This window comes from Embiotoca jacksoni, unplaced genomic scaffold (genome assembly GCF_022577435.1).
Source record: "Embiotoca jacksoni isolate LCO1_2020_lvr unplaced genomic scaffold, fEmbJac1.0.p SCAF_10, whole genome shotgun sequence".
In the NCBI taxonomy this organism is placed as follows: Eukaryota; Metazoa; Chordata; class Actinopteri; family Embiotocidae; genus Embiotoca; species Embiotoca jacksoni.
Window position 1 is genome coordinate 17,523,521 of NW_027185230.1, and position 72,089 is coordinate 17,595,609.

Sequence of the window (72,089 nt, forward strand, 5' to 3'; positions counted from 1 at the left end):
AGAGGTCAGATGGCGCTAACAGGTAGACCTGCCAGGAGGGAGTTACAGTAGTCCAGATGTGAGATGACCAGAGCCTGGACCAGAGCCTGGACCAGAACCTGGACCAGAACCTGCGCCACCTTCTGAGTGAGAAGAGGACGTATTCTCCTGATGTTGTGCAGCATGTATCTACAGGAACGTGTTGTTGCAGTGATGTTGGCAGAAAGAGAGAGTTGACTGTCGAGTGTCTCTGAGGTTCCTAGCAGTCAGGATCGGGGATAACACAAAGTTGTTGAAGGTAGTAGTCAGGTCGAGGGTGGGAGAGTCTTTCCCTGGAAGGAAGAGCAGTTCGGTCTTGTCGAGGTTGATTTTCAGGTGGGGTGAAGACATCCACTGAGAGATGTCAGTCAGACAGGTGTTTCAGATCGGGGAAAAGAGAGGATTAGTTGGGTGTCATCAGCACAGCTGTGGTAGGAAAAGCCATGGAAGTGAATGACAGAGCCGAGAGAGTTGGTGTACATAGAGAAGAGGAGGGGACCCAGGACGGAGCCTTGAGGGACACCAGTAGTGAGAAGACAAGGTTCAGACACAGATCCTCTCCAAGTTACCCGGTAGGCGAGGTCGTTGAGGTAGGATGAGAACAGGGAGAGAGTAGAGCCTGAGACACCGAGGTCCTGAAGGAGGAAAGAAGGATCTGGTGGTTCACTGTGTCAAATGCAGCAGAAGGTCTAGAAGGATCAGGACAGAGGACAGAGAGGCTGCTCTAGCAGTGTGAAGCTGCTCAGAGACAGAAGGAGGACTGTCTCTGTTGAGTGGTCTGTTGAAACCAGACTGGTGGTCAAGAAGGTTATTATGGTGGAGAAAGGAGGAGAGTTGATTGAAGATAGCTCGTTCGAGAGTTTTGGAAAGAAAGGGAAGAAGAGAGACGGGTCTGTAGTTGTTTACTTCAGCCGGGTTGAGGGGGGGTTTCTTCAGGAGAGGGTTCACTCTCTCCTCCTTCAGCGAGTTCGGGAAGCAGCCAGTTGACAGAGAAGTGTTGATGAGATGGGTGAGAAAAGGAAGAAGGTCAGGAGCAATAGACTGGAGAACGTGAGATGGGATGGGGTCAAGAGGGCAGGTGGTTGAGGGGGGGGTGGAGGTTACCAAGGTGAGAACTTGATTGGGAGACGGGGGGGTGAAAGAGGAAAGCGAAGGGGATGAAGATGAAGATGATGAACATGTAGTTATAGAAGCTGGGTTTGAAAATGAGGAGCGTATGTCATCAATCTTTTTAGTAAAGTAGTTGACAAAACAACACTGACACATTTGAACGGAGGCCACTGCAAATTTAAATTAGGATTTATTCATTTATTGTATAATGATGCAGTTGCATCTCGCCTGCATCTGCCATGCAAGGACTTGAGTGGAAATAGAAACTAAACCAGGGCGCTGGGAGCACTTGTGCATTAAAGATGATTTAGCGATGATGTAGCTTGCCAGCTCGGACCACTGATTCTCCAGACCTGCTCGCTGGCATTCTGTATCATCAGATTTCCTCTGCTTTTATTTTGTAGTGGTAAAGTAACTAAGATGCTTTGGGGGAAATGCATTGGAATAAAAGTATATACGTTATTTAGGAAATGTAGTGAAGTAAATTTGAAAGTCGACAGAAATATGTAAACTACAGATACTCCCAAAAATACTTAAGAAACATTCATGAAACAGAAAAATTCCCTTTCGAGTGTAGCAGAGGCCGGCAGCAGCTTTAGAGGACAGACAAATCCAGAGTGTTGCAAGAAAGTCAAACTGAACAGGATAAAACGCGTGAAACAAGTTGTGAGCATCGCAGATGACGAACACACTGCAGAGGCTTTTCACAGTCTCTGTGACATTGTGCAAACAAGCTTTGGTTTACAGTAAGTAGCATGTTAACAGTAACCCTGGTAGGTTTACAGACAGTTCCATCGGGGGGCTGTGAAGAGGAGGCACCGTCTCTCACAGGAAACCTTTCAGAGCAGATGGTTGCCTGGGTGTGCAGCCTCAGTGGCGATGCCTCCTGCCCCTCTCTTCTTTTTTTTTCCGTCACCCTGGCATCATGCAGCTCCTTCGTGGAGGGCAGCTGACAGCCATTCACCCACTCATCAGTGCACACATCATGTTGGAGCTTGTCCTTGGTGTGGGAGGAGGCAGATTAGAACCAGATTGCGGTGGAGGATTTGTGGATGTTTTCAATCACTGATCTACAAAAATGGAGCAGGATTGGTGCGGGATAATGCCGGGCTTCCCTTGCGTGCTGTATGGAGAGTTTTATTGGAGATTTTGGTTATGGTGTAGCATTTTGCAATGTCCTTGATCTTTCTTTTTGCAATATCTATAAGTTTGGGGAAGATCGTTGGCGAATACATAATAGGTTCAGGTATGGTTATGATTTCACAGCTTTCTAAAACCACCTCATGAATGCACAAACACTGAGAGATCTAGAATGCCAAAAACAGCAATAAAAAAAAACATCTGCATAATCACCTGCTTTGCACCAGTTTTATCATTTAAGCTGTTTGTCAAATGCCAGATGCCATTGTCGGTCTCTCCCGAGGGGTACGCATTGAAAACACTCGATTGAGGTGAGAGAAAAATCTGGGTTAAATGAAACAAGCATTAATTACAAGTGTGTTAGAAGAAACTCTGGTGTCTTGCCTAAGACCTGAATGTGTTACACATCCGTCAACCACCCTGACCTTCACATCATTACTTTCTGCCTCTATATGGAGGGTGCATTATTTCCTGCCAAGGTATTACATTTATAATACAGGGTTCAAAGATTACTGTATTGCGTAATTAGATAGAAGAGGGGGAAAAGAAGCCAAAGTGTCTTGTCAAGGACTCAATATTTAGGGCAAAATGTATAATATTTAAATTATTTAGGGTTAAGAGGTAATGACTAGTTGATAAAGAGGATAATAACATAATACTCTAAGCTCTGTTGATTCTAGAAGCATCCTTCCTCGTCGTCTGATCTCCACATGTTGATGCATCTCGATCACATGATGCCGCCACCTGTTTCCCCGTCCTCGCCAGACATTTCCTTCGTTGTCACGAGCTACTTCCTCTTCCCGTTCGCATAATTCGTCCGAATCGAACCCTCGCTCTTCATCACTGACCATTTCCTTCCCCCTGGCAAACTCTTCGCCTTTGAAGAAACCACACAGACACCACAGACACACAGTCTTGCCTGAGTTTACAATCAGCTTGACCCGTGTGCTACAACGAAATCAGCTCGGCCACTATTGACATTTGCTGTTGCGACATGAAAAGCGCAAGCTCTACCTCTGTCTCTCTCTTTTCTTCTTTCTCTCTGTGGTTTGTTTCTAATGCATTCTACCCCTTCAGTGGCCTCCAGCCAGCCTCGTTCTTATGTTCTTTAACAATGGAGAGGGAGGAGGTCACTTGATGCCTCTCCTCAGCTCGGCTCTGCTCTCTTTGGCTCTCCTCATATTCCCTAATATGCTGTGTCCCAGTGTCTCTTTTCTTCTGCTCTCCTCTCCATCTGCTCCCCTCCCCTCTGCTCCCGTCGTCTTCTCCCCAGCCCTCTGGGTGAGCTTGTCCTACCAGGATGTAACTAAGCTCGCTCTCTCGCCGTCTCCCTCGCTCTCTCAGGAGAAAAAGAAAGAGCTGATTCGTCTTCAGAGGACGGCGTGGTTCTCGAAAGACTTCAGTAACGTGTTGTACATTATTGACAGATGTTGCAAATATGTAGTGCAACACAATGAATAGGCAACAAGAATACCCAGAACTTCATTATATGGGCAAAAGTATGTGGACACACAGATGTGTGTGATTCCTGGTCTCTTGTAGAAAAAAACCCCAACATAAAATGCTGCTGAAATAGCTCCTTTTTCGTAGAAGTCTTTTGTAAAGAATTTCCTCAGAATCTGGGAACTTCAGCTTCAGGAATTCGCTCCCATTCAGCCACAATTTTATTTGGGAGGTCGGACATTAATGTTCAGCGGTACATTCTGGATTGCAGTTATTGTTCCCATTCATCCTGAAGGCGCTGACGGAGCTGGAGGTGCTTTCTCCGTGATCTTCCCCTTTAAAGGTTGAAATAAAAAATGTTTTCTGATTTAAAAAAAAATATATACATATTTTTTTTTTTTTGTTGAGTTCAAGGATATGTTGTCAGTGAATACAGCATTCAGACCGTTCATTTTCTCCTTTTAAAAGGCCCTCTAGTGTGCGCAACAGGGAGTGAGTGCGTCATGTGCCCTAAGATTCAGCACTGACTGTCTTCAGTTCAGAAGTCATCCACGCTAATGATCTATAGATGCTTTATCCTGAACGTTCAGGGGCTCGAGGCTATCCCAGCTGACTTAGGTCGGAGGCAGCCCACGGCCAAAGCACAGACGCATCCAAAAGATATCAGTTTAATATCTTTGCCAATGTTCAGATTTTGTCGACTGCAGAGCCAGAATGATACTGAACCCATCACAGACGTCAAACAGACGTGATCTGAACGTCTCTCTGACGTTGCGTGTTTGCTGGGAGGGTGCACCTTGGACCGGTCGCCAGTTCATCACGGGACAGAAAGACAGACAGCTATGTTCACATTCACACCGTGACCAATTTAATTTGTTGTCACATTTAGTTCAATGTAAAACTAGCTTAGCACTGCACAAAAGGTTAATCTAGCTAAAGGGCTGTAACGATGAATTTGATTGAGTCAGCTCGGTTTATAGTGTTGTTATTGTCTCAATTAATCACACAGCTGACATGTTCAAATATTGTAGTTTAATGCTACAAAATGTCATTGGAAATAAATCAATATTTCCTTTTTTTTTAGTCTGGTGACAGCAGAAGTCTGTCAATGCCAGAGTGGAAATACTCTGTTGTATAAAATATCCTCGTATCCTCCATCAATAAGATTCAGAGTAAAAGGACCCAGTCAAAACCACGAAAAAAAAGCTCCTAGCAAATATACGACTTTTAAATTAGTCCGAGAGGTAGAAAATCTTCGCTCTTTCATTCGACCTGTAAGTGAAGCTGTCCGTTATGAGATATTAAAATGAGTTTTTCTTAGTTTCCTTCCCTCTGTGTCTCTTTACTCTTTACGCCATCCAGAGCTGCTGCATCAGGAGCCAGCAGCTACTGCAGCCTCATGAGCTCCATGTGGAGTCAGCAGAGGAACTTGCCATCAGGTCCTTGATCGACCTCCCCTTAACCCCCCCCCCCCCCCCCCCCCTACTCCCCTCCATCCCTCCATCCCGGTCCTGGACCATGCTGGCGGCCATGATGAATGATTCATTCCCCAAGCAAAAAAAGAGCTGACTCATCGTTCCGTTTCAGCTCCATATTTCCGAAGTGGGCAGAAGCTAAATGGCTTTACCAATAGCCTTGCCTTCACACCAGCTAGCTACCTTCTTGTTCTGCTGCTGAATGTGCAAAAGAAGGAGCATCAAAATGTATTGCTGCACTTTGAGTATATGCCAATGGCGTATTTATCTCAGTCGGCTGCAGTTAATTATTACAGTGGGGCGTGTCTGCATCATTTTTTGAAACGCATGTGTTTTATCTAATTGGCTGCCACATGAGGTCATTTCTCAATTCAAAACTACCTCACCTGATCGTTTATTGAAATGTCACGTTAAAAGCTGAGGTCACTAAACAGTCTGAAGAATCTGACGGGAGCGAATGTCTGTGTCTTTGAAGATATTGGCTTTGAGGACATAGAAAATATTCACACACTCCCAGTGTGGCACACTGAGATGAAGGACATTTTAGTTCTGCACTGCTGCAGTGGGCTAATGGTCAATAACACATTTATTTTCATCACAGTACGTGTGTGTATGGGGGAGGGGGAGGAGAGGATGGGGGGGGGGGGGTGTACGTGCATGCTTGTGTGTCCCTCACTTTCTTCTCCGGCAGTTATTATGGACATTTGAAATTCTGTGCCAGCTTCTAGATTGAGCGGGGGGGGATTACTCATCTGCCTCAGATATTGTGCTCCTTGGTGGTGCTTGGCTTTGCGGCTGACTTAATGAGAGTGGAAGGCTTTGTTGTTGTGAATTTCTCTATTCATCCAAAAGAGGAGGAAAAGGTGCTCCACTGAGGGGAAAGCGGAAAAAATAAGAAAAAAAAAATAAGGTAGCTACTCTCAGCTGCTTTTCCTGGTGAAAAGGAATGACAACTAATACCTGAGGGCACTTCCTTATCTCCTGCCTGTCAACACAGACAGGCCATATCATTCAGCGGGAGCTTTACTCAGTGGGAAAAAGCCATCCACCAATGGGAATAAGCCCTTTCTTGGAAACAGCGATGCTCTATCTCTCGCTGTGACTCTGTAACCTTTATCATACAGTGTTTATGGAAGAATGGTTCCTCACTCTGCCAAATACTGAGACTTTCTTTCATTTCCTGATTTCAAAGCAGGGCTGAGATGTTCTCGGCTTAGAGGAAACAGGATGAGGTGAAGAGGCAGGAAGTGCATTGTGGGACAAAGATGTGATTATGGGGGTGAGAAGAGAAGATCAGGTTGAGATTCAAAAGATGTGCTGACCGCAGGTGGTGTTATTAATGCGTGTGTGTGTGTGTGTGTGTGTGTGTGTGTGTGTGTGTGTGTGTGCGTGTGCGTGTGCGTGTGTGTGTGTGTTTGAGGATCACACTTGAAATGATGATGCAGTTTTAAAAGTCGGCTCTCTTTAGTTGCACACAACAACCATGACTGAGACTGAGACAGAAAAAAGTTGGGATTTTATTTTAGAAAAGAAAATGAACGGGACAGAAACTCTGACCCATAGGTGTCAACATTTTGGAGATTCAGCCCCCACCTTTCCGCCACCTGTACTCGACATCAGCTTTGAAAATGTGAGAAGCACGATTTCTATTAAGAATTTAGTGGTAAACGAAGTGTTAAAATAAATCAAAATACGATTCATATTTTAGATTCTTCAACGTCGACACGACTTTCTTCACTCATTATTCTCTTCAGCCGCCATGAGGTCATGACCTGAAGGACTTCCGTATATTCTCAGCTCCCGTGAGCTGTTATTCCTTTACTGTTCATCCCGAGTCATTCCAGTGTAAATCAGGTGATTTGTGGAGGTCAGGTCACTTCTCGGTCAAACGGCCCCCACAGAGCCTGGAGGTGATGTTTGGGTCATCGATGCTTCAATTAAGGTTAACCAGACGGGCTGGTGTGTCTGAGCAGGATGTCGTGGTAGCCGTGCTGGTTAAGTGATCATTGACTTTCCACTGCTCTCTAATGTCTACTCTTTGTGTTTGGTTCAAACAGTTGATGTTGAGATCCTGCCGACAGCATAACAAACAAACAATGACAACTTTGAGGAATCTAAAATCTCCAAAGTGAGCTCATTTTCAAGTTGACTGCGATTTATTATTGGAAACTTACACGCAATTTAATAAAGGTAATTACTTTTTTAGTGGACACGTTTGTTTTTTTTACCACCAATCACCTTTTGTTATGATTTCTAAAAACGTTTTTTATAAATGAGGACTCAAAATACGTAATAATGTTATGTAGAGACCCACCGTTAAAAAACGAAACAGCGCTGCTGAGGTCTGATGGCAATTTCCTGATGAAATTGTGTGCTTCCTCTCACCTGTATACACACACACACACACACACACACACACACACACACACACACACACACACACACACGCGCGCGCGCACACACACACACACACAAATGTCTTCCAAGAAGAAATCAATGACCTTCTGTGGGAAGTCGAGATATGCCACAATCCACTACACAGTCAAATAAACAGCCCACTGGCAGACGATGTTAAATGAGGTTGGGAGGCGATAAAACATTTGGTTGCAGGAAAGTGTTCAAAGACAAAGTGTTCTTTCTCTAATGGTCAGGATTTTTCCTTTAAAAAAAACAATGGTGGGTTGGTAAATTTATTCTGTGCCATGACAATGTCCAAAATCCTAATTTATAATGTCAGAATGCTGAAAATTTCTACAGTCGTAGGAAACAAAATAAAAATAATTGGACAAGCAAACATTTGATCCTCTCTGATACAATAAAGGTGGTATACTTTAACAACACCGCAACAATAGATCTAATATTCTTTCATGTAAAAAGTAAGTATACCTTTGGCTGCATAAGCTCGTATTGCCCCCTTTTAGCAGCAGTAACTTCTCATTTGCATTTTGCGTAACTATCCAACAGTCTCTCACATCAGCCTGCTGAAATTTTTACGAGTTTTCCATGCAAAATTCCTTCAGTTGCAAGATGTTTGGGGGGTTTTCATTGCATGTCTTTTCAAATCATCCCACAACGTTCCAGTGGGACTCAAATCCTGGCTTTGACGAGGCCGTTGCACAACCCTCCATTTCGTCTTTTGGAGCCATTTCTTGATGGATTTTCTAGTGTGCTTGGAGTCATTATCCTGTTGAAAGGTCCACTTGCGGTTTAATTTCTTGTCTGATGGCCTCACATTATCTTCAAGACCTCCACTCTTCAAGGCTTTTCCTGGTGCGCTTCCCATGCAGGTCAAAGTTGAAGAATCGTTATCTCATTGCATATGCATGCACTTTGACATCAGCAGTTGAAAGAGTTACCTGCAGATCCTGTGATTAAATTTTATGAAAACTTTTTTTTGTATCAGACCGTCTGCTGTTGGGCTGAATTTTCTAGGGTTGCTAGTTCTGGACAAAATTGTAGGTGTCTTAAAATCTATACGTTTCAGAATCCAATATTTATTTATAGACACTGTTTCAAAGAGAATCAAGTTTTTGCCTGCTCAAACTATGTTGAACAATTCAACAATTTCCATAACATTGTTCACATCACATCACATCACATCACATCACATCACATCACATCACATGTGGCTCATTTTTTGCTTTTGGCAACAATAGCAAGACTAAACGTCTATAGTCGTGCTAACAGCCTGCTGCTTTGGGCTTTTTACTAATATCGGAATCAATCAAAATCAAAAATGAGGCTTGATAATGGCAGTAGATAAAAAGTTAGGGAATCACCAAAGGAATTGCAACTCAAATTAAACGGCAATCCATCTGAGAGTTCGATGAAACCACAAATCCACACCTTGTGGTGGCCCGATAGAAGTAAAGGGATCAGAAAAGTCAGTAGGATCCACTGTCTGAGACCTAAAATGTGGGTACAGACTTTAGTGCCGAACCGTACAATGTCAATATCAAGATCAAAGAATTCATTATTATTCACCCTCTGGGCACGATAAATGTCTCGAGCAAATTTCATGACAATCCATGTAATATTTCACAAAAAAAAACCAAAGATATCTGTGTCACGAAGAGACCTGGAAAAAAAGTCAAGGAATCATCAGCATGATTTATTCCCTGAAGATCAGGAATGTCTGCACAAAAAATGACCAAAATGCTGCACAGAACATTTAGGTTTGAGGTTTTATACCGAATACGTTATATAATAAACAATATTCCTACGCAGGTTGAACATTATTATTGATAACAGGAGCGACTGAGTTATTGAAAAAAAAATCAAATTCTACATGAATACCAAAAATTGGGATTTTACAGCACATACAGGCATTTTTTAATAACCTGTTTTTCCCTCTGATACTTTCACTGTCAGCTCTACCCAGTAACTGCAGAAGTCTTGTAGTCTATGTCTGATAATGACAGTGATGATGAAGTATTGAGGACCCTCAGTCTCCAGAGCTCTGAGTGGCTCACATCCACTTCTATCTCTCTGTAATGTGATTGGTCGCTGAGTTAATTGCAGAGGTCACAGATGGATGGGGAATTGAACTTCTTCCTTGGAGACTACGAAAACTAGATCACAGAGAAGGAGACAGCATCATTAAAAGTAAACTGTCGCTATGATAATAAAGACTGATTGTGTGACCATTTCTTTGTCCTTTGTAAAAGATCACAGTGATTCAACGTTTAAAATTAAATTAAAGAATTCCTTTAGTGTAAATAAGTCAAGAGCAAGTAAATAATAGGACTGAGTCAATATTCCTGCTAGTTTAATTAAACCAAACAAAAAGTATTTGAATTAAGATAATTTGGCATTTGAAGTAAGTTGTTTGTTTTTTCAAAAGTGTTCTTATTTGACACACTCTTAGCCGTTATTTTAAATGTAGTCATTTAATATTGATACTTGTGTGTTGTTATTATTTAATGGTGTTAGAATCAGCTGTCGGGATTAGTTGGACATTTTGGATGTGTGGATCCAGGAAGTACTCAGTGCTTCAAACAATATGGCAAAAATAATATTTTAGATACAAACATATACAGTGAAGGAAATAATTATTTGATCCCTTGCCGATTTTGTAAGTTTGCCCACTGACAAAGAAATGAATGGTGTATAATTGTAATTGTAGGTTTATTTTAAGTGAGAGACAGAATATTAAAAAGAAATTTCAGAAAATGACATCATATAAAAGTTATAAATTGATTTTCATTTGATTGTGTGAAATAAGTATTTGATCCCATACCAAAACATGACTCAGTACTTGGTGGAGAAACTGTCGTTGGCGAGCTCGGAGGTCAAATGTTTGTTGTAGTTGGTCTCCAGGTTTGAACGTCTCAGGAGGGATTTTGGTCGTCTTCTCTTTGCAGATCCTTTCCAAATTAATCTCCAGATTTTTTATTTTTTTATACTCTGTCTCACTGTTAAAACAAACCTACCATTACAATTAAAGACCATTCATTTCTTTGTCAGTGGGCAAACTTACAAAATTGGCAAAGGATCAAATAATAACTATTTCCTTCACTGTAAGACAGGACAGTATTACAAAACCATGTAAGATCAGATAAAAACATATAACTTATAAATGTAAGATAAGAAGGTATTCTCGTTATTTTTAAAAAAGGGGAATAATATCCAATATAATAGAATTTTAAAAAGTTTTACTCAACAGCAACACAATTTGAACTCAATTAAAAGCCTGCAAAAAAGATAACTGTTATGTTAAATAACTAAGTAACCGCTATGGTGGAAGAATATTAATATAAAGTAAAATAAATACATACAAATGCACTTGTGTTGAGTCTGCAAAGGGTCACAAAACAGCATATTACTGCCGGATTTAATAAAGAAAAGTCACAACAACAATCCGTAAAAACAATTCTGATGGAAATGTTGCAGGTCAACACTAACATAATGTGGCATTTGAAATATATACATAATTCAGTCTTCACATGCATTTCTGCCTCCATATTGATACCCACGGAGACCAACAAGATGAAGAGACATGTGAATCTGTTCCTGGGAAAGTCAGGATTAATGATTGAAAACAAGTGGGCAAAACTGAGAAACATACCAGTGAAGAATATACAACTATATATACAGATGCTTTTGGAGAGCCGGGATCAGACCCGAGCAACGCACATCAATAGGAGCTTCTTCGCACTGCCATTACCACTCATTGTCTTTGAATAGAAAACATTTCTGTGCTGCTAAAAGCTTGTCAATGGAAGTCATTCTGAAGGTGAAACTTGAGGGTTACAGCTCCTGACATTTGTTCAAGTGGTAATTCTTAATTCGAAGCACATCAGATATTCATTGAGGGCTGCACGACTTAATAAGAAGTGCTGACCTCTGTTCTTTAATGGACATGCAAAGGAGTAGCTGAGGATCCATTTAGAATGACAGTGTTGGTCTGAACCACCAGTTCCTCTCCTTCACTATGACAAGAAAAGACACACTTTTTGTTTAAGGAACGTTTAACAAGAGCTTTTCTTGTTTAGACCTGTTTGTTTTCTGTTCCTCTGTGAGGTTTAGTTTGACCTGAAGATCTCGTGTAACTACTGTGTTCCTCAAGGCAGTGACTGGTAGATGTGGGAGGGGTTAAATCATTGTGAGTTTACCTCTTAGTGTCTATTCTATTATCAGGTCGAAGGAAGTGGATGAACTCGGTCTACCATTTCTTTTTCTCTAGATGTGAAAATAAGAAGTGGCCACTTGCTTTCGGAGGAACTTGTAAAACCTACGTCAGCCTAGACTCATGACAGGATGTCAGATACTTTTGGGTTCAGGAAAAGACCACAGATTAGATTAAACATGACAAAGATTGCAATCTAGTTCGGGTTTGGTGAACGAAAAGATCGTGATTTGTGTTGAAATACAGGCATGAGTAAACTTACATTAAGTTTGGGTTACTTGAAAGAAATCCACGTAAACTTTGATCCTCTTACTGACTTGAACGACATTGTCTTTGTCACTCTTTCTATTCCATTTACACCGGCACCAACTGGTACCGTTGTGTTTCTCTCTGACGCCAACACCTGACCTCGTACAGTCTTAATCAGTCTAGGAAGAAAGAAAGCATACGGCCTATGAACATTTCTTTGGGTAATACTCTAAACCAGGAGAAAACAGAAACCGAGCCAAGCCCCTCCATTGGTATCCAGATGTCATCGCCCTTTTTCTAGCAGAGGAGTTTGACGACATATGTCTTCGGTAAATGTGTCTTTCTGAGAAGAAGAAACCTTCATGTTAGCTTCACTCTCAACAATCTGTACCAGTAAACACAAGAAGCCCGAGAGGACCAATTACAGCTCTCACGGCCTCGTGGATAGTAACTCCTCGCTTTGAAGCTTGAGCACGCAGCCGCTGCAGGTCGTAACCCTTCGTGCAGAAGCATGAATGAAATTACCAACTTAACACGTGTTCGGTAGCTTATTAGCACCTTGTTTTGCAGTTTGTGATAGGTGTGACATTTCATGTGGTTTAGAAGCTAAAAGATACCATTTTATTTGGTCATTGCATTTCCTCCAGAAAATACTAGGAATGGTAGTTTCGTGCCTCTCGTCTACAAGTCCACCGGGCTTCATGCAGAGCATAAAATCCATCTCTCATGGTAGAAATGTTTCTTTCATCTGTAGCTATTCAGCTCTGTAGAAGCAAAATAAGAGTAGATGTTTGAAAAAAAGCTTCCTAAAACCCATTTAACCAGTAAATATTTACTTAATTGGCTGTTCACGCATCTTCTATGGTGTATATATATATATATATATATATATATATATATCATCCTCTTCTGTCCCTCTTTTTTTCATTCTTCATATAAAGTACTTCTTTTTTTTGTGCTATAAAATTAAAAGTTTGCTTTCTGTTGCTCGAAGAACAGAAAAGCCAGAAAGATCGATGAGTTGTTGTTTCTTGGTTACAGGAGTGTTGAGTGTTGGGCCTGTTTTGCTGCAGCCTTCCTCGTGGTTGGACCTCTGCATTCCTTTCCAGAGGCAGGGTTGGTCTCTGCGCCAGGGTAAGCTGGAGTAACAGATGGTTGCTGGAGCAAGTCTGGCCTTTCCCCTTCTCTCTCTCGCTCTCTTTCACTTCCTCACTCTCTCTCCTCACAATAACCCCACTGCTGTTCTCATGGTAACACTATCTGCCAAGTCTGAAGGATTGGATTTTTGCAGGACACATGAGCTCAGCACTGTAGCAGCAGTGGACACCCTGCTCTCACTATCTTTCCTCCTTCCCTCCTGCACCTTCATCTTTCTTTCTGTGTCTACTGAATGTTTCATTGCTTCCTCCTCGCTGGCCCAGGATCCCTTTGTCTCCTTTATCTGGCTCCTCCTCTCCTCGGCTCATCTGTCACCACTGCTTGTTGAGTCAACAGTCCCTTTTCTTCTTCCGCCTCCTGGTTTTGTTTCATCATCTGGAAATCCCAACCATGACTGGACTTTATCAGTTAGCGTGTATAAATCGAACTCCAATCTAATCTCCTGCATCTGCCGTGCTGTTGTTCCTCTCCTCTTTGTTTCACAGTATCGCTCTCGGCTTGACTTTATTGTATCATGTTCTCCAGGCTGTGCTGATATTCTTATCACATGACTGATGGTTTCAACTGTAGGTCTGAACTCTAACCTCAGAAAAAAAAGGTGGTAGACATTTTGGTGTGAGGTTCTTCCAGTGGGGTTTAGTTGGTGATTTTTTTTTAGGGGAGGAAAGTGGGGTGGGGGGTGGGGGGGTTAATCAGGCACACACATGCATGGACCCATACAAACACACTTATTAAGGATATTAGATTTAAACAGGCGCAGCATGGCGCAGGATAGACAGCCAGCTGTTCTTTGGACCAACTTTGATTTCTGAAACAGTGGCCATCTGTGGCACACCGACTGAGGGGGGTGACCCATTCTGAATTCAAAACATCTCCACATCAAATGCGCGACCACACACATAACGCTGGCACGTGTGCCCAACCCCTGCTCCATCAAAGAGGGAATTCAAATCACGAGAGTAAAAGATGGGAAGCTGGCTTTCTGTGCGTTTTGCCATCTTTCCATCCACAAGGTGAGCTCGCCCCAACCTCCCTCTCCACCTCCTCTTTCGCTCTTTCTTCCTGTGACGGCATTGTAAATGGAATGAGTCTGGTTGCATTGCTGTATTACGGTGGGATAAAGTATCAGTCCTGGTAATCTTCCGTGGATTAATGGCTTCTTCTTTATCTGCTGCGGCTGCTCCGCTCAGATGTCTGGCCGGGCCAGGAGCCTCCTGCTGGAATACTAATGACAGACAGACAGACAGCTCCAGCTCTCCCTGTCCCCAGCCCCAACCCAGCCCAGCCCACAGGAGGTGTGTGTGTGTGTGTGTGTGTGTGTGTGTGTGTGTGTGTGTGTGTGTGTGTGTGTGTGTGTGTGTGTGTGTGTGTGTGTGTGTGTGTCAGTTTGTGTTTGCATGTGTGAGTGAAAGAAAGGGAGCACATATGTGTGAAGTGCATATGCATGTAGATAGAGAGCACACAGCAGAGACAGAAGGAGACTGCAGTGTGTGTGTGTGTGTGTGTGTGTGTGTGTGTGTGTGTGTGTGTGTGTGTGTGTGTGTGTGTGTGTTTGTGTGTGTTTTTGCCCCCAAGACCCTGTCGCCTTCTTTGTGAGGTAGTGCTTTCCTCCTTGTCCTGGCTGACACCCGCTTTGCATACAGGAGGGGCCAAGTGGTGAGCAGGGGAGGGGCAACGATGGTGAAACCAGGGTCCCCCAGGATGTGAGCGAGGGATAGGTAGGGGAGGACGAGGGAGAGAGAAGAAGGGAAAGAGGGAGGAAGATAAACAGCAGATTAGTAGAAGGAAATAAAGCAGACTCGTGGAGTGAAAGGGAGAAGAGCAACAATGGGAAATATGAACTGAGCCCACACAACAAAACAGAAGTGGACCACACAACTTTGGCCTTTTTTTTCTACGAGGTGATGCACCTCATGGACATCCGTCCTGTAGTAAATAACCTGCTGTCGGGTATAGTTATCCCATGGTAACTCCACTTCTATTGCTTTAGCAAGGTCACATTACCCCATACCGACCCTGGGCTAAGAATATCCAGTAGGTCCTTCATGAAAGGGAAAATAACCAACAGTAAACGCCATCTGCCTCCTCAGTGAAAGAAGAAAAGAAGAGGAGGAGGAAAGAAAGAGGAGGGGGAGTGACTGAAGCACACCATGTACCAAACTACTGGCATGCTCATGTGAACAGAAAATGCAGAAGAGAACAAAAGAGGAGCGTACACCCCGAGCCTGCCTCGTTTCCACGGTGGAACAGGAACCAGTAAGAGAGCAGAAGAACATCCCAGTTAAAAGTGAAGAGGATGACATGTGACCACAAGTTTGTGAAATCAACAAAATGTCAGAAAAACAAATGCTCCGAAGCAGCAGATTTATATAGATTTGTAGCAGCGATGTGATGTCCACCCGGTTTGACTGTTACACTACTGAATGGCTGGTTATTGTACATAGCGGCCTACTAAACCTACAACGGGTTCAGTGACAGCGTCAGCAACATGCATCACGATGGTAACGATCATAAACACCAACGGTCAACGGCCTCCTGCCTGTGTGGACTCTGTCCCTCTTTATACTACCTCACCTGACTTCCTGCTTTGCTCCCGTCATAAGTACTACGACCACCAGAAGCTGCAATGTAGGTTTTCCTGTGGCCTGCTACCGGGTGCAGTTTGTCCAGTTTCAAATCTGGATCAGTTATATAAACGGGTACCAACACGTCTCCTGAATCTACTTGCTTATACCTCAGATGAGGGATGTTAACCATCTATAGCCTGATATCAGCTTTCAAAGACCCTAATAGTATTCAAAACTGCGTCTTGCCACAGGTTAACTCTTCATTTAATATTATAAAACTAAGGCCACAAATAAAACAAAGATATTGTGAGCATTGAAATGTTGGTATTTGGCAAAGCTACCATCCAGACACCTCGCATGTATCCTCATCCACAGAGATTCATGAGCTCTTATAAGAAGCACGTACGGAGCCCCGGAGGAGTCATTGAGAGAGAAAAAATGTAATTGTGGGCACGAGATACCAAATCGTGCGCACGTTTTAATTAACTTACGCACGAGATAAGTTTATATCTTATAAAGAGAGACAGAACAGCACAACAGGTTTTCCCTTCTGAAAAGTGCACTGCACCTGCTTCAAGTGTCAGTTGACCATCTATAAAGTCGATAGCGTCCTCAAAGTTAACATATTGCCAATAATATAATCAACAAGCTGCAAATATCATGTTAATTGCCTTTTACTACCAATAAGTCTTTCCCTTCTATTACAGCTGTCTTTAGTTGTTGTCAGTGTAGCTTTAGATGCTAAAAGCAAAAGTACAGATGAGGTTAATGCAGCCTATCAACAGGCTAAAATATAGTGTATATATATATATATATATATATATATATTTTAAATCAAAGAAATTTAAATTTAAGTTGAAGGATAACTTGTTTTAAATAGACAGGAATTCTGTATTCATATATATAAAAAAAAAAAAAAAAAAAAAAAAATCACTTTAAAGTGAGATTCAGTGGCAGTACATGAAATAAAACCACATTGCCTCTCCAAACGTCTGGTCAACTATAAACAAACATTATGTTTGGTGAGCTTATCAGTGAAAATAATCCACATAATAAGCTAACACTCATTTATTTATTTTTTGGTCTGGAAAAACTCTCATTCTTCAGTGTTTCTGTTTTTCTGTTGCACACAAACACGCACACAGCCGGCGAGCTAGTCACATTACAGTAGCTTCATTTTTTGGCATTCTCCTTGCAGCTGTTCTTTACAAGTCAGATCTTGAATGGTGGAAGATGTAGGCTGTTTCGTTCGGCGTTCGGTTAGAGCTCCATGAAGAGACGTCTCTGTTTGCATCTCTGTGTATGTGTGTGTGTGTGTGTGTGTGTGTCTGTCTGTCTGTCTGTCTGTGTGTCTCTGTGTGAGCGAGTGTGAACCGGAGAGAAAAAGAGACATGTCATGATGAGACTCCTCATTCCTACAAGGTGCCCACATCTTTCTTACTCTCCCTTCCTCTTTCTCAGCTCCGGTTAATATTCCCCTCTCCCTATTAGTTTTCTTGCCCTCTATCTGCCTTTCTCCTTCCTTCTCCCTAACTTCCCGAGTCTTTTCCTGTGTGGTCCCGAGCACTTCTCTCCTTACTTTCATCTCACTTGAAAAGATAATGAGTTTGATTGCATCACCCGCAGAGTCATTTGTCAAAACTGTTGGATTAAAAAACACTAACTTTGATCATTAAAAAAAAAAAAAAAAAAAAATCCCATAAGGAAGAAGTTATCAGTGAAAAATAATGAATTCCTTTGCTGCTTTGCAGCACCTATAGAAACTTTTTATTGCATTAGTTGTTATCTCTTTAATTGATATGTCATCCACGGCAAACGCCAGCTCAGGAGGGAGCTGGTGCACACGCTCCCCCTGGAGATCATGTCAGTATGTGGTAAGAGGCCCGAGCAATGTTCAGCCAGTGACGTCACGTTCAGACACCACTGAGTCGGAGCAGGTGCACAGCCACCAGCCAGGAGATTGCAGCTACTTTAACACTTTCACAGTCGTTTTCATTGAGTCAGGGGAGGAATGGTAGGGCACGGCATCAATGACATGCGTAACTGAGTGGATTTAAAGGTTCTGTATTGTATAAATGCAGGTCTAGGTGCTATAACTACTGAGAGTGCCCAAATGCTCAGTCCATTGTCCTTAGCAACTGTCTCGTTTGGTCCTCCATAAGTTTGTGATGTCATAAAGTCACGCTAATGGCATATGTCCGCCTTCAGCACGGCTCAACTGTCCAACTGTGATGCGAAAGTAGACACCGAGCGGTCATTCTAGCCGTTGAATTTGCAAGCTAGGAGACCAAAGAAAACCTGTGGCCGACCTGGAGGTGTGTCGCTCAGAAGAGTCAGCCAATCAGAAGAGAGGTCACTCCTCAACACTCCTTAAAGACACAGCAGCCCGTTCCTGGTAGAGCACCAGGGAGAACCTCAAGAGAACAGATGTGCAACAAATACCCTTATTTATGGACATCAAGACTGTCTTCTAAAAAGATAGTTGAAGATTTGGAAAACTGTAGAACTGATCTGATGGATCTTGATTTCTGCTGAGGCTGCAGATGGTCGGGTCAGAATTTGGCATCAGCAGCATGAAACCCATGAACCCAGCGTGCCTCGTGTCAAAAGGCCCGGCTGGTAGTGGTGTAATGGTGTGGGGGAATCTTTTCTGGGCCCACTTTGGTCCTTTTTATACCAATCAGTCACTGTTTGAAAGCCACTGCCTTGTGCATCCCTTTATGGCTCACTATTTTCTTCTAACGGTGACTTCAAGTATAATAACGTGTCACAAAGCAAAAGTCAGCTCAGAACGTTTTAAAGAACAAGACAATGAGTTCGTTTTTTTCCTTCTGCCGCCTCCACAGTCACAGATCTGAATCGAATGTGACTTCTTTGGGACGTCGTAGAACAGGTCATTTGGAGCTTCAATGTGCAGCTGACAAATTGTGTGAAGTGGACAAGAATCTCTCAGGAATGTTTCCAACATCGTGTGGAATTCATGTCATGAAGAACTGAGGCTGTTTTGAGAACAATGGGAGGCGCTGCCCAGTACGTGTGGTGGTCCTACTAAAGTGCTTAGTGAGTGAATCAAATGCTATGCACTGACAGCAGAGGTGTGAGTGTGTGCGTGTGCGTGTGTGTGTGTGTGTGTGTGTGTGTGTGTGTGTGTGTGTGTGTGTGTGTGTGTGTGTGCGCGTGTGTGCGTGTGTGTGTGTGTGTGTATGTGTGCGTTTGTGCCTCTAAGCTCTTTGTGCCTTTTTGATGGACTCAGCCTTTGTTGCGACTCTACATGTCACATGCACATGCATCGGCACAGAGACACACACACACACACACACACACACACACACACACACACACACATATCTAAATGAAAGTTGGCTGGTTTTGTCTTAATTTCGAGGATTTTTCTTTTGTAATGTCGTGACTGTAACTGGCAACCAAACTAACCACAGCTCAAACCTAAAAAATACAGTCCATGTCTTTATCGTGGATAAGGATACACTCAGAAACATCTTTGCTGTTGATAATTTTTTTATAATTTCGACTTCACTTTTAAAACATCTGGACAACAATTTGAAGTCTTTGGGTACCTATAATGGGAGTCTTCCACCATTATCCATGAAATCAGCCCTTCTGTCCACCAAACTGTCCCCATAGTCCAAAATGTCCTCACAAGACTAGTGCCATATCTACAGTCTATCCTCACAAGCACAGCTAAACCAGACCACACACCCTCACACATGCAAGCAGCCACCATTGGCTCTGCAAAGAGGGTCCCCTCCTGTCCCCATCCTTTCTTGCCTGCAGCTGCTGGCCAGCCTGTCAGTTCCCAGGCATCAGGCCATCAGGACATGACGCCTCCTCACGCCACCAAGTGGTAATCACCTGTCCTGCACCTTTCATCAGCAGAAACGCTGTCCTCTAGGCAGCAGTGGACGTTGAGACACCTCAAGTGTTTATAGCTTCACCACTGGGAGTCTAAGACATAAAATGGAAACCTTCTGGGCTTTTATTACACCTTCTGTAGATTTGCTTCTCTGCATGACATCACCGATTAACATAAAAGAGCTCCACACAATTATTAATATTTTCGGCCAAAATTCTAAAAAGGGGGAAATAAATGAGTCAATGAACATTAATTTTTTTTTTTTTTTTTTTTTTTTTGAGTGACAGCAAATCCAATGAAAAGAACAAAACAGTTTCATTTCTAATTTGTTGGGGAGTGTTAACAGCGGCAGATTTGGTGCACTTGGGAGTATTTAACGCAGCAGAGTGGTGAATGTGGGATTGCTTCAAAATGAACTGCAGAGCCCGTGTGCAAGGTAATTAAGGAAATAATCAGCCGGAGCAACCGTGTGGTTCAGTGATGTGTTTTTACAGCAGAGGGGGTTCATGGTTCAGACAAATAAGGTATATCGGGCTTCTTTTCAAGGACAATAGGCCTGTAGAACATCTGGAAACTTATCCTAAATAAGGATAAACCAGGTCACAGACTCAGGATGACCGGGTCAGACGTACCCTGGTGGCTTCCAAATATATATTTGCCTGGCCGTCTGTTTGCAGCTCTGTTGTTGGTTTATTTGTGGGAAGCGTGCCTTGGTATGTCCCCAACCTTTACTTGGTTATCAAAGTGCGTCCAAATGTGTGTAGGAATGTTTGTGCTGACAGCATCCTTCCATTGTGTCGAGGTGTTTGTGTGTGTGTGTGTTTGAAGAGAGGCTATTACTCAACCACAGTGTGCCAAATCCTTTGTGACCTTTATTTCTGGTCCAAAGTCACGTATGTGAGTTGGTGAGTGCCTCGTGCAGACAATTTGAATGTGTCAGCTTGTGTGCCCACATTTAAGGATTAATTTTCTGCACCTGACACATGGAAATCAGGCAGAAGTGAGGGGATAAAAACGAGGCCGAGGAGATGTGCTGCAGGGCAGGTGAAGTGCAGGGAGCGAGGGGGCGAGGCGAGAGGAGCAGAGGCTCGACGGTGGGGGGGCTGCTCAGTTCAGTGAGTAATTGTGGTGGGGGGGTCACACAGGTCTGAACCTCATTAAGAGAATTGCCTGGGAACATTCAGGCTCTGAGCTGTTGTCATGTCACCTGCCTTCTTGTCATAAAAGGCAGCATTAAGGAAAACAGCAGCTTATTAATGTGTCTCTCAGTTTTCCAGGTCACACAGTTCATCATTAGAGTCAGAAAGATCAACGCCGAGCAGTTTCACAGCAAACACTCCTTGAGATACACGCCTGTAATTGACATGCGTACAGCTGACGTGTGTGGACTCGGGGTGTTTTAAAGGCAGGTACATCATCTCCACCAGTATCGCTTTTGATCGTCTTTGAACGTCTTCCCTTTTCTCCTCGACACCCACCCTCTGTTTTTAATTTGTATTCACAGGGGGCTTCTCCGCCGTCTGAGGGTACATGGATGAGAATTGAGGGGGATTTGGAGGATCTCTCTCCAGCAGCTTTTTAAAGAGGTTGAGGTATCAATCAGGTGCTGATGTTATACTGATGCAATGTTTCAGCCTATAGGGGGGTAGAAAGGGGGGAGGGGGGACTTCTGGACGCTGCGCTCCTTTCTATCAACTTACAGGCAGTTAAAATAGTTATCGTTTATTCTTTGACACATGATACTGTGAACAAATGTAGCTGAAAGAGCAGCATAATGTTTGATGCTGCATTAATGAGCTTTCTTTCAGGGACATGCACATTTTTTAAATGGATTCAAAGTGACATGCGTTACATTCATGTTTATTGAACGGTACAAATCCATCTCATAAAACCAGATGATAGAAATCACAAGAACACATTTTTTTGGACATTTGTACCTGTTTATTCACGTGCTTTCTTTCACTTGTCATTCAAAGCATTCCCCAAAGAAACAATGATCCGTTTCAAAATGTTCTACATTCAAGAGTGCAATTATTTAGCATAAATAGAATATCTAATTCTCGTAGAATATATTTTCTCTTTAAAAATGTGACCATTTCAGAGTAAGAAATTCAGCATTTACATGAAGCAGAATATGTACAGAAAGAAAATTATACATTCGTAGATCAGCAGGTACAAAACACTGGTCCCAAAACCCAGAAATCTAATCATGAACTCTGTTCTCAGTATAAATATATATTAAAAATGAAGCTACACTTTGTACTGCAAGTGTGCAATCAGCCCGAGGATTGTATGATGCTCACATCCAACAACATACATATTACAGTACCTTAAGGATGGGGTGATTATCCCCGAATAAGGTGAAGGCTTGGGTGGAGGCTCTTGTTGAAAATCTATTTCAGCTTGAAATTGCATTTGAAGAAATGCAAAAATAAGAAAAGAAAAAGAAAAGCCTTTTAGCCCATTGGACGAAAATGTATTTCTGAATTCAAAAAAAATAAAAAATAAAAATAGAGGAGAAAGTTTAAGTAAACTCCTGACATGACAAATCTGAATCATAAGTGACTCCACAACCCTGCTTAGAGGTGAAAAGGCGCTACGGGGGCGAAGGCTGACTAGTCGGTCTTCTTGTACTTTGTTGTCGTTGCGTTCTTTGACTCCTCTTTGGCTTTGAGCGAGCGACTTTGTCTGTCGGCTGGAGAAATCTGCCGCCCCGCTGATCCGTTCTCATCGGAGTCTTTGCTTGCGGCGGTAGAGGCCGCCCCGTTTGTCGCGCCGTCGACGATACACGCCTGCTTGACTTCACCGGTGAGGGCGGCGTAAGGGGAGTAGCCGGTGAAGAGGGTCTTGTAGAGGGCCGACTCAATGGTGGCGAAGGGCGAGGTGGAGGAGCCGGTCAGCATCATCCTCGACTGAAAAACAGAAGATGAATGTGTCAGGACGTAGGCTTGAATATGAGGGAGACATTTTGTGTTTAGAAGAGAAGATGTTCCATCATTTCCAAACTGTGCGAGTGTCTCATTCCCTCACCATACCATCTATAATCAGTGTTCTTATATTAACAATGGATTACATGACTATTTGTATAGGAGAGAGAACATTATCACCCCTCATCCTACTCTTCTGAACATTTTACAACCCTTCCATTTATGGTTTTCATTTTCAGACACTTTTTGTTGCTCTCATCAGTGTTATTATCGTCCACAGCAGGCGCCTGTTTTCAGCAAGTTAACTTTAAAAGCTGCTCGCCAGTAAACATAGTGGAGCATTTATTAGTTATGGAACCAAATATTTCCTCCAAAAAGAGGAAAAAAGGCGTGGTGAATATCGGCTTTTAATAAATTGGCCAGAAAACATCAAATTAATGCTAATGTTGCTAATGCTAATATCTGCTGGGTGTGTACTGTATATAAGCAAAAGTTTGACTTCTGACCTCGAACATCACATGATGAGTTTTAAGTCTGAATTACCAATACACTGCTCCAAAAAATAAAGGGAACACTTAAACAACACAATGTAACTCCAAGTCAATCCCACTTCTGGGAAATCAACCTGTCCAGTTAGGATCAACACTGATTGTGGATCAGTTTCACCTGCTGTTGTACAAATGGAACAGACAACAGGTGGAAATGAGGCAATTATGAAGACAACCCCTGTAAAGGAACGGTTCTGCAGGTGGTGACCACAGACCATTTCTCTGTCCTCGTCCTTTCTGGATGATTTTTGGTCCCTTTTGCATTTTGCCAGTGTCCTCACCACTAGAGGTAGCATGAGGTGTCTCCAACCCACAGAAGTTGTTCAGGTAGTGCAGCTCATCCAGGATGGCACATCAATGCACACTGTGGCGAGAAGGTTTGCCGTGTCTGTCAGCACAGTGTCGAGAGCACAGAGGACATACCGGGAGACAGGCCGGTACACCAGGAGACATGGAGGGGGCCGTAGGAGGACAACAACCCAGCAGCGGGACCGCTATCTGCTCCTTTGTGCAAGGAGGAACAGGAGGAGCGCTGCCAGAGCCCTACAAAATGACCTCCAGCAGGCCACTAATGTGCATGTTTCTGCTGAAACTGTCAGAAACAGACTCCATGAGGGCGGTACGAGGGCCCGACGTCCACAAGTGGGGCCTGTGCTTACAGCCCAACACCGTGCGGGGCGATCGGACTTTGCCAGAGAACACCGAGATCGGCAGCTTCTCCGTCGGCGCCCTGTGCTCTTCACGGATGAGAGCAGGTTCACACTGAGCACATGTGACAGACGTGACGGAGTCTGGAGACGCCGTGGAGAACGTTCTGCTGCCTGCAACATCCTCCAGCGTGACCGGTTTGGCGATGGTCTGGGGAGGCATTTCTTTGGAGGGCCGCACAGCCCTCCATGTGCTAGCCAGAGGCCTGCCCGTTCCCCAGACCTGAATCCAATCCAGCACATCTGGGACATCGTGTCTCGTTCCGTCCACCGACGCCACATCCACCGCAGACTGTCCAGGAGTTGACTGATGCTTTGATCCAGGTCTGGGAGGAGATCCCTCAGGAGAACATCCGTGGTCTCATCAGGAGCATGCCCAGGCGTTGTAGGGAGTGATACAGGCACGTGGAGGACACACACACTACTGAGACTCATTTGGACTTGTCTTGAGGAATTTCCACAGAAGTTGGATCAGCCTGTGGTCTGATTTTTCCACTTTTATTTTGAGTATGATTCTGAATCCAGACCTCCATGGATAATGATTTTGATTTCCATTTATCATTCTTATGTTATTTTGTTCTCAACACATTCCACTATGTAATGAATAAAGATTTTCAACTGGAATATTTCATTCATTGAGATCTAGGATGTTGTTTAAGTGTTCCCTTTATTTTTTTGGAGCAGTGTACAAAATGACACTGGAAAGGTTTAAAGGTCAAATTTCTTCTGTTCATAGAAAGCTTACCAACTGTGTGATGGTGTCGTAGTTTACATACAAAAAACTCTAAATAAAAGGGTCACATATTTACATGTCATGGGGGGGGGAAGCATATCATTCGCATCATAAAGAAGACAACATCATAAATAGCAGGTTTGGAGAAAAACTCTAAATCTGACGAAATGGTTCGCAGCTAATTTGACAGATCAGAGTCGGAGGGAGCTAACGGAACGAGAGTTGAAAGAAGACGTGGTAGATTTATCTGTGTCTCAGTCAAGAGCACAAGTTTCCCAGAGAAGAGAAAAGTGGATGATGCAAGCTGATGAAAATGATGCAAAAGCCCCAGCCCTGCGGGTAATACCGAGCTAATGTGAGTCACCACAGCCAAAACTTCAAAAAGATAGCGGAGGGAGAAAGGTCATTTGGAAGACTAGACGCCGCACATTTGGAAGGAGCTGTGGCACCGAGACATTTGTCAATCCAATTTATTAAAAAAGAAAGCGCATTTATTGTCTAGGTTAGCGGTTAAATGGACCAAAACGCACCTTCCGGTGTCGTATCGGACTCGTTATAATCTTGGCTGAATATTCTGGTGACAGTTTCAGGTTTAAACGAGAACAGATCCACCACACTGACCTTGTTGACGACGGTAAAGACGGTGTAAATGAGCATCAGATGGTGCTTCTGGAGAGGCAGGTAGTGGGTCTGCTGCAGAGCAAACAGCACCGCCCCTATCAGGGTGATCTTTGTGGGGCTTAACACATGCAAGGAAAAAGATCAGTTATCATCTGGTAATATATGAAAAGATACATATATATATATAATTAAAATTTCTACAACAGTGAGGATGATAACTTTACACTAAACATACATCACCTCTTATGTGCAGAAATAAACTGATGGAAAGAAAAGATTTGTTTTCTTCCTCTTGTTTGCATTGTGGCTCCGGAAAGTCTCTTTTGGGTTCTCTCTTATTTGCAAGTGATTCCTTTTTGTCTTACTTTCCACATCTAATTGACGACTCCCCTGTGTCCTTATCTTGTGACCTGCAAATCTAATCAATATTACCATACGAAAGCAGATACAAAGGAATTGGGGGTGACTGTTAATTATTTGTCAACTGTATAAAAGCTGCCCTACACCTCTCTTTGAGGGTGCATGTATTTGCTCCTTCTTGCAAGAATAAATGTCCGATATGTTTGATTTTGAACCAAGCCTCTGAGTAAATTTTCTAACATAAACCAAACTGGAGGCACATGGAGATGTACGCATGTACTTCCTCTTGAGTAAGTAACTTAGATCCATTTTAATGTTGCCTTTAGATAACAGAGAGGATGTTTAATGAGATATTTACCCACACATATGTGTATAATATCTTCTGCTTTATTGAGTGCCTCCACTCTGGTTTAAAGGAATACTTTGACATTTTAGGAAATTACACTCTCTAACATGAGAAAATTAATCCCATTTTTTTTGTCTGGAAGGTAAATATAAAAAGTGAAACCTGGAACCAGATATCTGAGTTCATCATAAAAACTGGAAACAAGTTTAATGTGTTAAAATCTGGCCAAAAAAACCACCAAAAGTGTAAAAATTCCAAGCTAATTTTTCAGGGGAAGGTATTTGGATTATTGACTCCACCTGGCTGAGAAAAAGTAAAACAAATTGTATTTCCCAAAATGTGAAATCATTTCCTAAAATATCACCAAATAATATCACAAACAAAGTGCAATAAAATGTCATCTGGTGAGCGCAGAGGCGACAACAGAATCCCTGATGTAATAAATGATCAAAGAGTCCCAGGAAAAGGCTTACTAAGACATTTTCAGGAGCTCATTGGTCTCTGGCCTCCATACACCTCGAACGAGCTGCTCAAAGTTACTAATCAGACCTCCTCCGGCACCTAGCGAGGGAAGAGAGGAGGCATATGGTGGATACACATTAATATGTAACACATATTGTTACTTTAATATTTAATATAACGCTCACAGGATGACGTCACTGAGAAACTAAATCCACGTGCACATGATCACCTACTGACCTTTAGCCCAGCCGATAGCGATCATAACCAGCAGGCTGTCCTTGTATTTGCCGTGTGCCTGAGTGACCCCTCCGAGGACCTTCCACGTCCTCGTCACTTCTTTCATCCCTGACAGCACCAGCCTGAGGGGCAGCAGGGCCGCACAGCAGTACACCAGGTCCATGGGGCAGTAAAACACGAGGTACCTGTGGACACACATATGGCTTGTTGGTTTCACATATCCGCATTCGTAGCCGTGTGCGAACTATCCGAACAGCAAGCAAAGCAAAAGATGATTTTTTTTTTTTTTGGATGGTGTCAACCCTTTAGTGGCTGTTAAGTGCCTGATTCCACCAGCAGAGGGCAGTGTGCATGTTTTTGTGAGACGGGTGTAATTATGTGTGCCACCAGCAGAGGGAACCAAAGTCGTCATGTTTGGAGATGGGAACTCTACAATAACCTCTATTTAACTCGGTGTCCTCCACATTTCACGCTTCCTTCATGGGATAGAAACAAGGCAGAGAAGGATAATGACTTGTTTGTGTCTTTTTTACCTCGAAATTGCAGAGCACCTCTTACTAATCCGACCACCTGCTTCCTCCCATATGTTCATTTCTTTATCTGTATACTGTGTTTTTCAGATATTTACCAGACGACTGAAGCGAGCAGAACGCTGGTGCTGTTGGACAAAGGTGCGACCGGCGGCTCGGCCAGCATGATCCCAGACAGCACTGCTCCTCCAAAACAGAAGAGCATGGAGCTGAACCAGCAGGCCAACGGGCTGACCCGGGACACCTCCACAGCTCCTGCACAAGAACACAGGTACATTACAGTGGATCTATTTAAGCCCCCTAAGTGTAGTATAATTTTCCATACTTTAGGTATTATCATTCCTATTGAGACCGTCTCATGCGAGTCTGGAAAAGCCCGGAAACACCCGGTGAACACTGTTGCTGTAACAAACACTCTCGTCGTGGCAATAAGCATTGCAACACATGATTACTATTATTGTACAAGTCACTCCACTAAAGTTAAAGGCAAACAGACAATTAGTAAAATATAGACTTGACTAGTTTCAGAAACCAGTTCATCTTGAGTATCTGTAACAGTTCAGAAGAAGATGGAGGAGTTTTATACGTCTGCCTCTCCCCTGTCGTACGTACGCGCCATCTGGGCTTTTGCTCTGAGTAAATATTAACTAGTTCAGAGTTCACAAACAGAGGGAACACAGAAAGGATCAATCCCAGCTCCAGTACATAACCCCGGGCTCACAGTTCAAAGTGCAGAGGAGAGGGACGACATTTACAGTTTCAAACAGCGATGAGATCAGTTGGCTGATGATAATGCTCAGTGGCTCAGTATTCCCTCCGTGGTTCCAGCCTGATTAAGAGGAACACTGCGTTCCTTTTTCAATTTAAATCGTTTGCACGCTAACTGCATGACACAAACAGTCACGAGTTTAAAATGAGTTGTAGGACCAGAAGAATAAAGAACCCGTGGTGGAGTCCATTTCTCCATGTCCTGTTACTTAGCGACAAATTCAAAGTACTTGTACTTTACATTAGTATTTCCACCTTATGCAATTTCATACTCCTACTTTACTAACTCTCAGAAGCAAATATTGTACTTTTTACAACCCTGAATTTGTCTAACAGCTTTTAGTTAGTAGTTTCTTTCAAGATTAAAATGTTTCGTACCTTTCTTATCCAGGGAAAAACACGTTTTTCCAAATCTGGTGATTTTGAATAAGAATTCTTTTGGGGATAAACTTCAGTATCAAATGTTCCTTTATACAAGTAGAGAAAATTATCTTACTTCTTAAACTAAATAAATGTTTTAAATACCCTCTTGGATTAACTTGGAAACACCACAAAGCTAAAAACAGGAGTGTTTTTCTGATCTTTAGATACGTGGCACTTACTGCAGTGTGTACTTTCACTTTTGATACTTTAAGTGTATTTTGCTGATAATACATCCTTTTATTGAAGTGAGGTTTTGAATACCATACTTTGCTTGTACTGCAGTTTTTTCACAGTGTGGTATTAGTTTACCTACTTTTTACTTGCGCTGAATTCTTCCTCTAACACTGATGAGAACAACTCTGTAGATGCTTTTGATGTCCTTTAATCTTCAATAACAAAAATAGACTCAGCATAATTATTGTTTGCCTAAACCGTCATCGTGTTTTCTTATTGAGAAATTTACCATCCTGAGATTTTGTATTTTCTTTTGCATAAATCGAGGTACCTTTGCAAACATATTCAGGTATGACTTGTCTGATTCCACCACATAATGCTGCCACCGTGCTGTAGGATATACATATTTAACCTCGGACAGGTAGCTCTGAGTGAACCCTGAGCTACCTGCCCGAGTCACTGTGGCCGCACACGGGACCGAACTGGTAATCTGAGGATTACAGACAGATTATAGAGTCCTGGAGAGAGATCGGTAAACCTGGAGGATTTACAGCTCTATCTGCCTCCTCTGCAGAGTCCCTTGGCCTCCTTCTGCGTGGCTCACTTTTTCACTTTCATCTAGCAGTGCAGTAATTCCCTTCACCGCTTTGTTTTTGTTTTTTACGACTGCTTTTTAAAGTTTCTACATGAGAGTATTCGCAGGAGACATAAATATTTCCGATTTTATTTCTGTGCGTGCTCCTAAAATCTGATGTAATGAACTTTTGTGGTTAAAAGGTCGTTGGCACAGTTAGAAAAAGAAGAAGTTAGAAAAAACCTCCTCGGTGCCGGTGCTTTTGCTCTTACAGCGGCAGCACATTGCTTACACAGTAAACTCTGTTGCTCTGTCATCACCTTTAGTTCCTGCTGTCGTCAGTGTCTGAGCCCGAGTGGTTGAAGTAGCAGGAAAGGAGATCAAATCATAAAACACGGCTGATTATAATCTGCAAGTCTAAAACCAAACGCTAAAAACATGCACTTTTTACATTTCACATACACAGCTTTGACACATGCCGGGCTACAAGTACTCCGTTCCCCAGATGGAGTTTGCAGTCTCCTGGTTTTGCATTTAAAGGAGACACATTTACAAGTCAAATTTGGGCAACGCAGGCCAACTGCTCCGCAGCTGTAACATGTCGTATCTTCAATTGCTCTTTGATTCTGTTTTTCCTTTTCTGTCCGTCTACAGCGGGAAGACAGAGTTTTTCCTCAGTTCTCCCGCAAATTAAAACAAACCAAAGACCGTTCCCTCACTTGAAATCAGTCTCTTTGAACCCAGCTGACATTAGCTTGGCTCCACTCGCACCTTCTGTTTTTCCGCTGTGATTACAGTTGAGAAACCGTGTTTGCGTGAACGTTGTACAGCTTCTCTGAAAGCCAGACAAATGAAAAATGTATTGACTATTATATTTCACGAGGGAAGTTCAATGGGAGTCTATGGAGCCTTTTTAGAGCCGACCCCTTGTGGCCTACTGTGGTATTACACTTTAAGGCATTTCCGCATCGGCCTCGTTTTACAGACCCGGAAGCTACGAACACTTTTATAAACTGTCAACGGTTTTGGCGCCCAAAATAAGTTGTAAGGTAGTCGATGTCTTTTTGTTAAAGGCTGCTAGTAGTTTAAAATGAGCTAAATCTTGATGCCCATTCAGATGCAAATGACTGGAAACAACCCGATTGGAGCGTTGCCAGGCCTCAGTGTTCAACCTAGTGAGTTTGTGTCGGCTAATACCGGCTTAAACTAAAATATCTGCTGTGATCCAAGACCAGTCTAGCCTGTGAAGTCATTTTAAATGACAACAAATTTGTCAGTTATCTCCCAATTTTAGTAGACTTGGTGTTTATTTACGTACATGCAAACCCAGATCTTTACGAATGGACACACAGGAAGGGGATGTTGAGATAAGACTAGTGGCTGAGAAACAGTTCAGTTGTTCCACTGATCAAAAACAGTCATTAAACCAACTTTTTTTTTTTTTTTTTATCATTATCATATCCAAACATTATAACGATTTTATTGTGAAGGATACCATCCTAATCACACCTCTCCTGAGCCTCTCTAACTATAGTTCCTCTTCTGTCATTACAGGCAGCACCAGATAACAAAAAATAAATATCTCTGGTTATTTTGGGCTTGAGGAGAGGATCCCCCATCCTCCTCCTCCTTCCATGTCCTTGTCCTTCTACTTCCTATACAGTTTATCCGCAGTAATGTTCTTAAAATAGCTCCATAACGTGACAAAACATGTGAAGAGAAACCAGCAAGCTGTCCATCTGTGGAGAATACGTCGTTAAATAAACTCAGCATTCTCCCATTCGGAGCTTATATAATCATTTCCTCTTGTTAAGTTTTGTGAGCGTCTGCAGAAGCAGTTCGGAGCAGGAAGGAGTTGAACACAGGAAGGAGAAGACAAAAAGGGAGGCTTGAATGGTTTATAGCATTCCTTTCCTTTTTTGGGGGGGAGGTGTAGTTTCCTGGGTGTTTTTAAGACATTGTGTCTTTACTCGGGGTTCATTGAACTTTTCTCTGTAACTTGTTTGTCACCTATCTTCAAACTTTTCTTCAGTGAACATGCATAGCATTATTATTATTATTATTATTTTTCTAATTAACCTACTCCACCTGGTAAAATGAGGGTTTCTCGCCGTGATCTGTTGCATATTGTTTGCGCATATCTTTGATCTCTGTGTATCTTTACTCGGAGAGATAGTGGAGGGTGGAGGACAAAGGGTGAAAAAGGTCAGATGCTTCGCGAGGCAAGTTCGAAAATAGACCGGAGATTTACAGCAGCAACTACAATGGGCTGAATGTGTGTGTGTGTGTGTGTGTGTGTGTGTGTGTGTGTGTGTGTGTGTGTGTGTGTGTGTGTGTGTGTGTGGAAAGTCAACTCCCTGTGCAGTTAAAGTCCACCTGTCCTCACAGCCACTGTCTCAGTGACATAACATGGCTCAGTGCCCATCTTTGGGCTGAGCTGCTACAATTGGCTGCGGAAGAGGCGAACCGTTTGTGTTTGGGAGCTGTTGTTGTTGTTGTTGTTGTTGTTTTTGAACTCAAATTAATACCCGTGTGTGTTTTTATGTGTTTGTCAGTTAAAACTTGAGCAACAACTCTCAGTAACATCCGTCTCCAACTACAATAATAATCCCCATCTAGTCTGGTTCACTACAACTCAAGGAGTTTACACGGAGGGAAACTGCTGGTTATTATACTGACAGTATATAAATTATATTTTTGTAATTTGAAGCACGTAGATTATTAAACAGGCCTCAGCTGTCAGCCCTTAAGTATGTCCAGTTATTATCATTACTTTTAGTTAATTAAAACTGCACAGAGTTTGCTTGGAAGATTCATTTCATTTCAATAAAAGATCATATTGATCGCAAAACAATCTCCATCATCTGCAGTACATAATGACGTTCAGTACTTTCGGTGTTTACAACTTCTTACTTGATTTATTTGGTGAATCATTAATCAAATCGTTGATCACTTCAAAATGACAGTGAATCCCTTTCTGCCACTGCTTTTTCAAAATAAAGTTAATCCAACTAAATATTATTTACATTAATCATTGGCCTACTGATTAAGTTTGTTTTAACTGATTTAAATAATCCGTGACATGCCCCCCCCCAAAAAAAAAAAAAAAATAAAATAAAATGGAGGGAAAAGCCCATCCAAACTTTGCAGCAGATGAGGTGCTTCAAATGTCTTATTATGTTGAGCCAAATGTTCCCGTTAGATTTAGAGTGAAATATAAGAAAAAGGTCAAATCTTCTCATTTGACAGCCAGGAATTAGAAAATGTAAAAATGTTGTGTCAGATGAGCATTTTATAAAATAAAATAAGTTAATAATAAAAATGAGTTGGCACTATTTCTCTAAATGCCAGATGCGTGTGGCTGCGTGGCAGTCAGGTGGGAGGGTTGTTGTCACGGCTCAAGTTTCAACAAGTCAAACGTGAAGCAAAGATAAAATAAATAAATAAATAAATAAATAAAAACACGTTTCCTTTGTGACGTTAGGTTTCAATATAAGGTTTAAAAACCTGCAGCCCGAGTTGGTTTCGATCTTGAACTTTCCGTGCGCTTCTTACCTGGCTGCTCTCTCAGGGCCACGACGGACACGACGTAGTGCGCAATTTCAAAGTACGGGAACATGGACAAGTTTGCCAAACCGAGGGACAGCTCGTCCAAACGCAGCGCCTCGAACAAATCCATCGTCTTATTTCGGATACTAATTCACCGAGGGGGACATGTCCCGGTTCGTCCCAGCGAGGACTCGGAGAAGAGGAAGGCACCGGTCCAACTCGGAGCATCAGGGGCGGACCACCTCATCCACCGGAGGACGCGCCGGTGCCAAATCGCCCGCAGGTGACTAGTTGGCTTTCGGGGTCGCCGCTGGTCGCTGAGCAACGGACATGTGTCTCCAGCTGATGGTCATCATCCGTGATACCCGGTCAACGAGCGCATAGGCGGAATTCCTGCTCTCGCTGTTCCGCCATGCTGGTGATGTTGGCGGGCGGAGCCAAAGCGGCTCCGCGATTGGAGGGATGAGAGCACCGCGAGCCAATCACGTGTCGAGAATGTGGCTTCCTGAGATGATGGGACAGGAAGCAAAACAGAGCCCCCTTATTTAATACAGACACCCAAATACACGCAGAAACAAACACAAGTATATCTGCAGCAGCCGTTTTCTTCTTCTTCAATTTGATTGGCAGCAGGCCGCACAGGGTGTCAAGTTATATTTGGTATATTTTGCTCTTTTAGAGCCATAAAAACATTCTTGAGGAAACTAACATGGACACAGAAAAGGAACCTACTTGTTTTCTGATAGACATTTTATTAATTTCATACCAGACATACAAATTATCCATGATGACACTAACGCTCCTATTTGCTGAACCTCCATCCAGGATGCGAACACCTGAGGTGGAACGTGAACTTTCCTGAAATACTGTTCTTAAGTACAATTTTGATGTACTTGTACTTTACTTTCCTGTAATAGTACTATCTACTTCTACTCCACTTTATTTTGTTGTACTTTGTAGTCCACTACATTTACTTTAACCTTTAGTTAATAGTTATTTTATATTATAGGTATATACAGTACTTCAGCTGCAACATTGCACATTGCACTGCAGTATTGCTACTTTTACTTAAGTACAGGATTTGAGTATGTGCTTTTAAATAAATAAATACATAATTGAGTAAAAAAAAAAAAAAAGTAAGCAGATGGAATATGGAAATCCCCGTCGAGCTGTTGTTTCACGTTGGATAACTTTGTTTGACAGCACACAAAAGTGTTGACATCACAGCTTTTGTGAACCAGACCGACCCTGCTGTCGTGCTGCATGAGTGCACGAGCTCAAACAGAAGCACTGTTCATGTTTTTGAAACAACATGTTAAAAGCACAACAATTAAACTCACTGACGACATGTTGAGGACGGCGGGGTGATGCCTGAACACGTTCATGTTTCTGAATGAGATTCACTGTGACGTCAGTGGTTTAACAACAAAATAAATCACTTTAAAATCATGTACTTCATCAAACATGAACCCGCTGACAAACAATGCATGGTTGATTGGCCTCTTTGACATCAAAATATAACAAATAGTGGTGGGTTGTATTATTGTATACTGATGCTCTGAAGTTTGTGTTCAAATATAAGTGTAGGTATGAGCATGACACCTGGTGGTGACTGAATATTATGTCTTTCACTTAAAATACAACCTTTTACCATTTAGCTGCTTTTGAATCACATCTAATAATAATTATAGTGGTCGAAGAAGTACTTCAGTAAAAGTGAAAGTTCTGCATGAAAAATCCTGCTTAAGTAAAAGTACACAAGTATCAGCAGAAAATTGTTAAAACATTGTATATACAGGGACAGTAGATAAACCTGAGGGGTCATGAGATGAAAACAAAGTGCACTTAAAATTCTTAGATTAATGTGGGAATTTGTAACCTATAGCAGTTTTGCAAGACATTGAACTTCAACTGATTTATGGAAAAAGCCTTTTCAGTACCACATGGCTTAACTTAATAATTGTGTCTTCACATTGGTCATATACTGAAAACGTTTTCATTAGCAGAGTGACGAACAGCTGGAGCCAAAACATTCACATGAAACTACAACTTTTCTATCGTGAGGAAGGAGAACATTTTTTTATTTATTGCTCGCTACGGTCCATAATCAGACTGTCATCGTGTTTATATAACATCTTATATCTCAGCATGTTTTAGATCATCGGTGTGTGTGTTTGAATGTTCTACTAAATGATTTGTGTCAAGGTATGTTATGATTTTTTAGATAAGATGTAATGTGAGGTAGTGGCCACTAGATGGAAGCAGTTGACCATCCAGTTGGTCTTTACACTCCCAAAACTAACGTTTGGGCTCATATAATCTTACTGAAACATAACCATCCATCAACCAGCAACAGTCCAATATAGAGTAATTTCACATTTCATGTTCTCTTATTAAAAAAAGCATAAATCAGCAAGTGAATGTTCAGACTTCATGCAGGAAACTGTGGAAGAGAAAAGTAGTCTGTAGTTGATAAAGATTAGTGATCAAACTTTGGGCTTAACTGAGGTGTGGGAACAAAACCAAAACACCGGTGTTCCCTTTATTGTGACCTTCATTTGTATATTATACAAACCATTGTGTCAGTTTTAACAGTAGCAATGGAAACTCCCATCGGACGTGATGTGATCCCAAAGCCATGAACTGATAAACATCTTGAGGACAATAAAACTTTCGATTGAAGTAGCTGATAACATGAAATATATGACATTGACTCATTGTATATCCCTCTGAGTTTATATTCTATCCAAAAAAACCTATAAACATCCATCAGAAAGTTTCATTTAAATGACCAAACTAATCATTTTTAGCTATTTTAGGGAGGAACAAACACACTGAAGGAACAACATGCATTGTTTCACTTTTTCCGTGTACCTCACATGCCCATGAGATGATGTAATCATGTATTTAAAACCATCATTCGTGGTGAAACTCCACCCGAGACCACTCCTGTGTTTGTGTTTGTGTTGGTAGCCAGCGCAGCACTGAGATGTGTATCATCTTGTTGAAACCTCTGACTAGTACAGCGTGTCGTCACTGGAAGCTGTGGATTATTTCCAGGGCCTGCAGTTTTGATATGGTCCAGCAATAGTGAATGACACCTCCCATAAATATATTATAGGACCACAGGCCTCTCAGGTTCAAGGCTCTGTGCTTGTCAATGCTTCCCCCCCCCCTCCTCCTCCATCACCATCCCAGAGCTTCTCATCAGTATTCTCCCAGCGGTGCAGGATTTAAACTTGTGTCCTCAGCTCCAGCACGGGAACCGCCTCTCATTCCTCTGAATTCTGGGGCCCACCTCCAAGACCCGCAGGCTAAAGCTGGGGTTTCCAGAACAACTGAAATCTTCATTCGATTATGTCTGTGGCCACCAAGCCTGTCACCAGCGGGTTACCCCTCAGTTCAAAGCCCTAATGCTGCCCTCCCTCAGGAAGTCAGGCAGGGGGTGAAGCCAGATGAGATCGTGCAGGTGTTTGTAATAGATATGTAAGTGAGCGTTTGCTGGTCTTGTAAAAAGTCCCGTGACATTCATGTCAAACAATTGAAGGTCAAGTTAAAACTATACAGTGAAAAAATGGCTCTGTGCACTGAGTCCGGATGTGTTGACGGCTAAAAATAAACCACAGTGCTTTTGGCTTGTGTTGGTGGAAAATTTGATTTCTGGTCGACTTTCTTCCACTTTACAACAATTAAATGATCAAATAGTTGGCTTGAGTATAAGTGTTTCCTCGTTTCCAAGCTTTCTGCCCATGACAGTGAAAAAAAACCATGAGAAAGCAGGCACTCGTAATCCACCCATCCGTGTTATTAAACTGGGTATCGTGCCAGAGCATGTAATACACCCATCAGTCCACCAGAGGATACTGTGTCAGTGTCACATTTTGCCTCAAGAAGTAACATGCCTTATGTTTAGGAACCAAAAAAAACATAAAACATCAGTTTAGGAAAAGATCATAGTTTTGGTAAGATGTGACACGACTACAAAAACGAATTGGGTTAAAATAAGTCATTTTAAGTAAGTAACAATACGTCACGATGTTACTTTGCATTGCGGAAGTTATTTAACTCACCTTTTTCAAAGTTGATTACGTAAGTTACGTGATTTAAAAGAAATTCCCCCTGACTTTTGCTTTCTCACGGACTTGAAACATCCTCCACATCTGGACTTTATCACTTTGTGTACTTGGACACATGATCAGTCACATGACGTCCTGCTTTAAACTTGGTCATATTTGCGTTTACTTTTCACGCTGTGGCACTGACACAGTATCCACTAGTAAACTCACACGCTTTGGCACCGGGTTGTATTATCATTATTCTATTTTTCATATGAAACTTATTGAAATGAATCAGGGAGACTTTAGGTTTTTCACTTTACTCTTTAAAGCATTTTAGTCTCTTTCTGTTTTAGATAACAGCAGATCATTTTGAGCTTGTTTGTTATGGTGAGGTAAAAGCATTGATTAAGAAAAATTCAAAAAAGTTTACCTATGTACGATCTAACAGTCGGAAATATGTCGGTAAAATATTGGGGAAATATTGCTTTGAATATTAGAGATTAGCTTTATCACAGATTGAGACACTGAAATCTATATAAAATGCTGCTTGAGCTGCTTAAAGTCTTTCTGCTGTTGGATGCTGGGCTTTTTTTTGACTGAACGCAGCTCCGTGCTGCATCTCGAAGCGATGACACTAATGAGAGAAACAAAATTCAAAACAAATCAGTAAAAAGTGCAGGCGAATAAAACCAAAACAACGAGCTGAAAGAAGATGAAACGCTCCACAGAGCTCAGGGAAATTCTGAGAGTGATAATTGTGTGGACTTGTCACTACAAGGGATTCCTCTCACGTCATCCATTGTTGCAATAAAAGATACCTGACTTGCCTCTACAGCAGAGGTGTAGACAGACGATGGGTCATAAGGAAAGAAAACAAAACAGCCTTTCGGTTTTCAGTTTTAAAATTCAAAAAGAGGAAGGTGGAGGCAGGTAACGAGCCACACCCGATGAAAGATGACATAAAAACAGCACGAGTAAAGTTCACAGGAAATTCTCCTCACACTATAACCCGGAAGATTTTTACGACACAGATAAAATCCCCCAGATGAACACATGAAAAAGCTTCGCTGTAAACAACATGGTGGCACGTTGTTGTTTATGAATGTAGCAGCTAGCAAATTCCTGGTTATGGTGAGCTAGACTCAGTGTGCCCATTAATCAAACTGAACCGCTGCAGGGATCTATTATTTGTGTGTGTGTGCTTGTGTTACTCATGTTCTGGGGACCTAAATTTGTTTACACAGTCACGCTGTGAGGACTCGATGTCTTTTTGGGGACAAAAACAAGCCCATATACATTTTTGGGGGTTCGGGTTCGGGTTAGGGTGAGTCTCCAAGAAAATAAATGTCAGTCCAATATCCTCTAAAGGGATGGAAACAGATGTGTGAGTGAGAGAGAGAGACAGACTCTCTGCGCTCTGAAGTAAATGTCTTTGGAAGCAGTATAAACAGGATTTCAACACAGACAGAAAACCGAATCAGAAGGTCGAGATCAAGGTCATACTTTCCCCGTTACAATGAAAGTACATTGAAAGACAACACTTCTGGTTCTTGGATGCAGTTTCTTCAAGAAAGCAAAGCCTTATTAATATTTAAAAAATAGCTCAGTTAGTAAGACCAAACTTCGGCTGTATATGTGCCAGATGAATCTTCATGTTTTCTATGTATGCTTATTCGAAACCGAGCTTCCAGCTGATCCCAATTTCTGAGATTGCTTCACAGCTGTGGCTGATTTCTCCTCCGTGCATTGTTGGGCTCTTGTGAATCATTCGTTCGGAGGCTTTTAATTAAAGTTTTAAACCCTAATCTTCCTAAACTGCCGACTTATGCTTCTGAAAACAATTATTCTTCAAAGTCGAGCCCTATTGTCAGAGATGGATGAGCTTTTGAAGAGCAAGACTTACAGTAACTGCAGTTGCGGCACATGCCAACGTGTAGCTCAGAGCAGGAAACATGATTGTGTAGTTTCCTGCTCTGTACAAATAAGTGAGTACAATACTTATGTTCAGCTTTTCATTAATGTGATGTAAAGAAACTCAGTAGATTTAGAGACCACAGCTTCCAACCATCACAGTAAAATGCTGCTCCCACATTTTTGCATCAGTATTAAAACAAATCTAATAACACCATCTATGATAATGAAACGGGCTTCACTGAAGTGGAAAGCTGCTCAGAAAGTCAGGGCAAAGAAAATAATGTCAGAGGGATTGGTTTACATCACCGTCTATCTCAGACGCAGTGACTCAGGCGCTGTGACACGTCCCTTCACACGTTAATCCCCAGCAACACAGCTTAAAACAGAAACTAACCTCAAAATGCCTCAAAATACCCGGTGACATTTTGTGGTTAGCTAAACACGTCGAGCGATAGCAACATAAAACCAATCCTATTAAGTTACAGCTGTTGAGAGAACGCGGGTGGGGGCGATTATAAAGGACATTTACCTGCTCGTGTTTGTTTCCACTAAATTTACTCTCCACAAACACACAATCAGTTCCTGTTCAGCTTCCCAGAATGGAAAAATAATAAATGCGCAGTAACAGAAACAATGTTCCAGCTGCAGCAGTGTGATGATACTTTATTCATCTCTGCAGTGTGACAATCTGCTGAGATTGCACACAGTCCTGTGAGTCTTATGATCAGGCTTCCTGAGCAGACACAAAGAAAAGTGGTTACACAAAGACTCGCTTGTCTTCGTCGTTAACGCCGTGTTTATACGAAAACAGAAGAGCTGCCTTCAAAATGACTGAAAAGGTCAAAAGCGGTTCAGGATCAGTTCCTCCAAGTAATGCCGGCCCTCTCTTCAGCTCTCTCCCGGTCACATCCAGCAGAACAAAATCATTGCAATTAGTTTCAATCGGACAGGAAGAGGCCGTATCGATCTGGGTCACATTGATTTAAAACACTTAAAGTGGTGTACAACAGCATTCTCCAGCCATGAAGCAATACAGCATGAGTATGAATGATTTCATCCTTTCACTTGCACCAATGAGAAGCTACTATTGAACTTCTCTTGCAAATGAAATGGCTTTAAATATTAGAAATGTGCTTCATCACAGAATGAGAGTGCCTCCATGTATTCTATATTTAAAGAGATGACTTAAATCTGGCTCTGCTGCAGCACTGGGCTTTTTAAACCACATTCACAAGCACCATTTCATCTTTTCTGGAATGAAAAGATATTTGGAGGTTCTTTTTTCAAATTTATACAAAATCTCTGTGTTGCTCATTTGCATTTCATAGTCCGCTGATAATTACTTTGAGATTATAATGATGTGATTATGCCATAATGCTGCCTTTCAGTCTAATCAGATTGTCACTGTCTCTACGGAGGCTTATCTCACACTGTTGACAAAGAAGAAGAACAGCTACTGTAGCTTGAGCGCATGAACAGAAGGCCTGACTATGCATTATGTATATGTGTGCGAGAAAACCTAAAAGTGAGTAGTGCCGACAGTCCGTGTGAACATCACCACGTAGCTTTTTGACTCAGGATTCAACAAAGCTCTGAAGTAGAGGATGTCTCCACAAACAACAAGTAAACAACAACCAGGATGAAGCAGAAATATCTCATCTTTGCTATGAATAATCAATATAAAAGTCTGTGCACACCACGGTGCTGTATGGGGAACCAATTACCTGTTAGACTGGATTTTGCCGGTTGCCTGAGAGGGAATAACTACTCGTCAGATTGTCTGTGAAATTGTTCACATTTCACAACATTTGATTACTCTACAGGCAAAGGAGATCAGTTCTTCCATATTTTTCTGCATTTGATAACTGGTTGTACATGTAGATAAGCCACAGTCCTTTGGGGAACCGAGAGGAATCAGATCTGTTTTGTTTTTTTGTGCTGCTGGTTAAAGCTGCACTAATCAATAGTTTTACTTCCATGTTATACTAACAAAGGGTCAAATGTCCGTGTAATGTGAGAAGGCTCACAACCTAATTATCACCCGACTCGGCACATTCACTGCTCTCATCAGGATGTTTTTTTTTTGAGGCTTTGGATCGAAACAAAACCTCACTGTACGCCACCTCCCAACAGCAAACGGCAGATCCATAAAGTCAGCAATCAGATGGTGAACATAATGGCCAGAGAGATATTTCCTTCAGGAACTAGTGGAGACCAAAACCGAGCTAAAAAGAAGATGAATATTGCACGTACATAAGTCTGCTTGGTGAACATTTGTTTTCCCATATTTTCACCATAACTTCATAAGGTCATAATGTCAATCCTGCCCCAAATTGGCCAAACTATCAAATTAATGCTGCTTGAAAGGCCACTTTCTGTATGTTTTATTCATTAGGGTTATAGCGTATCTTATTATGAAGAGAGCTTCAGGTTTTGTTTCGTAAAAAAGGGGTAAAGATAGTGTGCGGTCTGTATTTCAGCCCCATTCATCTCACCTTTCCGAAGCACCTTGCATTGCTATCTGCTGCTGCCTTGTCAGTATGAACTGCCAAGAAGTCACATGAACGTCATCTCAGTGACAAGTTTTAATCCATTACTGCGCTTATATACGGCTGACGGACCTTTTTTTTTTTTTTTTTTTGACTGGAAATTGCTTGAAAACAACTTAAAACTGTGACCAAAGGGACGGTGTGGTCTTCAGTGCATTAAATGTACATAGAAGGTCAGTCAGTGAGTCAGCTTGTTGTTTTCCGCCTCAGGGAGCTACATGTATGTGGGACATTGGCTGCCTCTGGGTCTGGCTGGAAAAAACCTCTCACCCTCGAGACCTTTCCACAGTGCTCTCGGCTAACAACTACACACACACACACACACACACACACACACACACACACACACACACACACACGCACACACACACACACACACACGCAGACACACAAATGCACTGAATTCTATCTACGGCATCCCCAACCACGTGTGTGTGCATCTGTGTCAGTCTGACCACTCAGCGACGCAGGGAGTCGTGTGGCTGTCGTCATCCTGTGGTAAATTAGTAGTCATGTTATAAACAGATTATTTTAGTCTCTGATTACGTGCGTAGCAAATGATGGCTTAGCTTAAACACCAGGGACTCTGCCCAAGTGCTGCCTCTGATTACACAGAGGAGGTTTTGACGATGATTATTATACCAAAGACAGTCGCACAGAACTATTACCAAACACGATAAAGGTGTTTCAAACTAAAACTTACACCACTGGATCGTCTCTAAGTGAAAAGGAAACACAAAAAGGCTCAATGAGGATCGTTGTAGTCGTAATTGACGGGCAGAACCAGAAAAAGGTCATGCAAGTCAGTGGTGGAGGAAGGACATTCTCTCTAATTGTGTAATTAAGTCTTACTCTTTTACTCGTTAAACCTTTCATTTAATGTGTATTAAAATTTTAAAAACTTTTTTTTTTTTGCAAAAAAATTATTTAAAAAGCTAAAAAGAAAAATTATAATTTATTAGCGTGAATAATCTTAGGACCCTTCACATTTATCTTGAGACCCTCAGGAAGTCATAAAGAAACTCAAACTGGTTCGATCTCAAGCAGTTAGTGAAACACTGCTTTTGCATTGATGCATCAGTATTAATAATCTAACGTCACATAGAGGTGAAGGATAGCGAAGGATCTGAATACTTCATCCGGCACTAATGTGAGAAAGAGTTTAAGTAACTATAGAAGGCCTCTGATTGATGTCCGCAATGCCTTACCAGATGTTCTTAAGATTTCCTTTTCTATTTCCTTCTCTATTTGTCTCCGGATGCAGCCGTTGATCCTGCACACAACCAGGAAGTGAACCGAGTTAAAGACTCCTGTGTGCCACACCATACAATATTTAAGGATTACACATGGTCCAGCTCAGTTTTTCTGTTGCCACTCATACAGCAATATATAAAACAAATGGAAAAGCACCACTGAATGCAGAGGGAAAAGGGTGGAGGGTGAACTACTCTTTCATAAATCCACACATGCACATGTAGATGTTCTCTTCGCAACCAGATTAAACCATATCATTTCAGGAAAACCAAATCTGGGTGTTGCCACATCGCTGGTTAGAGAGACGGCTGTGGAGAAATACCTTAACAGAGACTCTGCCCGTGGATGTTAGTCAGAGAGAGTTTAGTGGAAGGGGAAGTGACGACAAGGAAAAAAGCGCTTCACCCAAATTTTAGCATCACCAAAATAGGAGATGATTTATACCCTCCAGTGTGTGTGTGTGTGTGTGTGTGTGTGTGTGTGTGTGTGTGTGTGTGTGTGTGTCTCTCTCTCTCTCTCTCTCCAGTCTTTGGGCTGCAGACGTGTGCTTGTGGATGACAGGATAGAAAAAAACAAAAAACTGAAAGTGTAACGAGCAAAGTGAGAGCAAAATAAAGCAGTCCAACATTAGAGAGGTCAGACGTCTCACATTGACCTCTGACTTTGACCTTTAACTTGTTCACTATCGGTGACAGAAGACGACCCGCGACATCCCACCACCATGGGAATGTAGGCCGTGTTGTCCCCATGAGAAAACCTTCAAGTTATCCCAAATTATCCAACAACACGCAATTTTCATACCAATTTATATAAATCTGAAGACAATTATTCATCATCACAGATCAGATGAAAACTTGTTTGATACACACATGATACTTACTATTGCAGATTGATATTTATTTATATTGATTCTGATGTTGAGGTTTTGTTAAACACATTCTTGTTCATCCCATTTATCTACATAGGATTTTTTTTTTTAAATTTAAGTAATGTGGTGCAAGTTTAAGCTTTAACAGCGGGAATAAGTAAATATAGATGTCCACATTAAGCCAATTAAATTTAAAAACACCTCTTTTTTATTTTTCTCATTTTAAGACCTTCATTCTCACTTCCCAAAAAGAAGAACAATAGTTTGGTGTTTCAGTGTGTACAAAGTAATCTGAGCTTTAATATTGTTGTAACCTGCCTGCTGAGAGTCAGCGGCTGTTTGGCAGTAACGTTTTTACTTTCTTTTACTTTTAACCCTCATTTTTAACATCAGTATGAAGGTGTTGACATTAACCTGAATATCTGTTTACTTACTGCTGTCTTTCTATTTTTTTCAGGCCTTATGGAGAAAAATTTGTAAAATAAATGAGTAACCACTCAATTGTGAATTCAGCTCCATTAGTTGTGGTGAAGGCAGAGGGCAGGAGGGGACAGCTTAACATGCCGAGATTAGCAGAGGAACCGGGTTGTGTCTGTGTCGTGATTTACCAGATGCTGCATAGTTTTGTTGTTTTCCAAATGAAACAAATACAAAGAGAAGTGACGCTTGAACGGGAAACATTCGATGACCTCGAGGAACTTAACTGTTTCTCCATTTTAGTACACATGCTACAAACTCTTTTCTGTCACTTTATTGCAATATTAACTGAATGCATGTTATTTTGTATTCATATTTTTACTGTTTCTCACAGAAACTAGATGGAATCAAATTGCCTCAAAATCTAGTGTGATCTAATTAAAAAGTATTTAAGCAGTGAGATGCAGGTTTTTACTGTGTAACATCTGCAGAAACTATATTGTGTTCACAGTAAGTTTATGTGGCAAGAAAGAAATGCACTTTCAGTTATTAGTGCGCTTTTTGATCTAAATGTAAATTTAGTAAGGTTACAGTACACCAAACCTCGATGATAAAAACTTGAACATGGAAGATAATCTGTGGTACCACTCAGTTTTAGTGTGTGTCACTTTGACTCTCTCCCTCATTATCTGGCCTCTTCCTTCAGGCCGTAGTCCAGTGATCAGTCTCTCTCCTACAATCACCATTAACAGGGTGTCAGACTGCAGATCAATTAGAACAGGATAAACCCACTCAGACTGACAAAGTCTCTGTTTGCTTTTAAATGGTGAGGAAAAATAAGTTGAGTGTTTGTGTGTGTGTGTGTAATGATCCTCGGTGGGATTGTGATGTTTTGCACTTACGGGCCCTCGGTGATAAAATCACAGCCAAGTCTTTACGGCAGCTCTCCAAAGCTCGCTTTGTCGAGGGCGCTCCGAAAGAATGACGTCTGCTCGATCTTGAGTGACACAAACATGTTTGTGATTGCAATACGACACTAATAAACATGTCCCGTTATTTCTCGAAGGTAATTAAGGCGTCACCATAATGTAATCAAGATCATTGCAAGTTCATGCCTTTTATTAGTAATTGAATTCCCTCTTTTTGCATGCCCACCAATTCCACATGCTGCTTCACACATACATTTAGATTAATCAAGCCTGACTTGAGCGTGCTGAGGAGGAATGCTCCTCTTGACTCTCTTCGTGTTTGAGGATAATTGGTACTGATTACCACCTCTTACTGTGTGTACTTACTGCTCATTGATGAGGAATGGCTCAGACACAAAGATGCTCACACACACTCATTGTGTGTGGTTAAAATTCCCCACGCAGACACACAGATTCCCCCATTATCTGCTGCAGCACATACCTGTAGAGGAGGGAGCTTGTTTATTAGAGCTGCAATGTCTCTTAAAGACATTCCTGAGTGGTTTTTCCCACGCTGAGGGGCTGCTGGCTGGCGGAGGTAGATGGGCTCGGGGCCATCGACCTTTCCGACTTTGTGTCGGTAGTTGGTGCATGAACTGCCAGAAATGCCCTGTCTGTCCGCCACCATACATAACACGCATTCCTCTGAGACATGTCCAGACATGTTAGAAAAGGACCAGCCAAGGACATTCTCACTTTCTCACAGATTTGGGTTGTTTAGAAAAGGAGATGTGGGTTTTTTGCGCGTGCATGTACATGTGGGTATCCGGATGAGAGGATTTAAATGCTGCAGGATTACTGTTGTTTTTGGGTTTTTTAAAATTTTGTGTTCAAATCAACACGCTGCTGCTCAATAAAATTGCCACACAAAGCGTTGCCAGGATTGAAAAGAGGGCAGCAACAGTCAAGCTTTAAAAAAAAAATAAAAAAAAGATCTGGATAATCCGGCTATCATTAGAAACACGGATAAACAGATGAGAAAACACAAGCGCTGCGTTGGCCTGAACTGTGTGGCTCCAGAAGAGATGTTATCAGCGTGACGGGAGACAAACGTTTGCTCTGTCTATCTGCCGTTTACTGTTAAAGCCCACTGCAGCATCCCCAAACCTCCCACTGCGGATGTGTATCAGCAGCAGTTTTAGTGAAACCAGACTCCCCCGACATCAGAGGGCCACAGAAGCTGAGCAGAGAAGAAGAAGGACGCCCCCTCACCCTCCCCTCCCTCCTCCCTCCCTCCTCCTCTTTCTTCCTCACTACCAGCTGCCAGAGAGGGGCAGCTCTGGGCCCTCGGGAGCTGATTTACACCCTGCAGGTGTCTAGCATGTTCATGTGCACGGATGCAGAAGTCCATGCACGTGCAATGTCACCGTGTCACACCACATTTTACTATTTAGTTAAGGGTCGTGAAGTGAAACACTGAGATGAATGCTTTCACACTTTTGAGCCCGCTCCATTAACTCTGCACCGTAAAACGCTGCCTCCCTTTAGTATGTGCTTGCTGCCTCTCCACAAAGAACACGATTCATTTTTTTTTTTTTTTCAGGCAGTAGATATCGACCGTTGTTTATCAGAATGAAGTGCTTTAAAAATGTCTTCTTCTAAAAAGATATAAATGGATGTAACGATGGACTCCAAAGCCTCTAAATGACAACGTTAGTTGCAAGATAGGACCACCTGTCAGTCACAGGGAGAAGAGAGGATGCCCAAATATCAAAGGTTTAAAGGAACAGTCTGCCATTATCAAACCTTTTTCTTATTGTCAACACATCCCACCAAAAAGAACAAAACAATGAACCGATTCGACCAAAAACTTGATCACATCATCGAGTCGCTGGGTGACATGTTCCTTCATCATAATGCATATTGGCGCTTTTTGAGTGAGTGTTACACGCAGCAAATATTTAATTGTGTCTTAAGTCCGCAGTCAAAAATGATGCATTTTTTTTTTTAAATTAGAAAACAAACTGACTTCAAAGAGTTACATAGATATTACCCATTTCTGTACCTTTAGTAATTGTGTGACAGACGGACAATATTGACACATGGGCTGACATATTGTTGGTTTTAGTCTTTTTATGGTATTTTTATCATCATAAGTTAGTAAATGTTTCTAAGGTGCCACAAAATGATTTTAATGGGCACCATTTTGTTCTGTGGGGTTTGTTGACACACGCAAGAGCAGATAAATGTACATAGAAATGTAAACAAACATGACGTCAAGTCTTTTGGACGGTGTCATTCATTGCATTATCTTTATTTTATTTTTATTTTTTTTTTGCAGTGCCCCTGTTTTCTTCCTACAGTTCTCTCCTTGTGTGTCTTCCTGTTTAAAGCAACCCCTCCCTCCCTCCCTCCCCCCCTCAAACACTCCCCCAGAGCCCTTCTCTTGTTTCATGTTCCCAGACAGATAGACTTGATAAAGGGTATACTATTAGAAAGGATGAAGGTAGAAGGGATGGGATAGATAAGAAAGAAAGGCGGTGGGGTGGGCAGTGGGTGTGGAGAGGGGGAGGGGGGTGGTTTAGGTCAGAGTAGAGTGCTGAATCAGCTCTTCCCAACTCCCATCACACGGTCTATTCCAGCCTTTCCCCTGGGAGCAGTTATGTTCTCATGGCCGTGCTCTCTATAGAACGGGAACATTCATAGGAATGACAGCACTTAGTGACAGGGATCACATTACTCGTGTGGGGCAAGACGTGGTAGAAAGGCTCCATATAACTGCTCACATATCCAACAATGAGTCAAAGCATATAAAAAAAAGTCCCACCCCATGTAATTTGAAATATAAAGGTGGTGCCTGGTATGTTGTTTTTTTAACTGTGTTGCCACAGCAGGGATATTTCCATCCGTCCCAGAGGAAATGAATGTCAAACATACTTAAATATAAGATAATGCTTTTCCACATCTGTCAAAACAATATCGTCTGTCCTTGGCAACCCCCCCCCCCCCCTCCTACATTCAGTCCACTCAGTGTGCATCTCAGTGTTTAAACAACAGAGAGAAATCTGTAGTAGGTCAAGGCTGTCGTAGATATCACTTAAAAAAACCAAACCGCCCGGAGTGTGACACGAACGTTTTCTAATTGGCTGACAGGAAGGAAGCGGATGAATACCAGGAAGTGAGGTTTCGTTGAAAAGACCCGACGGCTGCGACGGCCTCGCTCTCGCTGTAGTGGCATGAAACATGAAGAATTTCCTTGCTCTGCCCATGTCTGGCAGCTGTTGCTTAGCAACACTGATGAAGTGTAATCACCGAGATCTGCTCATTACTTTAAAGCGTGCGTTGCCCTTTGCCGAGGTCAGTGTGTATCTGAGTATCACTACACCAATGAGCTATTCTATCAATTATAATCTGATAATGGGGAGAAAATCAGTTGTGGTATATGTTACTTTAAATGATGATATCAGTATATACAAGAAGTTGAACTGTGAGGGCATTAACACATTTAAATAGTTTTGGATGACTTATATAAACGACTTCATCGTTTGCAAAAATAAAGTAAATACAATTAAGTGGTTTAAGATGTTGTTGGCTGCGTGACTCCAGATGACTTTTTCCATGTTACGACCTGCTCAAAGGGGAACTTAAAGACCAGTTAATGATCTACAATATGAAGAAATAAAGAAACTGCTTTTTTTTTTTGTATTGCAGCGTAGCAGTCAAGTGACGTTATTTTTTTTCGACCAATAAGCCTTTTATTCTGTGGTTACGGGCAATGTAATTTACACAAATGTTGAAGAAAGATTTTGTATGATTCATCACAAACATTTATGATTCCCATAAAAATATCATCCAAACCAATATTAAATGCACACATACAACGATGTCTCCCAGTGCAGGAGATCAGAACGAGGATCGCTTCTACCAGACTGTTTTTTTATTGTCCGTTCATCAAAAACACATTTATTAAGACTGTCTGAGTCTCCACAACACATTTGTCAAATCTCAGGCCGCCACCTCGGTTTTCTTTCTCTCTTACTCTGCCTTCATCTCTGTGCTTTTCCTCCGATCTCCAATTTCATCTTCTATCATCCTCCACCTCTCTTTGTATGTTTCTGTCTCACCTCTTCCTCCTCCGTCTTGTTGTCCGCGCTGACACGGTAACAACAGGTAAAGACTTCTCTTTCATGGCTCCCTGGTCCTCCCTGAGGAGAGAGAGAGAGAGAGCATTTTGCACTTATAGAGGCCATAAATGATTTAGTAGGGGTTTTCAATTTTTGTATTAGTCTTGCGTGGGGTATTCCTCTCGCCTGTACATCTCACGTCAAGAGGGAACAAAGGAAATAAATGGAAATAACAAAACGTACAGGAGTGAGATGACCGTAACATTTTTAAATGGGTTCTCTAAATGCTCGTTCATCTGTTATTGATCCCTCTTGACTAATAAAACAGCCATTTCAAGACTTCAGGTTTATTATTTTGAAGGTGTCCTGAGCGCACTGTGACCCCAGACTCTCATTTGATCAAATTCAATATCAGCTTTTTACTGTATGCCATCAAAAGTATTGTTGTTGTTGTTTTTTTTATTTTGTAGCAGCGCCTGAGCGCAGAACAATGTTGGATATCCTGTGTTACTGTGTTAACGGGCAGAACAACACGCAGAGACATTTAAACACTCTGGGCCACAAGACAAAAAGAGACAGCTAACAAAACCACAGCAGTTATTAATCAAACCGCTGATACGAGGAGGCAGATGGCAGGATGTACATGTACGTGTGTGTGTGTGTGTGTGTGTGTGTGTGTGTGTGTGTGTGTGTGTGTGTGTGTGTGTGTGTGTAAGTAAGACAGCTGTGGCTGTCATACTTCCTTGACGTAGACCTTCCCAGGTGTTGCCTCCTGGGCTTCACTGAGGGAGGTACAGTGGGCACTGCATTTCTGTGTGTGTGTGTGTGTGTGTGTGTGTGTGTGTGTGTGTGTGTTTGTTTTTTACTCAGGTTTCGGTGCAGAAGTATACATGTCATGTCATGCCTCCATGCAAAGTGAGTGTTGCCGGTAAGTCTCTCGCTGTGCCTCAAAGCAGTTGGCGTGAAGAGAGACAAAGAGAATTTTCTTTAAGCTGAAGCAGCTCTCACGTGTGCATTCTCGTCATACCAAAACACCAAGATTAAACAAGGGGAAGTTATCTTTTCACTTACTGTATATTTGTTCAGGAGGTTCCACCGACACCAAATGTTTGTGAGATGAGCACAGAAGAAAAAACATAAATCAATAGTACAGTAAAGAGTAAAGAGGTACTTTAACAATCATTGTTGAAATATATAACATAAAAAGTGTGCTTCCTTGATTATGTTGATCATAAAATGTGTTGAAATGTCCTTGAACACAGTTCAATTCAGTTAATTTTGTTTTTCACAGTAGCTACAAATTAGCATCACTGTGATGAATCTTTATACACGTGACAGTTGATTGACAGATTTACACACATTTGCATTATTTGACAAAAAACATAATTAGAGAAAGTCATAACTTAAAGGAGACCCTATTATACTCATTTCCAGGCCACATTTAATATGTACACCTAACATTTTAACAATATGGTATATGTATGACCGAAAATACAGAAAAGCACAATAGGTCCTCTTAAATTGATGTACAGCTGTTTCTCATTTGGAATTTTTTTTGGGGGGGGGGGGGGGGAATTAAAGCTAATTTGAGTCATCTTCCTCTGAAATTCAAAGAAGCTGTCATGTAAATCTGATTAGTCACACACGCACAACCAATGAGGACACTGGAAAAGCCCTGCAACACGTCTGTGTGAGTCATTTTAGACTCAATCAACTCATATACAAAACAAAAAATGGCGCTTGCTTTATAGGTTGTTGACCTCGCCGATGAGTCGGCCGTCCTCTCATCGTCATCACATTGTGGTAAAATGTCGATCGTGACCAAACACTTGAGCAACAAGGGAAGTGTGTGAAGAAAGCAACAGTTGTGACTTCAAACTGAGATGTGACTCGACCTCAGAGGAGAAGTAGCTGAAACCTGCTGGCATCACACCGACAGGAAGCGGGTCGCTGACCGATCTCATTTCACTCAGGAAGCTGACTGATAAGCAAGAGTGACCACGGATGAGGAACAACTGTAAAACACATCAGAGAAGAGGGCAGCAAACAGTCATGCTGGTTCACAGACTTATACGTGCTGCATGACTGGTCCGGGGATGATTATGAAACATGATTCATGATCAAAGAAACGCTTGCACTGTTTTCTTTTGTGCACAGTACCCTAAGTGAGCTTATTGTTTCACTATCTGCAGGAATAAAAAATTAAAAAAAGACACTGCAGATTCCACCGCTGCCTCCGAAATTCATCACATTTCCCACAAAATGTTTTCTCATCAAAAAAAAAAAAAGAAAAAAAAAAGGCTCGACGGGAAACAAAGGAACGCGTTCTGTACTCGCAATTGGACTCGGCTGAACTGCAACATCGCGGTCTGGAAATAATAACGCATACTGGGACACATTTAGATCATTTCAGGATTAATCAAAAGCTCAGGAAGCTCGGAGAAAACTGCTGGACTGGAGATCTCCGAGGCCTAATTTGAGTCCTTGTGAGTACATTAGAAAAATGAGAGCGACCTGAAGACTAGTGGTTCTAAACAATGACAAACTCGCTGTCCCTCCGTTCCGCTGGTCCATGTCCCGGCGGACAAAGTTAAAGGATGTCCTGCTGGTAGAGATGCTTCCTTAAGGAAAGGAGATGAAAGGTCAGCATGTGGTGGTATTTTTGAGCACCGGAGAGGGGAAGTTAGTGTCGTGTGTGTGTGTGTGTGTGTGTGTGTGTGTGTGTGTGTGTGCGTGTGCGTGTGTGTGTGCGTGTGTGTGTGTGTGTGTGTGTGTTTGAGAGCAGATCTGTGTGCTAGCCTGAGGGAGGTTGAAAGTAAATGTCCATTAGCTAAACTCTTCCCATGTACAGCAGTTGCACAATCACAGGTTACAGCAGCAACTATTACAAGGCAGCTTTAAAGTTCTTCAAGTTTGCATGTAACTGTAGCTCAAATTTTAACCCACAAGCCCGTCCTCCAGCGTTATGTTAGCGGTTTGACACAGACAGTTGAGATTGTAGAAGTTTAGAGGGTGTAAGGAATAGACTCAAGAACTCTTTGTTACATACAATCATAGCAAAACTAAAACCAAATATTTATGGGACATCCACTCTGGTAACATTAGCAGTTGTGTCCTGCTCCTTATTGGATTTGTTTTAGTTTTTTTTTACTAACACAGCTATGATAGCGTTATGTTTACCAAACTCATCTCAGTCTTTACCCTGAAACTCCTTTTATCACTTTCCTTCGTTGTAGTTAACATGTAAAAAGTTCTGAGACTGTTCTTGATGCACTAATGAGGCACAGCACAGTAATGTGCTATAAGAAGTTTGGAGTACTTTCGTGACTAAGTTGTCCAAGTTTCAGCGTTTTGAATAACATCAGCAGCTGCGTTGAATGTGGTTTTGTAGCCACTGGTACGTGTATATTTTTGATTTCACCATCAAAAGCTCCAGAAATGACAAAGACATCATTTGACTGGCAGCGTTTTCAGGGACATTATCATTTCAAGTGGGACAGAACATCCCTCTCCAAGACAGAAAAAGGCACGACAGGTCTTTGACGTTCACGGAGGTTATGCACCGTGATTTTATCCCCCAAGATCAGACTGGCAACACAGAGTTTTCTACTGTGACGCTCAAAAGACGTCTGAGGGCAAATATTTGAGTTTTCTTTTGCCTGGAACACAATCCTTGCTCCTCACCACCTCTACTCACTGCAATTTTTTTCTATTCCCCAAAATAAAATTCAAGCTGAAGGTTTATTGTTTTGAAAAAGTATTTTACAGAATCCAATTTCCAGGCAGCATTCGAGTGTGCAGGTGTTGCAGAAGTGCTGGGCGGTGTTTCACTGCACTGAGGGACCACTTGGTTTTGTTATAGGCAAAGTCTTGAAAGTTTTTGACTGTGCTTCCTACATACACATAAGACGAGCTTCAAATTGCAGCGCATGAACAATGCTGCTTCTTTTATACATGCCTTTAACATGGAGTACTAAATGCTGACTTCCCAATATGTACACAACTCCTGGACCCACTGGTAAATATTGTGATGGTAATTCTCCCAACTTTATTGCTTAACTAGGTTTTTCAAAACACCAGAATGTGAGTGCACAAAATTAATTCTGCTTCTGTCAATTCTTTTGGAAAAGTGTCATCTCAAGTTCAAGAAAGTGATTTCAAACTTCTCCAGTAGTCCCAAACAACAAGTCCAATCATTAATCAGATGGTTTTCCTTCCCCATTAAACTCTCTCTCTCTCTCTCTCTCTCTGTCTCACACCGGATAAACACACACACACACACACACACACACACACACACACACACACATACACACACACTCCGTCAATACCACAAACAGAGCATAGCCAATTAAGTAAGATGACCAGCAAAGCTTGGGGTTACTGGAAGCGCACAAAAGGCTTTTGTGTGGCTGCCCCAAACTGACACACTGGTTGAATGTATGGGAAAAGATTAACTATGCATACGTTACTATGTGGCCGGCGACCATCGTGGACTATTGTGATTCACACACATTTTGCACCTCCTCTCTGTAGCTTCACACTCCTTTACAGTGAAGTCTCTCAGACCAATTATTTAGAGAAGTGAAACTTGTGAAAGGATGTTCCCCACACCCCTGGAGGATGGAGGTTTCCCATGTATATTCAAAACAGAGATTTTGACAGGTTTGTGATGTTTTTTGTTCTCAGTTTAAAAGACAGAAAAGCAGAGAAAATATGGAACAATTTTTTTTTATTATTATTATAATGGTTAGTGGAGAAAAGACAGTAGTGTCTGAAAGTGAGGAGAGCGCAAACTGTGAAAGACGGCAAGAAAGAGAAAACGGAGGAGATTAAGTGGCATGTGGGAAACTTGAAGGGGGGTGGGGGGGATAAAGACTGACCCCTCGCACCCCCCCACACCCCCCAAATAAAATCATTGTTCGGGCAGAAAAGAATCATTATTAAATGAGACAAAGAAGAGGAAAAGAAAAGGAAAACAGTAAGAAAAGAGAGGCAGGACAGAGGAGTGGGCATGTCTTCACTCATCCACACAGACAATAGTTGAATGATACAGTGTCTACCCTGATAATTATTCACCATATTGTGAGTTGCTGGTAAAGAAACCCAGAACGGACGAGTGTGAAGCGTTGTCGTTGGATTTATTTTTTTATTTTTTTATGTGAAGCAAAGGATTTGTAAATTAAGTGTCTCTTATCATAATAGTAGCAAATGTATTGTAATTATCTTTTTTTCCTTCTTCACCAATTTTTTTGTTTTATGCTGAATATATTGTGGCTCTGAGAGCTAAAAAAAACCCACAAACAAATCATTACAGCATCTTAACAAGTTTGACAGCACAGTTGTAAAATACAACCAAACACAGAAATGAACTGCAAATAGGAAAACAAGCTTTAAATAATAAAAAAAATTAAAAAAAATACTAACTTCCATGTCAACTCTATCCACTGACGGATAGTCGACAGTAAAATCATGAGTCACCATGGCAACAGCAAGCCTGTACCAGCCACATCCATCTTTTTGTTTCATTTTTGTTTCAGCATTTCTGTATTTGCTAATGTTTTGTTTTGTATTTGCAGCATTTTCTTTTTAAATGTTGCACTTGAGTTGTCAAATTGATGATAAGATTTTCATGAGTTTGCTCGTGTCCATTTGTGTGTTTTTAATTCTCACGTTGCAGCGCGCTGAGCTCCTCGGGCCACCGTACAAATATCTCCCAGCTCATGAAATACATACATGATGCAAGCATGCATGCAAATACAAACAGATGCTGACATGCATACAAATGAGGACAGTGGTTTTGATATCTTTGTTTTGTTTTGATATCTTTACGCCCCCCCCCCACTCTCACTCCCATCACCTCCCCCATACCCTCCCATCCAATATCATGCATGAATATCTACACAGCGCTGTATGAAATTGAATAATTCAGCAGCAAGGAGAGTTGCCTTTCTCCACCTTTTCTCACACGCACACACACACACACACACACACACACACATGCAATATTGTGAGTGGTGCTGTGTTTTTTTTTCTACAGTTAACAAGGTCGAATCTATCGAGAGATGCAAAATCAAAAGTCTGAAATGAAAGAGAAAGCTGCAAGATGTGTCAAAGGTTCGCTGACCTTTAAAGCAAGAAAGAGAATAGTCTTTCTCTGAAACCTTCTGTGCATGAATTCACTGAATGACCAGATGAAAAGAAAGTTATGATAAACACACACACACACACACACACACACACACACACACACACACACACACACACACACACACACACACACATACAAAGCACACATACACCAGGATAGAAAATCTAAATGTTGTAGGCCAGACTTCAGGACAGATATTTATGTTTGTCTCCGTAGGAAAACTCCTAACGCATTAAGAATGTATCGTCAGACCAGAAGAGGCTTGATGTTAATCCAAAACAACAACTACTAAAGAAACATACATTGCTGTCCGTATTCTGCTCCACAACACCATGTGAAACACAACGCAGTGTTAAAAGAGAGCAGAGGAAGATGTGTTCATATCCTCTCTTTGATTTATGGGACATTTACAGGGAGATTATTATATCATCTGTATCCTCAAGAGAATCAGTTCCACCAGATTTTTCAAGTTCCTTCTGTGTTCAGAGGTAGATGAAGTAAAAAAAAAAAAATGGTTGTAACCTCGAGGATTGGTGGTTGGTTTTCTGTCTCCTCTTTGATGGTGACAGCGTCAGCGTGGAATGCAGATCTAATCATCACTGTTGGGAGAAATTGTTCAGGACAAAGTAGTCATTACACTTTCCACTTTTCCCTGCTGGAGATAGTTTCTGAAAAGAGAGAGAGAGAGAGAGAGAGAGAGAGAGACTGTGTGTGTGTGTGTGTGTGTGTGTGTGTGTGTGTGTGTGTGTGTGTGTGTGTGTGTGTGTGTGTGTGTGTGTGTGTGTGCATGTGCAGTGACAGGTGTGGTTTCTTTCTCTCTCTCCTGAGCCAAGAACTTAACTGAAACGTTAACGACATCCAACAGAAAAAGATTTCAACACTCAAGTCTTGATACAGTAAACGGTCTTCTGAGTTTCCTGCCTCTCGACAGTTTGGGCTAAAAACAGAATATTTAAATGAGTGTTTCTGTGCGGTTGTACTTTTAGAGGCTTTTCCTTTTTAATAATTTACTCATTAGTGAAATGCGCTTCTTCCAAAGAGGCTCAAAGGCCTCTCTCACTTTCTGCCCTCACACATACTGTGTGTCTGAGCATGCTAACCCAGGAGTGTCTGTCACTAAAAAAAGATATTTACATAGGTAGGTAGGTAGGTAGGTATATACTTTATTAATCCCCGAGGGGACATTTTTTGAAGATTTTGAATAGATGGTGCATGTCAGTGGTCTTCTTCTCTACTTGTTTCATAAAGCAAACAAAGCTTTAATTTTATGCACCAAAAACGAGGAGAGGAAAAGATCGTAGTTTAGGTTTGACTTTTTATTTATCACGGACTTGAACCGTGTGAAAGTTCTAGGTTTGTTCCGTCCTACCGCCCACGACGACCGCACCCTCTTTGTACTTTGTCATTTGACCTTATTCGACCTTCCTTATCACAGTGAGTAAGACTGCTCGGACAGCAAAACGGCACCTTCTGCGGATCTCTCCAACTCCAACAGCTGTGACAAAACAGCTGTATTTGACAGCCGAGGAATAAGAAGTGGCTGAAATATCAGCAGCTGAATATAATTTCTGGTGTCGTATCTTGTCATTCGTGTTAAAGTACAACGTATTCAGGTGTTGTGTCTTTATTTGCTAAATTCACAACTTCGGAGGATTTCATGGACACTTTTATGACGGCATGAAAGTCCAAGTGGTGAACCTGCGTTGGACTGTGCCAATATAACTGAGGCGGCTGCTGTTTCACAAATGGTCCATTCTGCATCTGTTCAGTCGCTCAGCCAAGAGCTGAGCATTAATCAGGTTTATTACTTTGTAATACAGCAAAATGTTTACGATACAAAGTCCAGGCAGCTTCTGAAGTAGCTCTAAAACTGGATATCAAAGCAATAAAAATGCATTTAGCTGTATATGCATTATTTGGCTGTACTGTATGGTTCTTTTCAAACAGCCCATTAATTTACCGCTCTAAAGATGGAGGATGAGACTTTTAAGTCTGCAGACCAAACAGAGGAGTCCCAGAAGGCCTAGTTGAAAGAGTAAACATTGTCTCGGATGAACCTCAGCTCTCCTGCTTACATTGTTTACGGTATTTAATTATACATGAATGCAGAGTGCTGCCTTCCCCAAAGTGTTACCGGACGCGAAAAGTGTTTCCTTCTTTTCAGCAGAAAGTTCAGACATTAATCAACTTTAAAACACTATTTGAATAGAAAAACTCAAAATAAACTGGAGTACTGTTTCTCTGCAAAAGCTGGAATTGAAAAACTACAACATCTGTTTCGCAATTTACAAGGTCATGCACAGCTACTAAATAAAGTGCAGCATCACTAAGAAATAAATCATGAAAACGTCAGTTTATTTCTCATCCATGAGTTGTTCAAATTAAGGAGAGAGGTTTTTTTGTTTTTTTTATATCCCAAATGGCAGAATGAGTCTCTTTGTCTTCGAATCATCTATTATTGCTGGAGGCCAGTGTAATTGCAGAGACAATTTTCTGATTCAGCATTTCCAGCGTAATAGAAAAGCAATCAGAGTCGTCCCACAGCGATCCAGTTTATTGCTCCTGCCTGCTCCGTCTTATTTCAGATGATGTGAAGTGAAACAAACAACAACGATCAGTTTTTACTCTGAGGCCAAATCAGGGAGACATTTTTCTCCTGGAGTCAGCGTGGCTGCAGGGGACATCCTCGCTGCTGAGGTTTGCACAACAGGAAGATCTTGTCTATTATCACACCACTCAGGATTTTCTTCTCTCCGTATTAGCTCCCTATCTTCCCTCCCCACCTCTCCATTCTGCTCTTTTGTTGCCTTTGTTCATCGGAGTTGTTAACTCATAATAATACGCTTTGATTTTTTTGGTATTTAAACCTAATGAATTAAATATTTTTTTTGGAAAGTGTAGAGGACCCACAAACCAGCCTCAGATTTGTGAGTGAGTTTTCAGTGATTTTTTTTTTAAGAAATGTATTCCATCATATTTGTGAGGTGTGTCTGGGACAGCTGGCTTACTTTAATGATTATGTCTGGAGCTTTAGACCAAATTCAGCTGCTGAATTATTTATTTTACCTTAAAACTTAGACAAACTAATTATTTCAAGGGGTTTTTGTTTGTACCTGATGCCGGTCGACAAAGCCTCAGCAGGTAAATCAATATGAAGGCCGAGTCTCTACAGCATGGTGACACTAATTGCAGGGCTGGATGATGAACTGCTGCAGGTGAACCAACCGCTTACACATTATGCCAGCGCCAGTAAGTCCCACAGTATTTCATTCAATTAAGAGTTTGAGGAGGGCTGTGTACTCTTTGAGGGGCAGTAAAGTTCACACAGTGCATTCAAACTCGTGTTTCAACTTTCCTCATTTGCAGAGCAGTTTATATTCTGACAGCGCAGAGCAAATAAAACACGGCTAAAAAGCTCCGTAGCTTAATTTTGGACATCAGTACCTTTTGTGTAACATTTAATGCTTTAAATTTAATCTTAGACTTCAAGATGCACACCGTGATCCCGTAACATATCTGCACGCATACAAAACCAGTATCGTCATGTATTCATCATCGTTTTTTGACATTCTCCGCTCTCGTTCTCAGACAAGAAACAGTAAGATGTTTGCCTTCCTGTAGTCGAGCCACATGGCATCTGTCCTTGTATCAGATTCTTGAATGACTCTCCGACTGAGTCAGAGAAGAGGAGAGGTAAGATTGAGGGTGTGACACAGAGACTTGACTGTGGCCAAATATTTGCCTCTGGTTAGACCAAGGCCCAAAATCTCCATCTGAGCACGCTCTGAAAAGAGCAACAGAGCAGGAAAAACCTGCACCTGTGGCTGGTCCATCAGCAAATGACAAGTAATCAGCGATCTCTGTTGTGATGGGGCTTACAAGACTGGCAACACACAAACACACAAAGAAACCAGACAGGAATTTCTGCTGCCCCCCCCCCCCCTTCCCTTCCCTTCTCCCGGCCTCCCCCACCTCCAGACAGGTGCTCATTAAGACAGCAAAGCCCTTTTTTTTCTCCTTCTTTTCTTGCCCTGCTTGGCCGAGGTCAAGACACTGAATATGAGGGAAAATGTAAGACAGAGAGAGAGAGAGAGAAGGAGATGAAGGTTTTGCCCAGACCACCCACCACACTCACAAACTCTGCCTCTCTTTTTCTGTCATGTATGTAATCAGAAAAGTGGGACTCTGCCAAATCCCCCCCCACACACACACCTGCCCCACCTCCTCATGTTTGCCAGCTGTTTGTACTGTAAACCTGTGCAGCTCTGTTTAGGATAAATAAGCAGTGAATGTTGTTTTGCTATTTATGAGCTGATCATGGATTAAAAAAAAAAAAAAAAACCAGGCCTTTGTCACGTCTCAGTTTCATGCGAATTCCCAGAAAAGATAGAAACAAAAATCTGTGGAATTCATCAAACCTCTGAAACCAGATTAGAGGATGTAAAACTGTTTTGTCACTTTCTGTCCTCTGTCTTATTCATAAGAAGCATTATAAATGATTTTAAGTCATCTTTCCCCCTGCTATATGTCATGACCAAGCGATTTATCTCCCCTCCTCAGTGATAATAAGTCCTCTATTCTGCTGAGAGCAGCAGTCTGAAGCAAACTCTGCTTTTAATATCCTTGCTATTGTTGTGGTTTTGCTCGCCCTGCTGTTAATCTGGAAGTTGTTTGATATCTGAAGCCGGAGGAGCTGTGGGGTTTCTTGTGGTGGGTATTGATGGAGAATGGTATGTCCTTTATGAATCGAGGAGCGGTGACATTATGTGGGAGCAAGGACATCATTTCCTCTGTGGGTTGATGGGAAGTTTGTGGTCATCATTATTATGTGTTTTCTCCCTCTCTCTCTCTCTTTATGTGTTTACGTTGATGGATCAGACGTGACAGCTGCCAAAGAAACAGAACTACAAGCCTGTTTGTTTGTTTTTTTACATTTTTCGTGTGTGTGTGTGTGTGTGTGTGTGTGTGTGTGTGTGTGTGTGTGTGTGTGTGTGTGTGTGTGTGTGTGTGTGTGTGTGGTCACCCTTTCATGACTCGCGTGCTTCAGAAAAGTTTGTGTGTCTTTGGGGCTATATGCCGCTGCACTTTACAGCATTCATTAAGCTCGGTTGGATGGTTACTGTAACTCATTAATTCCCAGTTTGACATGACCCAGTGCGTGAGGCTGGTCTCAGAAAACCAATGTAGAAGCCTTGTAGGGATTTGGCCCCGACGAAGGGGATGAGCAGCGTACACAAGACGACAGTTGGATATGCTTTACACGGTTTTTTTGCACGCTAAAAGGAAAAGTTCAACCTCTTAGGAAATTGATTGCTTCTTGTCAAGTGTTCGATAAGAACATTGATCTCTCAGTCTCTTGATGTGTTGCAGGTATATTTACTAAGTTCACCATCTTGGTTTGCATGTTAACCATTTGTAAATCAGCATTCAACAAAAAGAACAGCTGCGGGTGATGAGAGTTATTTTTAAGGCCAGAAAAATAGTCATTCGAATTATTACAGTTCATCCTCGGGGCACTGTGATTTTTGGAGCAAATGTCGTGGCAAGCCATCCAGTTGTTGCCGAGTTATTTTAGTCGAGACCAAACTGGGACACCGTTAAAGATGCTGTTGCTTCATACTTAACCTACAGACATGAGAGTGTTACGTGTCTGTGCATCGTCCCAACCAGAAATTGTTTTGGGAATGTTTTCAGGATTTTGTTGTTGTTCCCAAAACGTTCTTTTAGATGCAAGAGAGTCACTAAAAACAATGGAATGATCATCATCATGTCATATTGATATTTAAGACTTGATTTACCCGACTTGTTTTGATCCTACCATGCAATAATACAAACTGAACACTTCCTGTATCCATTTCAAAATAAAAGCCCTCCAGTATTGGAGTAGAAACGGACATTTCGTCTCACTTTAGATGAGGAATCCAGAACAAACGGTTGAAAATAGTGAGATAATATTATAAACTTAATTGAGTTAAAGGTTTTAAAGTATCCAGGCTTTATCATTGACGATGTATCCACAGTGGTTACGCAACCTTAGAAACCAGTCACAACTTAACAATGCAAGTGTGCGCAAGTTTGCTCATCTGCGCTCCTGAAAACATACAATAACTTTGCATAATATTCTCTGAATGTTTTTAGAATGAAGAAAATTCTAGCTGTGTTATCGCTCAACAAGAAAGCAAAGATACACCCAACAAAACAGTTTGTATCATTGGGCTATTTTTATACCATGTACCACAACAATTAATTATTGTTATGAGGAGTATAAAATAATAAGAGTCGCTGGGGTAGTTGCAGTCATTATTCACAGTATATGAAACTGTAATGATTGTTATGCTCCAATCTGAGATTCCTGCTGTTAAAGCTCAATCGTACTCCTCATCTCATCCTCCCGCTGCACACATAATTATTAATCACCACGTTTTAATTTAGCATCATAAACACTGACCTCCATTCGGAGTCTGATAATAGCTATGAGAGCGAGCAGGTGCTCTCATCATCCTAATGCAGTGGCTGGTAATGCGATCTCCCGGGTAGAGGGGATGTAAGCGAGTGGTTTCCCCGTCATCTCTTCAAATCCCGTGGGTCAAAAATGATGCTCATCTGAATTATTAAAAATGACACAAGTCTGAATGATTTATCATCAGGAGATTTTTTTTTATTATTTTTTTTTTTACCTTAGATCACCTGCATTAATCACTCCTGTTTTCTTTCTCCTGTTTTTTTTCCCTAAGTATTTATGCAGAAACTTTTCTTCAGTATGCATTTTATTGATTTTACTTCCCAACATGAAGACAGCATAAAATCACGTGCCGCTGTCACCTCCCGACCTCTCGCTCTCAGCTGAGACAAAACATGGCAGGAGTGACAAGATTGTGTTGTCTCTGTTAGGGGAGGGGGGGGGAAGAAACTTCAAGTGTCCAAGATAATCTGCGCACGTGTGTGTGGTCAACCATCAGCAGTATGATGGCAGCGAGTGCCAGATGTGCCCCTGATACATTATAGATGACAGCAGCAAACATAAGGTCTGCACGCGGTTTCCCCATCAGTGTCTCCTCTTTGTCAGAGATTAAAGATCTGCAGTAGCTTCAGTTTTTAAAGTATTTTAATAGTATGTTAATTTATTGATGCTTCATAGTACTGCAACTCTCAGGAAAATATATTGTTTAATTACATTTTGATAGCTTAAACAGACATTAAATTTCCTGAGGCTTTTACTTTTTTCCCCTTTCTTTTTTTTTAAATCACCTTTTCTCCATACTGACTCACTCCTCTTCTTCACTCCTCCTCCTTCTTTGTACGGGAGACTGAGATACAAAAATAAATGGCAATTTCATATAAGGGCAGAAATCATTTTCTGTGTGAAAGCCAGTGAAGAGGGAACCAAAAACATGAATAAGTCTTGTATGAAACAGCTGAAGAAATACCAGAAACATACTCTATATAGTGTATATTCAAAAACCATGGTAATACTGGTCTGCACGTGTGCATGTGTAGCATCTTGAACTCTTAACACTGAATTGAAATGATCCTCTTCTCTCGTGCCGTCTCTCTTCCACTCTCTTTAAGTCGGTGGGCAGGTGTTTGGGTGCAGCAGAGGTTAATGCATTGCTCCTCTGAGACAGACAGCCCTGTTTCATGTCATTAAAAAGTAATTGTGATTAATACACACACACACACACACACACACACACACACACACACACACACACACACACACACACACACCCGCACACACATATCAAGTCCATTTAATTATAGTGAGGGCTTGTATTTTCATATGACTTTAGGTATTTGAGCTGAATTTTTTTTTTTACTGTAAATTAAATTCGGTGTCAAACAAGCAAATACATTTTAAATCAGGATTCAACAAATATAATCTCTCTTTTCCTGGTAGTCTGAGATCACAGTGGTTTAACATCATGGCATCATTTGATAAAAATGAGGAAATATTAGTAAATATAATATTCTTATATATTATTAGTAAAACCTCCCGAGCACCTAGAATATAGTTTTATTTTTGACATGTTACGACTATACAATGTCTATGGCCCAAGAGGCAACCTGCAGCTCAGCAGGGGGTAACACTAATGAGAGAAAGCAAACCTAGAAGCTGTTTTGGTTTCTGCACCAGGCGAGTAATTTCCATGTGAGTGACTCTGCACCATCTTTATAGTCCGGTGACCAGATAATAATACAAACCTTCATGTTGTAGAACCACTAAGTCTGTGCAGGGAGGAGGTTGGGGTGGATGGATGAGTTCACAAAACATTAGGACTTTAACCTAGGAAACCCCTCAAACCGAATGTTAACCATGACATGAAGGCACCTAAACCGTGTGTTCATTATCGTAACCATGGCAACGAAGGTCCTCTTTATTGCCCAAAAAGTTGACGTTATAAAAGGGAAACCTGTTTATCTCTTTACACTCCTCCCGTCACAGCTTTGCTCCTGTGGGTCGTAGATCAGAGGACAAAGGACCTACATGGTTGCTGCAAGACTTTTAAAAGAGAGAAAACTTTTGGGAAATATAAACATTATCCAGAAGGATGATTCATACCTGGATGTTGTCTGTGAGTGGAGTAAATTGTTGTGTGGCTGAAAGTTTCCCACAACTGATTATATTTGATATCTCTGACTCACCTATTTTAGGGGAAAAGGGTCCAGCCAAGTCTTTGAAGGAGATTTGCATTTTCTGCAGAGTACAGTATACTGTGTACACGACACTTATTAAAAACATTTTTTAGAACAGTACACATCTAATGTTGATGATAGCAGTTGTTGTAATGATGATAATCATTATAATAAGCTGCTGATAATGTAAGCAGAGACGATGGCGGATTTGAAAGCACACTAGACAACCTACTGAGAAAGAGGGGAGCCTTGTAGACGCTTCTCTCTCTGTGAACCTTGGAAATGTAAAACAGGTTTATCAATCATGGCAGGATCACCAGCAGGAAACAACAGATGCTTTTCCGCTGACACTTCTTTTACAATCTGTTTTGATTTATTCTGTGCAAATGTGAGTTTTGATTTGTGCCTGATCAAAAATGTTTTATTGTGACACGCTCCTGTGCAGAAACAAACCTCCCATATTGATTTTTTTTTGTTGAATTTAGTTAATATTAATGACTCAGGGGCTGTGTTTCTCTCACAGGGAGGATTTTAAGACAACAGTGTGGTTCTCGAAATGAGATGTGTTTTAGCAGTTAGATGTCACAGACTTTTCCCTTTTTTGTTAATGTTGCTGCAACATTTTGCTTTTAGGTTGATGCAAAAATCTATTTGTGTTTGAAAAGGACAAATATTCAGCAAATTTGACTCTAAGAGCTTGTAAAATGTTTCTTACCTGAAGAGATGTTGTGTGTAAGAGGAGGCATGTGAACAAAGGATCGGGTCAGTGGGATCATGCAGACTTGACTAAATCCAGGGCTCTTTGTGTCTGGTTCTGGTTCAATGCAGAAATGTCAGTGGGTGAGGAAACGGTGGACTGACAAGTTTACTGCAACCTGACCTGACTTTGGCTAACCTGTGTGGAATTTCAAGGTTTAGAGATCAAGTTGCATCTGAGAAGGTGGCGAGATATGAAAAGTTGAACATTGGTCACTCAAACTGATCTGAGAAGCAGAGTAAGAGTCAAAAGTATATTTGAGTTTCACTTGGAGATGACTATTTGGCATTTTAATGATCATGTAGGGTTTAAACGGTTGCAGAGATAATTCTTTGTGTTGACAATCACTCAGAGCTACTGAACCAGACACCCTGGTTTTCTGTCATGCAGAACATTTGACCACATTCATGCTGATGAGTCAATTTAGAGTGACTGGTGACAAAAATAGGTCACTGCAGGGTGAAAAAAAATACAAAACTTTCCTAAACTTAGAACAGCCGTTGCCACACTCAATGCACACAATGCAGATATGAAGTTTCAATATAAACAGGGCACTGAACCGCAACCTCTAAATATAATGAGACGTAGAGCTGTCCAAATACAGTATGTCATTTTCATCTTTGTTCCCCAGACAGACAGAAGTTATTTCTGAAAACGCGACACGGCTATTTTTACATGCTGAAAGTGTCACCTTGTTGTTTTATTGTTTCTCTGCCCCATTTCACCGCACTCCCTCCTCTCGCGTCGTTTCTCCGTCCCACTCAGTCTGTGTACTTAAAACCAAAGATTTAACAAGCAAAGATTAAGACAGAGAATCACACCCAGAGTCTCTCTTTAGAAGACGTGTATTTTCTACATCTGCTCTTGTAATTACAAAGCAGTCTGCTTCTGCTCTCATTAAACTGTCCTCTTGTATTCTCATTACCCTGATTTTTTTTTTTTCTCTCTTCGTGTTAATCACTGTTTTTGCCCTTGATTCACCTTATCTTGACATTCCTATCTCTGATCTTAATATACTGTAAGTTAGTGTTTGCTATGCTGAGACGAAAGGTTAACCAAAGTCAGTTAAATATTTTCAACAGACGTACTGTATGTGTAAACGTCTGGCAAAAATTAGAGAGCTACTAAAGTTGGCACCGGCCAAATCATCCGTGAATGTTTGTTAGTGCTAATGGCTGCTGCCAACAATGGCTGTTGAAGAATAGGAAGCCAAAGAGTGACGGACAAGAGTGAAATTAGAATTAAAATGCACCTCGGCAAACCATTCCTTCCTGAATTTTCATACCTAAATGATCATAGTTAGAAGTAATTAAATGTTTTCTACTGTAGACCAGGCTCAACTTTTAGTGTCGCGCAATGCGGCATCATCCAACAAAGGACTGCGTGAGCCAATCAAATACATGCAGGTGCACTTTCTTGCTAGTTTACTGTCAAAATTAATATTGTATTTCGACCCGCAATCTTCATAATGAAAGATGAAATTTAACATATAGAAGTTGCAAATCCAGTCTGTGAGTATTACAAACCCTTGTGCATGGATATCCTGGATTATATTTCATTCTCTCACACACACACACACACACTATTTTTCTTTCAATGCTGGACTTTTTTTTGGGTGAGAATCGCTGTTAGAAGCATCCTAACCTGTCTCTTAGAAATCACATTTACTGTATATGCCACTAACTTGATAACAGCGAGTTCATTTTGAGAGAATACTTTTTTTTTTTTTTAAATCAGCAGTGACTTTATAAACATTTAACAGTCTTTTATTAGCCTTAACCAAAGTGCTATTGTTGCCAAATTTTTAACCACACACGCAACTCTGGATGTAAATGCCAGAGTCCTGCACTTTTAGGTAAAAATTTCTCCAGAAACTATTTTTAATATTTGGAAATAGAGGAGAGATCCTGTTACCCCATGAAGTCCACATCAATCGGGAGGTTTTTTTAAAACAAGCTTTGAGAAAAATGATCATCTTTGAAGAACAGTAAGTGACGGTGAGGATTACAGAGATAGTGAGGATTTGGGAAATAGATATAGCTGTATATACACAAGACTGTAGTTGGAAACACAAACACAAAAAAATGAGTGTTAACACACACAAAACAAACACGCAGTCAGCATTGTGAGAATTCAGTGCTTGACACGTGAAGGCTGTTAACTACACCTCTTTTCATGTGCGGCTCTCAAGTCTTTGGCGTTCGACATGATATAAAGATACGCTGACCTCTGGGAGGTCATCGGAGGGCAGAGAGATGAGGCAAACAGGAGGGGGAGGTGAAGTCTGGAGCAAACATGCGTCTGGGAACCGAGTGTGATTCACACGCTACTCATCCCCATAGAGCTCTCTTCTATACAGAGCCTCGGGCACTTCTCTGAGAGGGGGCTTTGTTTAGAGTCCTCTGAGTGTTTGTGAGTGAGAGTTAAAAAAAAAAACAGGAAAAAAAAAAACCCTCCTCTGAAACAAACCTACATTTCATTTGTCTCCTACTGACTAATCAAGGGTTCATCATTCATTCATTCATTTACTCATTTGTTTTTCAGACTCAAAACACCCCGCACAGAAACAACAATGTCAAAAAGAAATCAGCACACAAGACAAATGATTTCAGCTTTCCTTTTGGAAACGTCTTTTATTTATCCGTTTGACGGCGTTATTAGAAAGCTGTTGACTTCTGATGTTTTCACTACACGTGGCACTAAGTGGACACGTGTAAAAAGCTGAAGAGGGCCGTTATTACCCACAAAAGAGCCAATTACAGCACCGTCCCTAAGTCTCTTTGTTGAGGACCTGAAAGTGACAACAGACTGATCACGAAACTCACAACGACGTAAGAACTAGCTCATTCTCACCTCCTCATTTCTTGTTTCAGGCAAGCCTTTAAAAAAACAAAAACAACAACAAAGAGGCTGAAATAATTATCTTAAGACTATATGTTACGTAAGAAACTTTGTAAAGAAAGAATGGTGCTTTATTTCTCTTCTTTGTCCGGGCCGCCTCCATGTCTGAGAACAGCGTCTTGGTCGAAGGGTCAGTGGGTCCGTCCCAGATACTCACTGTTTTTCATTATATCATTATTCAGACATGAGATAATCAGCGAAATGAAGATTGATTGATTGGTTCATAGAAGGCTTCTTGATGGATTTACTGCTGGTGTGAGCGACAGTTAGAAAGTTAGATGGGCAGATGGAGTCAGATTGACTGTCGGCGTCTTACTGTAATCACATCACAGAGGAAGATCGATCTTCACCAGGCAGACAGACGGAGGAGCTAAAAATCATCAAAATTATCAGACAGGGTTGTGGGTTTTTTTTCAAATTATGGAGAATTACTGGAAAATACCTCACAGTGTTCCTGTTCAAAAATAATATGTACAGTGTATTTTTGGATTATTAGAGTAATATATTGAACTGGAAAATCCCCCGTTGAGAGGAAAGGTTGTAGATTGCAGAATAACCTAAAGATTGAATCGGTTATTTGCAGATTATTAAATTTACTGAGCTCACAGCAGGTGATGACTCACTCTCAGCAGCCCTTTAGACAGTGTTCGTAAATACTGCACTCCCTTGTGACTTGCGGTCTCTCTTTATTTCCTTCCTTTTTTTTTTGTATTCTGTTCACAGTTCAGTTCATTTTCTGGCCCTCGGTTATTTAAGGTGTCGCTAGTTCAGCTTCACTCCTCTAAAGTAAGTTGTGAAACGAAAGCAGGCTTATAGAGAGTTTACTGGAGCTGATGCAGTCCTTTGATGACTTGACCTTCAGAAAGGAAGTGTCATTGAGTCCAACGGTGATGTCTGACTCAGTTGTGAAAGCAGGTGTTGCAGCTACATGTCGGCACGAAAAAAAACAAAAAACAGATGCAGCACAGCTGAACCCAAGAAGCTCGCTCTCTTACTTCATTTTTCACAGCAGTGGTTTTGTCATGTTGGATTATTTGAGGCAACACAAAGACTCTAATTGAATTAGATCAATACATACACGATTTTGATTTAAGCTACAGAATTTGCAGTTTGATCTCCATTAATTTACATGCGTCGGGACCAAACGATATATTTTTCATTTGATGGAGAATCAGAGGTTTATTCTTAAAGAAACCTGAGAACAATGCAGCACATTTAAAAGATAAGTGAATTGGAGCTGCATAAAAACTGGAGAGTAAATTTTATGCTTTGTCAACATTTATTAGGAGGCAAATTGTATGTGAGATATTTAGTTGTAGTAAAGTTTATGGAAGATAAAATAAATCATGTGAATTATCATTTTACCTTCCTGAGTGATTCACAAGCCCCCTTTTTTATCTGTGATTTTTAAGTGTCACTGCAACACAAGTCACATATTACCTTACTTGTGATGTGGTAGTCATGATGTATTATACGTTAAGAGGTATTTTCTTTCTAAATAGGCCCATATGTATGTTTTAACTTCATCATTCCAGACAAATCTGTTTCACTTCATGTGTTTCTTGTGCAAAAAATTTTTTTTAAATAAACTCTTACACATGCACCGGTCATCAATAAAAAAAAAAAAAATCACAGCATGATGTACCTTTCACTCGCTTTTTGATTTATGCTTTCGGGTAGATCACATTGTCTGATATGGCAAAAAAGTCCATTATTCATGATTGCTGTAATCACAATTTGCAGATCTCAGCCAAAGATGCATTACACCTATTTAACCTCAAATGGTTTCACTGCAGACATGTTAACGTAATTAGGTTTTATATATATATATATATATATATATATATATATATACACAAAATGTGTGTGTGTGTGTGTGTGTGTGTGTGTGTGTGTGTGTGTGTGTGTGTGTGTGTGTAAGAACAAGAGAGAGAGAGAGAGAGAGAGAGAGAGAGAGAGAACCCCCTCTGAGAAAGCTGACTTGTTAAAACTATCTAAGCCCCCCATGAACCCCTGAACTCCTTCCCGGTGCTTTGCCCTGCAATCTGAGCCTGGACTGACCTGAGCATCTGTAGACGGCTAATGCATCTGGCAGATGGCTCTACGTGTGTGTTTGTGTGTGTACTGGCATGTGTGTGTGCACATCTGTGAAAACTATGTTAACATTCATGTTGGTGTTTATGTGTGTTAAGTATTCAAGCAGAGCAGCAGCCAGCTCGCAGGACAAACAGGTCAATAGTGTGCAATAGGTATTAGAGCGGTGTGTTTGTGAGCCAATGAAAAACTGAGCAGCTGGCACGTCTCTGAACGACATGTCTGACTGATTTCAAATGTCTATCAGCTTTAACTCTGAAGATGATAATCAAGTTTTTATTGCTGACAGGTCACTTGCACTGAAATATACAGAAAACTGCAAATTTAGCCAGTTAATTATTCAGCATTATACCGTGGCTTCTGATTGCCCATTAAAATGAAACTTGAAGGATATAAATTACCATTTCAAGGTTTTCCTTTGATGATATCCTCAGTGTTATGAAAGGTCGGAACACAGGACTGACTGGGATATTTTAGTATTCAAGTCATATTATTTATAATAGTTTAACTTTTTGGGGAAAAGTGTTGGAAATTTACTTTTAGTTGAGATTTAGCTCCCTCTGTGAAAACACAAGAATAACTTCATAGCTGAAACTCAGCCAAGGGGAAAAAAACAACTGGCCTAAAGTTCAAAATACCTTCCTACTACAGCCCTCATTAAGTTCACTGATAAACACAACATGTTTCATTCCCTCAGACACAGAAAGTTTGTGTGCTTTTACTGTTGTTGAGTTGCGACTCTTTGTTCCATTTGGTGGACAGGAATTCACTGCAGCCTGCAGCTGTTCATCAGGCTGAGCTAATCACCTCCTGCCTGTCTTCTTATCGACTCATGATAATAAAGTAAATAAGAAAATTCCCTCAAAATCTTGAACTACTTATTTTTTTTTTACCAAAATGCTCCTTGGCTGTTTTTCCTTGACTTCTCAGATTGAACAGGTTTGAACTCTTAACATCTTATCGAAGAACAGTTTCTTCTTTTGTGATTAAAAATCAAACAGGAGATGCTCATGTCCTGCTGAGACTTGAACGTTCTCCCAAGGTCACTATATACACTCTTCTATGGTGACCTCAGGATGAACATAAACTGGATTTTAACTTGAAATCCTGAACACTATAAATGATTCCGCCCACAGATCTGTTAAACTGCAAGAAACCAAGCAGCAGCACTTATTCTTCCCACTGTTGACTTTATGCCGTCCACACCTTTTTTTTCATTAGTGGAGAACTCGTGTCTTTGAGGAAGTCGTATGGTTTGTATCATTCAGTGGTAATTTATCAGGATAACAATGCAGATTATTGAATATTATTCTTCACTAAATCAGCTGATCTTTGCTTTGTGAAATGAATTGTTACGAATCATCTTTCTGAACAGGAAACGCTCTCACTTCCTGTGTAGACAGGAAGTTAAAAGAGAAAACAATGGTGCCCTCCCTTGTTGCTGAAACGCATTAGGTCAGTATTAACTGTCAAGAGGTGAAACTAACTACACTTTTAAAAACAGATAAGTTAAACAGCCTCTCTATTTCCTTTGCTGATTGGTATTCTTTGTGTGGACACTAATGGACATCCCCTGTTTCTAATGTGGTGGGACAGCTTGTTCAGTAGTTGTGTCAATCTAAGTAACAGTGTAAAGGTTTGGTCAAACTTTGAGCTATGCAGTGATTATCATTATGAGTAATGTTTGCAAATTAAATTGGGTTTACTTAAGAAATTCCCTCAATCTCTGTAAACAAACGACATGCCCTATCAATGGTGAAATGAACTACCTCAGTGTTCAGTGTGGATTTTGTAATCAGCACGTGAGCCTGTATGAACAGGTACAGGAATGCACCGATGGAGGCGGCGGAGAAACACTGAGACTGTGTAACGTGATTGAAAGTATACAGAGTGGGTTTGTGTGTATAGTTTTACTTTGTGTGTGTGTGTGTGTGTGTGTGTGTGTGTGTGTGTGCGTGTGTGTGTGTGTCTTTGTGTGCGAGGTGTGGCTCTGCCTTGCGTTATCTTTGCATTCCTAACTACACCAACTCCTCTCCACGACTGCCATGGCAACCGAGGAGGGGAAAGGCACTAAATCAGTCACACACACACACACACACACACACACACACACACACACACACACACACACACACGCAATTAATTGCTAGTGCCTGGCTCTCAGAGGCGTACGGTTACACGTTACCTTTGAATGTTCAGGTTTTTAAGAGAGACGACCTGCGGAGCAGAAAGTGAGTCCTGAGGGAGCTGGTGCACATTCTGCCCTCCTCGCTCTCTTTGTAGTGTTTCCGACAAGCAGTAAACAGACTTGACTGCAAACAGAAGTTCCTCCCTTCTTTCACCTTTCATTTCGAGCACCTGTTGAAAATGTTCAAATTTCACTTGAACCTTTTTTTTTTTTTCTCATTTTCCGTGGAGGAGAATCGGAGATGAGCATCGGATTTCAAATGAAGAGTCTAATGTGTCCAGTGTCTGACTAAAGAGTTATTCTTCACATGCAGGCCAAATGCAAACAAAGACCTTTTGGTGTCGTGACAGGATATCTTTTATGGGGCCTCTTGTGGTAATGGGAAGTGACAGAGGGAAACCTGAGCAGCACAAATCCTGGTTTGTCAATTAGCCCAAACAAACAGAGTGAGAGGGCAAAAACGCTGAACTTCTCCTTCTGGGTACGAGCCCATGTAACGGGAAGAGGTTTCACATTTAACAACAAGAATGCCCACTCACATGAGTAGGAAGTTTTCACATCCACTACCGGGAGAATAAAATAGTTGACTTTCGCACGATTCAACAGCAAGTAGACAAAACTGTTTGTGAAATACAACGCAGGTGCCGGGAAGGA

General features: G+C 41.4%; 1 protein-coding gene across 1 annotated transcript; it reads right to left on the reverse strand.

Moving 5' to 3' along the window:
* Window positions 1-21,577: 21,577 nt before the first annotated feature.
* Window positions 21,578-33,056, reverse strand: tmem38b (transmembrane protein 38B). The gene is made up of 6 exons (XM_069171160.1): window positions 32,625-33,056; window positions 27,229-27,385; window positions 26,601-26,785; window positions 26,375-26,462; window positions 25,196-25,313; window positions 21,578-22,571 (listed from the first exon to the last, which is right to left on the reverse strand). Exons 1-6 carry the CDS (start codon window positions 32,746-32,748, stop codon window positions 22,275-22,277), a joined length of 969 nt encoding a protein of 322 aa, XP_069027261.1. The 5' UTR covers window positions 32,749-33,056; the 3' UTR covers window positions 21,578-22,274.
* Between the last annotated feature and the right edge of the window lie 39,033 nt (window positions 33,057-72,089).

Excerpts from the sequence above, each read along its gene's own strand:
- tmem38b (XM_069171160.1), bottom strand. The coding sequence starts at position 32,748 with ATGGATTTGTTCGAGGCGCTGCGTTTGGACGAGCTGTCCCTCGGTTTG. Across the intron at positions 25,314-26,374 it reads GAGCTCCTGAAAATGTCTTA|CCCCACAAAGATCACCCTGA; the intron begins GTAAGCCTTTTC and ends GCATGTGTTAAG. Across the intron at positions 22,572-25,195 it reads TCTTTACCGTCGTCAACAAG|TCGAGGATGATGCTGACCGG; the intron begins GTCAGTGTGGTG and ends TCTGTTTTTCAG.